Consider the following 70407-nt stretch of genomic DNA (forward strand, 5'->3'; position numbering starts at 1 on the left):
ACTTAATACTGCACCGCATTGCACTGAGGTCTAGTCCACTCTGTCTAGACCAGATAAAAGGGTACTGTCTGTGCTGAGAAAGGAGGTTCACATTCTTTAGCTTTCCCAGTTCCCCGTCCCTGTGATTATTTCTGCACGTTTCCTTTCTCCCCCTTTAGGTAACACACCCATGTCAACCTGGGACCCAAGTTAAGCGACTAACTTCTCCCTGGGGTGCCGGTTGCTGACTCTGCCTTTCCATGGTGTCTTGCGGGGAGGGGACAAGGCAAAACATCCTGTGGGAGGAAATTCTGGCTGTGCCAATGTGACACTGCAGTGATGGTGCAGATACCTGCTGGGGGCGAGAGATGACGTAGTGATATGGTGACCATATTTTCTGAACCAAAATTAGACACATTAGCCACACACCCTGGCCCCTGTTAACCATTCCCATGACCCCCATTAGCCAGGCCTCTGGAGATAACACTCTTGGGATCAAAAGTAAAAGTTGTCATGTGACCCCTCAGAACTTTTCCCACCTTCCTCCTACCAATAGGGTTGAGTTTGGCCCCCACCAAAACTCTCCTCTTGGAACTCTCCTGCAATTGCATGAACCTAATTTGTGTTACATTAACTTAGGGGTTGAGGGGGAGGAGGCCGAGAGGCTGGGGGAAGTGTTCCCTCTAAGAGTTTCCTCCCATGAACAGAATGAATTTTGTGTTGTGCCCTCACAAAATTTGTGTTGAGCCCTCCCCACCCACCAGCAGGGCTGTGTGCGGGAGGGATGACACCAGCCCCTGGGTCATGGGACTTCCCCCACACCACTGTACTCCCGCAGCCTGGAGTTGTCCCTTCCCCTGGACAGAGACTGCAGCTGCATCAAGGGCCTTACCTGCATCAAGACAACACCCACTGCAACCAGATCAGGTACTGCTACAGATGTCAGTCTCCACAAGAGCTCCGAAAGCGCGCAGCAGGAGAGCAACGGCTGTCCGGGGAGATCCCTTCAAGCACGTGTCTCAGAGGGGCTCCAGCCGCTGCCCCAGGAAGGCGCTGGTGCCCTTTTGCCCTGTCTAAAGTGGTTCCCAGGGGCAGGCCAGGCCAAAGTCAGCGGCAGGCTCAGTTGCACTTGCAGCAGCTTGGTGAGCACTGCAGGGGGTGGCAAGGAAGGCCGGGGTAGAGGGCTCCTTGGGGCCGGGCAGCAGGCAGCGCTGGGACTCCCTGTTAGGGCAGGCGGGCACAGCTGGGCCGGGCTGTTGTTCCCATGTTAAAGGTGAGTGGCCCTTTGGGGCAGGCGTAGAAACAACTTGGAACAGAGTCTGTTTGCAGGGCCCCCTGGTGCTGGGGCCCTGTGTCCGAGTCTGCTCTGCGCATCTTTGGTAAACACTGGAATGGCTCTGGGCCAGGTGAAGGGAGAGGGCGGCCTGGCTTCTGGGGATGGGGCCTTGAAAAAAGGGGCAAATTGCACCAGGTAAGTCCCACCTTATTCATTAGTAATAATATTTCCCTAGTTCTACTGGCAATGCCAGGCCTGATGCATCCTTGGCTTGTTTATCCTCATACCTCCTCCCTTACATATGGATACTGTATTTGCTCCTATTCCTTCCCTTTCTTCCCACCCAGTGGCAGCAGCATGAGGTAAAGCAAGAGATTCTGCAGTTAGCCAGCCAAGTCTTCAGGCCTGTCTGACATCCCAGGACACGCCTACAGTTTGAAAACCAAATCGAACAGCACCACAAGACTGTGTCTAGACTGCATCCCTTTTCTGTAAAAGGGATGCAAATTAGACACATCGCAATTGCAAATGAAGCGGGGATTTAAATCCCCCCCGCTTCATTTGAATAAACATGGCTGCTGCTTTTTTCTGGCTCGGAGCTTTGCCGGAAATAAAGCCTTTTCCGAAAGAGCCCTTATTCCTCTTAAAATAAGGAGTAAGGGTATGTCTACACTACAGCGCTAGTTCGAACTAACTTAGTTCGAATTAGTTAATTCGAATTAGTTAATTCGAACTAAGCTAATTCGAACTAACGCGTCTAGAACTAAAAACTAGTTCGAATTAGCGTTTTGCTAATTCGAACTAGCAAGTCCACATTGAGTGGACTCTGAACAGGGCTTAAGGATGGCCGGAAGCAGTGCCGGCAGGACATAAAAGGAGGACTTAGAGCATGGAGATGCTGTCTCAAGCTAGCCGAGGGCTGCGCTTAAAGGGTCCCGACCCCCACCCCGGACAGACAGTTCTCAGGGGTGCCCCGCTTGCAAAGAAGTTCTGGCTTGGAGTGCCCTGAGTGCCCACACTGGGCACATCACACCACTCGGCCATCAGCCCGGCTGCACTTGCCGCAGGCTGCGATCTGGGGAGAGGGGGCAATCGAGGGGCTGCAGGAGAGCTTCCACCCCCAGAAGCCCGCAGAGCCAGCCCAGTCCTCCCCATCGGAGGCTCGTACCCCATTCCTCCCTCACCTCCTTCCACTTACCATTCCCTAGCCCCCCTTCTTATTGATGTACAAAATAAAGATAACGTTTCTTCCAACATTGACTCTGTCTTTATTGAACAAAACTGGGGGAGACTGGGAAAAGGAGGTGGGAGAGGGGAAGAGAAAGGCTGGGAGAGGGGAGGGCAACTAACATGATCAGGGGTTGGGAACAGGTCCCATATGAAGAGAGGCTACAGAGACTGGGACTGTTCAGCTTAGAAAAGAGGAGATGGAGGGGGGACAGGATAGAGGTCTCTAAAAGCAGGGGTTGGGTGGAGAGGGTGCATTCAGAAAAGTTCTTCCTGAGTTCCCATAAAGAAGGACTAGAGGACACCAAAGGAAAGGAATGGGTAGCAGGCTTGAAACTAGTAAGAGAAAGTTGTTGTTCTTCAGAAAGCAAATAGTTAACCTGTGGAACTCCTTGCTGCAGGAGGCTGTGAAGGCTACAACTAGAACAGAGTTGAAAGGGAAGTGAGATCAAGTCATGGAGGTTGGGTCCAGGGAGTAGTCTTAGCCAGGGGGTAGGAGTGGTGTCCCTGCCCAAAGTTTGTGGAAGGCTGGAAAGGGATGGCACGAGACAAATGGCTTGGTCACTATCTTTGGTCCATCCCCTCCAGGGTCCCTAGTGTTGGCCACTGTCGGCAGACAGGCTACTGGGCTAGATGGACCTTTGGTCTGACCCAGGACGGCCATTGTAAGCTCAGGGCTCAGGGTCGGGGGTCTCAGTGGACTCCCTTGACTTTCATGCACACCTGCTCCTGGGTGGCCAGGCTGGCAGCTCTCCTGCCCTAGACGGCCACTTTCCTGTGCCTAGTGCGGAGATCGTGGACGAGGTCCACGATGTCCGCACTAGCCCAGGAAGGTGCCCGCCTCTTGCGGTCCAGGGCAAGCTCCTGGGAGCTGCCAGCCTGGTCCCGGGAAGAGGGGGTGGGCTGGGGGACATCGGGTGGGTGGCTCTGTGCCGTGCCAGGTGCAGGGTCTGCTGGCTGGGTGCTGGCAGGCTTGCACCTGGCACGGGCACCGTAGCCAGCCCGTGCCCCTTTAAGGGGTCCAGGGCCGGGAGGGGGGCACAGAGTTTCCCTGGTGTTGGCCAGAGTGGCCACCAGGGAAACCTGGGGAGGGCTAGCCTCCCACTAGTTCGAATTAAGGGGCTACACACCCCTTAATTCGAACTAGTAAGTTCAAACTAGGCTTAATCCTCGTAAAATGAGGTTTTCCTAGTTCGAACTAAGCGCTCCGCTAGTTCGATTCAAATTCGAACTAGCGGAGCGCTAGTGTAGCGGCTATGAATGTTAGTTCGAACTAACGTCCGTTAGTTCGAACTAACATTGTAGTGTAGACATACCCTAAGGGATCTTTTGGAAAAGTCTTTATTTTCCGAAAGATCCACGTCCAGACTGGCGCTTTTTTCCAGCAAAGCTCCAAGCTGGAAAAAAGCGGCAGCCATGTTTATGCAAATGAAGTGGGAGGGATTTAAATCCCTACTTCATTTGCAATTGCAATGTATCTAATTTGCATCCATTTTACAGAAAAGGGATGCAGTCTAGACACAGCCCAAGAGTATCTAGCAGGAGGAACCCGTGCATTTCTAAACAACACTGTAAGCTCCATGAGCTCCTGAGGTCTCTTCCACTCTGTGATTCTATGAAACATTATGAAGACCGTGCAGAACAGCTAGCAAGTGTTGCTAGCAGAGGCAGGCAGCAAAATAACTTGCAACATTAGTGGTTAACAAGTGGTGATAAGGACAGCGTGCCCAAAAAGCTTTTGGGAGTAGCTAATAAACAAGTTTATTCCACCAAACTGACCAGTGTGAAGATGCTTTATAAACAGGCAGCTGAGCTGCTGAAAGTTATGTACTACTGCACTTTGAAGTGCAAGTTTTATTGCTCACACTTTGCACATCTTTTTGTTGAAAAATAAACCACAGAAAGCTTTGCAGATCTAAGTTTAAATGAAAGGGTTGTTACACCCACTCAGATGGAAGTTACTGGACAGGAGAATGGATGGTCAATAGTGACAGTAATGCACTGGGAGTAGCTACCCCCCAGTTCATGAGTCCACACTCACTGTCCCCTGATGCATTGATTTCCTCTGATGCATTGATTTCTATCTCAGCATTTCATGTGTTTCTTTCTTCACTTGGCAGCACTTTTCGACATCCTTTGTTTTTCTACTGACCCCACCATCTTTAACCGCAGGAATGGATCCTGCATTGCTCTGCACTGCTCTGTTAGCTGTCACTGAGCACATCACGAATGGCAGTCCAGTTAAAATTGAATGTATGAAGGCAGTGACTGTCTGGCTGTTGATTTTGAGCTGCCAGGCCCCTGGGCTACTAGAGGGGCACAGCCTGGGGCATTAGAACTCTGAAAGGCTTTGAGGTAACACTTTGAAGATGAAAATCGGTAATGTTTGTTTCACCTTGGCTCTGCACTACACGATGTCTCAGTCATAGCACTTTCCCAGCAAGCTACATGATTCCAACAGACAGGTTTTAAACTTCCCATGGCATGAGTGCAATTGGGACTGCATAGCCTCCTCTCCCCAAGTATTGATCAGATCCAGAAGCTCGGCAGTGCTCCAAGCGGGAGAGTATTTTCTGCAGTGAGCCACCGTGATCATCAGGAAGATGTGATGTAAACACTCTACACCAAGCAAATAGGAAATGAAATTTAAAAAATTCTCAGGGTATTAAAAATGGAGGGAGTGGAAGGAGATTTACCCAGCAACAGAGCTGAAACTGCTGATCAAAGCAGTCGGCATGGGCATTGTGTGACCCCTTCAATCCAATGACAGTGATAAAATCAAGCATGGTGACTACATTGGTCCTTTGGCATTATGACGTTCATGGAAGTGGTTTTACAAGGTTGCTAAAACTGAGCAGTTCTGTTGCCAAAAGTGGCTTTGCAGTGTGCACACCTCCACTATTTCACTGTCATCAAACAGATGCCTTTTAGTAACAACAACCACAAAATTGGCTAGCAGTGCTTCATCAGACCACGGAGATGATCCCCTAGAGCTCCAGGCCACCGCAAGGAGCAGAGGGAGCACCTCATGGCTTCAGGGTAAGAGTGGAGGAAAGGAGGGTGGGGTTACAGGGCAGAACATGAGTAGGGCCATGGCCTGGGTCAGGGGAGAGTTAGCCTTCCCTGGCCTTGAGCTGTGCAGGTTAGGGGGGGATGATGATATTGGGGGAGGGAGAAGGGATTGAAACCATGAGGTTTTTAAAAAAGAAAAGTTATAATTTTGAAGGGCATTACCAGGCCAGAATAATACAAGTGTAATGTCAGTCAGAGCCGTATGGTGTGGGATGGCTGCCCCCGGGGCAGGGGGTGCCCTGTGTCCCAGAGCCTCCCTAGGGATGACCCTGACATCAATATTTCCAAAAGGCAAATGGATTTTCCTGGACCAGAGAGCAAAGGGCAGAAGGGTCTGATGCCGTGGCTGGGAGCTCTGCAGTGGGGGGCTGGTAGCATAGCTATGAGCCCTGCATTGCAGTGGGGCGGGGGGGCAAAGGAGCATGGGTCAGTGTCTGGCAAGCCTGGACAGGGCCAGCAGCACAGTCGGCTGGAGGCCTGGGTCTGGAAGCAGAGCAGACAGCAAGGTGGGTTTGGGGCCAGTGTCAGGGGACTTCCCCTAGTCTGGCAAATTCCTTCATTTGGAATCAGTCAGGTGGTCCGGCCTGTGCCATCAAAAGTATATGTCTGTTGATAGAACTGTATCTGTATCTTGGCTTTTGCCTATATAGTATGTAGAGATCACCAAAAAGTCTCACCGCTGACATATTACTGTACTGGCAAGAGTTTCTAGTGGAGACCTGGCCTTAGGAGGACAGGGTATGTCTACACTACCCCCGTAGTTCGAACTAGGGGGGTAATGTAGTCATTCGGAGTTGCAAATGAAGCCCGGGATTTGAATTTCGCGGGCTTCATTTGCATGATGCTGGCCGGCGCCATTTTTAAATGCCGGCTAGTTCGGACTGCGTGCCGCGTGGCTACACGCGGCACGGACTAGCTAGTTCAGATTAGGCTTCCTATTCTGAACTAGCTGTACACCTCGTTCCATCAGCGGCCTTCAGAACTGCACACCCTCTAATGTGATCCATACCATACCATACCATCATCAAGTGCCAGTGCAGTGATGGGAAACTCGCATGATAGCTACCGATCCATCGGGAACCAGTTTGGCGTGGGGAGATCCACCGTCGGAGCACTGCTCATGCAGGTATGGCACTCTCCAGCCACTGGGTTGGAGAGGAGGGGGGCTGCAAGGAGGGATTTGGCTGCCCCAGGGAAAATGGGGGGGAGGCGAAAGTGCCCCACATGGGAGGGTTCAGTCTGTCATCCAGGGGTTCGGCGCCCTCGGCATCCCCAACTGTGGGGGGGCCATCGATGGGACACTGTGGCGGGGTAGCCCCGCCCCTCCCGAGAGTCGCCGGCACGCCGCAGAGAGGGGGGGAGGACTCAACCCCTGGGACGGCACAGCCCGCCGCCTGCGGCTTCAGCGCAGGGAAGCCGGCGCCCCGGCCGGGGAACGAGCCGGGGCGGGCGGGGGCGAGGGAAGCCGCCGCGGCACAGGCGGCCACGCACGGGGCAGGAGCGGGGGAACCGGCACCCCGGCCGGGTGACGAGCCGGGGCCGGCAGTTAGCGCCGGAGGGGGACGAGGGCGGGGTGACGTCAGGGAGACGTCACCTGACGCTCTACCCTGGGAGGGGCCGCAGGCAGACGAAGGCGCTGACGTCATCTGCCTGCGACCGGCGGCCCATTCAAAAGCGGCCGGGAGGCAGGCAAAAAGGGGAGACGCCGAGGAGACGTTTCCCCTGCAAGGCCCAGCGAGTGTAAGCTGGTGTTGGAGGCCCTGGGTGGGGGCCGAGGGAACACCCAGGTGAACCGCTTGGTTCCGGGGGGGAAGAAGTGGCCCAGGGCAGGGATGTGGACCCTGAGAGCAGGGGAGTTTAGGGGTCTCGACCCCCCCTGTTAGGTGGGGAGTTTTTCCCTCACCTTAGGGCCCTGGGCTGGGGTCCGGAGCGAGGGCGGGCTCGGACCCCCTTCCCCCAACCGCCGCGGGGCGCACACCGAGTAAGTTGCGTGCAGTGGCAAACAACGCTTTGGTGACTGAGGGGGCGGACATAAGCCCCCCCCGGGGGTCAATCCCCTACAGACACACATCCCCATCCATGCCCTGGAACACCAGGCCTCCCAGTACATCAATCACTTGGGGTACTTCTCTGTCCTCCTGCAGGGCATGTGTGACCACTGGGGCCAGTTCACGGACATTAATGTGGGCTGGTCCGGCAAGGCACATGATACCAGGGTGTTCCACAACTCCTCCATGTGCCAGAGGCTGCACGCTGGGACCTTCTTCCCCGACTGCCACATCAGGGTCAGGGACGTGGACATACCTGTCTGCCTGGTGGGGGATGCGGCCTACCCCCTACAGCCCTGGCTGATGAAGCCATACACGGGGTACCTCATCCCCTCCCGCCAGGCCTTCAATGCCAGGCTCACCAGGGCCTGCACTGTGGTCGAGGGGGCCTTCGGACGCCTGAAAGACCAATTTAGATGACTCCTCACCCACCTCGACCTCGCCGAGCACAATATCCCTCCCGTGGTGGCAGCATGTTGTGTGCTGCACAATTTATGTGAGCAGAAGGGGGAGGCTTTCCTGCCAGCCTGGATGGCTGAGGCTGAGTGCATGGCTGGAGGCCCAGCGGGGGGCAGTCCAGATCTGGGCCGCCCTGTGGGAGAGCTTCCAGGTGGAGGAGGACTGAACTCTCCCTGCATGCTCCACTGGGGCCTTCTTCCACCCTCACCTCCTTCCTCTTTCCCCATCCTAACCCCCCTTCCTAATGTCAAATAAAAACACCTGTTTTTCCAAAAAAACCCTCTCTTTATTGTATGTAACTGGGGTGGGGGGAGGGAGGAATGAGGGTGGGAGAGGGGAGGGGGAAACCTGGGAGGAGGGAGCTGGAAGGGGATGAAGGGAAGGGAAAGCTCAGGGTTGGGGGTCCTGCTGGCTCTCCCATGTCGCAGCACTGTGGGTGTGGGGGCGTCAGTGGGGAGTGGGTGTGGAGAGTGGGGCAGGAAGGACGGGGGGTGCGGAGGAAGTGGGAGGAGGGGTGGCTGCAGGGGCTAGAGCAGGAGGAGGCAGGAACCTGTCCTCTGAGGGCATAGCTCTGCTCCTCCAGCGCCTCCAAGATCTGCTGCCTCAGCCGCAGGTCCTCCCGGACCCAGTGGTACTGGGTTCGGAGCTGGTGCTCCAGTAGCTGCAGGTGCCACTGCTGGTAGTCCTCCAGGTTGCGGGTGCGCCTGCTGGCCCAGGTACGGGTGGCTGTTGCACACGGGTTGGTGCACCCTGCAGTCCAAGGTGCTGTGGCTGTGGTGAAACAAGAGCAGTGGTCAGTTCTCCCTGGGGACACAGTGGGTGAAACCCAGCCCCCCTCTGCAAGGCGAGGTCGGCGTGTGCAGAACGGGCCAGGGCCCCTGCATGACACCCAGCTGCTGCTCCATGGTGGGCAAGGTCCAGGAACACGGTCCCTGGGCTCCCTTTTCCCCCCACTCCTCCCATACACATAAGGGGAGCATGATGGCACTCACATGTGGAGCCCTCCTCGGCTTCGGACGACACAGCCGATGTGCTCTCTGGGATGCCTTGGGGATCCTGGGTCCGGGGCAGGCTCCCTGCAGACTCCTGGCTCTTGGCATCCTCCTCCTCCTCCGTGTCAGGGACGGGGCCCTCTGCCTCAGGATCGATCACCACCCGGGGGGCATGGACTGCTTGAGCCCCCAGGATGCGGTCCAGAACCTCATAATGAGGGCATGCCTCTGGGTCGGCCCCTGGCTGGGAGGCCCTGGAGTAGGCCTGCTGCAGGTCCTCGATTTTGCAGCAGACCTGCTCCTGGGTCCGCATGTGGCCTCTGGTGACCAAGCTGGCAGCCATGCAGCTGTAGATGGCTGCGTTCCTGTGGCTAGTGTTGAGATCGTGGATGTTGGAGGCCTCCCCCCAAACCTGGATGAGGTCCACGAACTCCGCACTTGACCAGGCGGGCGCCTGCCTTTTGCGGCCATGGGCAGGCTCCTGGGAGCTGCCAGCCTGGTCCTTGGAAGAGGTGGAGGGCTGGGTGGCAGCGGGTGGCTGGCTCATGCCGTGCCATGTGCAGGCTCTGCTGGCTGGGTGCTGGCAGGCTTGCAACTGGCACAAGCACTGTAGCCAGACCGTGCCCCTGTAAGGGCTCCGGGGTTGGGAGGGAGGGCAGAAGAGTTTCCCTGGTTTGGCCCAGAGTGGCCACCAGGGCAAGCTGGGGAGGGCTAGCCTCCCACTAGTTCGAATTAAGTGGCTACACAGCCCTTAATTCAAACTACTTAATTCAAATTAGGCGTTAGTCCTCGTAGAATGAGGTTTACCTAGTTCGAATTAAGCGCTCAGCTATTTTGAATTAAATTTGAACTAGTGGTTTGCATTTGTAGCCCCTATGAAAGTTAATTCGAACTAACGGCTGTTAGTTCGAATTATCTTTGTAGTGTAGACATACCCAGAAGGAGTCGTTGTGTTAGTCTGTTTGCAAAGACAACAAGGGGTTCTATGGCACCCTTGAGACTAACAGACGTGCTAGGACATCTGCTTTCATGGGTATAAACTCCATTCTGAGTCATCTGATGAAGTGGGTTTTAGAGGCAGGGGGGTATATACAAAACACAACAAAAGAAAGAGGGCCCAACTACATCTACACTCCTATCTCTGATGCCCTAATAAATCTGTTAGTCTCTCAGGTGCCACAGGAATCCTCATTTTTTCATATGCTGTTGAGGGAACTCTCCTAGTCTTCCCTGGGAGTCCAGGGTAAGGGCAAAATACAAGTGAGACTCGAGGGGTCACTTGGCCCCAACACCGTAGGAGGGAGGGAAAAGGGGCTGGCTTGTGGCCACTGGGAGCACTGGTGCGGGGGGAGGCACCAGAGCAAGCTGGGAAGGGCTAGCCTCCAACTAGTTCGAATTAAGTGGCTACACAGTCCTTAATTCGAACTACTTAATTCGAACTAGGCGTTAGTCCTCGTAGAATGAGGTTTATCTAGTTCGAATTAAGCGCTCCGCTAGTTCAATTTAAATTCGAACTAGTGGTTTGTATGTGTAGCCCCTATTAAAGTTAATTCGAACTAACTAATTTAGATCCCAGATCTGAGGCTTGGCTGATTCTTCAGCCTAGGGCCAGTTCCCCATCTTCTCCCTTCCCTACTCGTCATTAGGAACACTGCAATTCAGTCGCACCTCCTGACTTCACAGTCTACATACTGCAGGGGCAAAGGCGATGGATGCGAGGCAAAGAAAAGATTTTCACAGCCTGAAGGGAATTACGGATGCAAAGGTAGAAATAACATTTCTGATTGGTTAAAAATTTCAGCAACAACAAAACTTATTTAAAACAAGCTTTCAGGGGTTTTTGTTGAGAATGAAAGAATTTTCAATTTCTGGCAACCAAATCACCAAAATAGTCTGGCTTGTAACCAAAAATGCAAAACTGAGGTAAACCGAACAGTTTTCAACAAAAAGTCTCATCAACACCTCAAATTCACTAAAGCTTCTACCAACTCTGCTAAGCAGTGTCTGTGCATTTCCAGAGTCCTATTTCAGTTCACACTTCTACCTCCTCAGTAATTCCCCCAACTCTGTAGACCCCCGCCAGTCCTGCCCTGCCTGCTCCTCATTCTCTTACCATTCTCATTCTGACCCCTGGCTGTCTCCCCAAAACTAAGAGCCCCGCACCTGCCCCCAGCCCCTGTGACATACGTGACTCACTATTGGGCCCGTCCATTTTCTAATCCAAACCCTTCACAACCCCATTTCCTGTAACTGCACTGGCTCCGGCAGTCTTCTCCCCCACCCCCACCTTCACCCTCACCCCACTGTGCCTAATGAACTGCCAGGCTCTGCCCCCAACAAAAAACAGCTTTTTCCAGAACTGTCCTCCACACAGCACCTCCGACTCCCTGCTAGCCTGTCCCTGTCCCCACCTTATTAACTACCCCAGCCCTGCCTAACTCTCCTTCATGGCCCAAGTGATATCCCTGACAAATAACAGATTCCCCACTGCCCTGGTCCGTGTCCCACCTTCCTGCCTCTACCCCAGACGTCTCCCCACTGCTCCCACTGCAGCCCCCTGCTACCCAGAGAGAACCTGGCACCTCCCAGACCTTTCCACCCCCATGTGCCTGGCAGAGGCTGCTCTGCACTGATGGCAGTTATCTCCCACAGATACATTTCCACCCCCCACTGCTTCACAGAAACCTCCCCCCACCCCACATCCCTGACTAACTGCCAGTCTGTCCCCATGGACAGAGCCCCCCTCTACCAACCCCTCCCCCACATCGCTGACTAACTGCCAGTCTGTGCCCCACAGAGAGCCCCCCTTTGCCAGCCTATCCCCTATATCTCTGCCGAACTGCCAATCTGTCCCCACAGACAGAGTCCCATTCAAGCAACCCCCACATCTCTTACTGCCAGTCTCTCCCTCCATAGAGCCCCATTTTTCTAGCTCCTCTTTCCACATTCCCTACTCACTTACCAACAGCTGTAAAGGTGTGTCTAGACTACAGAGTTTTGTCGACAAAAGTGGACTTTTGTCGACAAAACTATACCTGCGTCCACACTACCGCTGAGTTCTGTCGACATAACATCAACAGAACTCAACAGTTTTGTTGACGTATGTAAACCTCATTTTACGAGGAATAACACCTTCTGTCGACAGAGTTTCTGTCGACAGAAGGTGTTATTGAATGGAAACTGTCCTTTGCGTCCAGACTACCATGTCGACAAAAGCAGCTTGCTTTGTCGACAGAACTCAATGTAGTCTGGACGCGCTTTGTCGACAGAAGTTTTGTCGACAGTATCTGTTGACAAAACTTCTGTCGACAGAAGCCTGTAGTCTAGACGTACCCTAATAGAGGAAAGAATAAACTATTAGAGCCACCTAGACCCTCTTACTGCCAGGGAGATCCCAGCAGTTCCTTTCTCCCTACCAGCTGCTTTATATTCTTCAGCCCCAATTCCCCCAGCTGGAGTCTTTGCCCTTCCTTCTGCTGCAACCTGTGCTCTGATGGCAGAGCACTGGGGTCCTTCCCCCCATGCTTAGAGAGAGATGTAATCCTTACACCTCCCCTGAGACTCCCCCAGTGTTAGGGTGTGTCTAGACTACAGGGTTTTGTCGACAAAAGTGGACTTTTGTCGACAAAACTATACCTGTGTCCACACTGCCTTTGAGTTATGTCGACATAATGTCGACAAAACTCAGCAGTTTTGTCGACGTATGTAAACCTCATTCTACGAGAAATAACGCCTTTTGTTGACAGAGTTCTGTCGATAGAAGGCATTATTGCATCTACATTGTCCTTTGCGTCCACACTGTTATGTCGACAAAGTGGCTTGCTTTGTCGACAGAACTGGATGTAGTCTAGACGCTCTTTGTCGACAGAAGCTTTGTCGACAGTATCTGTCGACAAAACTTCTGTCAACAAAACCCTGTAGTCTAGACACACCCTTAGAGATCAGGAAATGACCAGTGTGTGTGGGTACGTCTAGACCACAGACTTCTGTCGACAGAAGTTTTGTCGACAGATACTGTCGACAAAGCTTCTGTCAACAAAGAGCGTCTAGACTACATCAAGTTCTGTCGACAAAGCAAGCTGCTTTGTCAACATGGCAGTGTAGATGCAAAGGACAGTGTAGATGCAATAATGCCTTCTGTCAACAGAACTCTGTCGACAAAAAGACGTTATTCCTCATAAAATGAGGTTTACCAGTGTCGACAAAACTGCTGAGTTCTGTCGACGTTATGTCGACAGAACTCAGCGGTAGTGTAGACGCAGGTTTTGTTTTGTCGACAAAAGTCCACTTTTGTTGACAAAACCCTGTAGTCTAGACACACCCAGAGTGTGTGTGGTGTGATGCCAGGGGAGCTGGTACCAGATATTAGATCAGTCACAGCTGGAAGGGTGAGATGACTCAACCCTCTCAGCCATGGGCAGCACTGCAGGCTGTTTTGCCTCTAACATTCCTCCCTTTCCTCTCTCTTCATCTCCAGCACCCACGGTGATAGACAGGCCTGCCAGCCTGACCTGTGCCCATGGGCCTCTCTGACGCTGCCACAGAAACCAGACATTAGGAAATCCCTCTGTGCCATCACTTACCATCCCTATGGAATCCCAGGTCCTGCTCATTCCGTACAGCCCTTCCCCCAGTGCTCTGACCTGCCTGATCCTACGTGTGCCCAGCCACAGGGCCTCAGCTCTCCCACCAAAGAGGGAGGATTTCACAGACCCCTGACCCACATGGGAATAGGAGAAAGAGCTCAGACCCTGCAGAGAAAAAAGGTTCCCCCAGATGCGGGAAGGGCAGGAAGAAAGGCAAAGACCCCACCAGACAGACAGGGCTCCAGACCCTAGTTCCCATGAGGGAGGGTCAGGCCCCTGTTGGAGTAGCAGAGGCTCCCCAGGTCCGAGTCAAACATGGGAGATTTTGGAGAGGAGCTCAGGCACCCCAGAGCACTAACATCCACGATGCACAGATGTCGGACCTCATAGAAAGCTCCTCAGAACACGTTAACTTTCCCCCAGCTCCTCCCTTAAATAGACATCCCAACTTCTATTTACTGCATGTGCTCCCACTCCACTTAAGGCAGCCCCCAGCCATTCTGTGCAAACTATCTTCCACCGAGACAACTACACCCTCACTTTGTCATCTCTAGTCACAACCCCTGCAGTTCTCTGTACCATTACTGGTGTGTTACACTGGTGCATCCAGAATGTCCATTCACTTGGGATATTTTCCCATGTCCCCTCCCTGCAAGGTACCATGTAAAGGCAGAGTCAGGAGTGGACACCCAGGGAGACAGTAAGTCACTTACCTTGGGTCTCAGGTTGACGTGAGCCATCTGCTGTTCTCACCTTCCGGCGAAAGTTTAATGCCATGTAACCCTCTTCATCCTCCATTGGCCAGGCTCGTTCTGGCTGAGAATCCTTTTGCACAAGAGGGAACAGAACAGCTAGTGACTGACCCCCAGGCTCTGTGGCTCACCTGCTAAAGCAGCATGGACCCTCCCCATGAGAAACCACAGGAAGCTCAGGCTCTGATCACGTGACACCCAACTCTTCCGCCTTCCCCAGACACATCTGAGCCCATCACTACACCCTGCCGGCTTAAACTGACAGTGATTAAACTAAGTTTGGAAAGAAAATAAGGTGTACCTGCCAATGGTTGCTGGGAGGAGGGGAGGGGCATATGGGGAAAAAGGTAATAGGGGTTGGGTGGTAGAGAAAGAGAGAGAACTGGTTGGTGGGGCACAGGTAAGGGAGAAGAGGTGGGGTGGTGAGGAGTGGGACACAGAAGAGGAGGGAGAAACCTTCCAATCTTGGCACACACAGTGGTGGACAGTGGGGGATACCAGCAGAACCCCGGACATATAGGTGGTAGAATTGACCACAGCTCCCTTAAAATCCTGGCAAACCCATGAGAGGGGAGAACATGGGGGTGATAGATGCTCCCCTCGTTCTTCCCCAACCCTCTGCCGTTCACCCCCGTACCCTCCCATCCATTGTCCCACTCCTCTATGCCCCACCTCTTCTCCCTCACCTGTGCCCCATCAACCATGCAGAGTGACTCCATAGAAGTCAGGGAAGTTGCTCCAAACACACATCACTGTTCCTGAGCTGAACTTGACTTTACATGGTTTATTTAGTCTCAGTTTATATGATTTTGTTATGTTGAAGACTGGCTCCGTGTTAATTAATGGAAATTTAGTCCCCAGTCCTGTGATCTGATCTGATCTGATCCTTTATGGGTCCCACCTGCACAGAATCCCATTGAAGTGAATGGACACGAGGGCCGACTCATGTGGATGCGGCTGCAGGACTGGGACCTTTATTCACAAAGTCCAAGGCCAGACAGGACCAGTGCGATCATCTCGTCTGGTATCCTGTGTAATAGAATTTTCCCAGAACAATTCCTAGAGCAGATCTAGAAAAAACCTCCAGTCTTGATTTTAAACTTGTCAGTGATGACAAATCACCATGACCCTTGGCCGTACTGTATTTCCTGTCTTACAACTAAGGGCACATCCTCCAAATGCTTGCCACCAGGGTGCAGAACTTTGTGTTGGGGAAAGCCTCGGAGGGGTAGCCCAGTTAGTCTGTAACAGAACAAACTTAAAAATCAACGGATAGTCCTACGGCACCTTAGAAACTAACAACACGTGTAGATAGCCTTGTGAGCTTTCGTGGTCACAACCCACTTCCTCTGATGACTGGAGTAAGGACTCCAGAGTACAAATAAATAACTGAGAAAGAGAGGAGCTGTGAAGGGAAGGAGAAGGAAAAACTAGGGGAGAAAATTGTCAACTAGAATGTCCATGCTAACTGAGGCTAATAGAGTGGGCTGTAAGTACCTGGTGCTGAGCCTTTTATGTCATTAGGCTGTAGAATGCAGCAGCCCATCCAGGTCAGGTCGTTGTTCAAAGCTTGATTACAAGTGTCAAACTCATAAATCCTAGAACACTAGAACTGGAAGGGACCTCGAGAGGTCATGGAGTCCAGTCCCCTGCCCTCATGGCAGGACCCAGTACCACCTTGATCATCATTTGTCTAACCTGCTCTTAAAAGCTCCACAACTTCCCACTGGTTTTTGAAAGTGCTTTGTAATAATAGTCACTTTGAGATCCATGAGTGAGTGCACAAGCAGGTTAAAATGCTCCCCAGCAGGTTTCTGTGTGTTACCATGCTGAATATCTGATTTGTGACCATTAATCCTTTGTTGTAGAGACTGTCCAGTTTGGCCAATATACATGGCAAAGGGGTACGGCTGGCATTTGATGGCATAGATCACATTAGTGCAGAGGTGAGCAATAATTTGTGGCAGGGGCCACTTCAGAAATTTTTGAAGTGGCTTTGGGCCTCCCTGTAAAAGGGAGGAGGTTCAGGCAGAAGGGGCAGGGCTAGAACACGTCTGTGCTTCCCCGCCGACAGACCATGATTGGTCTAGGGGTGGGAGAGTGCGCAAAGTCTTTGCCCCCCTCCCCGCCCGAGAGAGAACCACCAGCTGTTCTGAACAGCTGGCAGTTCCCTGTAGGTACCTGTGCCCCTTGCGGTGGGAGGAGACTTTGTGTGCTCTCCCCTGTACCTCCCAGGTTAATCAGGGCCTGGTGAGAGGGAGCATGTGACGTCTCTCGCTCCCTGCCCCCGCCCTGCCACGGAGCTCCTTGCTTAGAGTCACCTGCCAGCTGAGCAGCAGGTGGCAGTTGACTTTAAGTGCTGAGACCTTGTGGGATGGGAGGAGACTACATGCGCTTCCCACCCCCAAACCCTGGTTGGCCTGTGGGCAGGGGGGTCATACGAAGTTTCCTCCTGCCCTGCTCCTGTCCTGCAAGGAGCATGTGGTGCTTAGAAGCGCCATGCCCCTCGCAAGGTGGGAGGGGACTTCATGCACTCCCCCTACCTCCAGGCCAATCAGAGCTTGGGGGCCTGGAAGAGCACATGAAGTCTCCTCCCACCCTGCCAGGAGCGTGAGGCATTTGTAAGCATTTCTAAGTATGACAGGCCTATGTCCATGGTGGCCAGGATGGTGTTATCAGGAAGATTCCTGATGTTCTGTAGTTCCCTCAGGAAGTTGGTGGTGTCTTGAAGGTAACTAGGAGTGCTGGTAACACTGAGGAGAGAGTCAGTATAACCGGATAATCCTGCTTTATGTATGCCAATGCATGAGATGACGGGATGTCTGGGATTTTCAGGCTTGTGGATCTTGGGTAGCAGATAGATAACTCCTGGTTGAAGATTTGGGGGGCACATCCCCCGCGGCATTTGCATTAACATGGCTGCTGCTTTTTTCCGGCTTGGAGATAAGCCGGAGAAAAGCGCCAGTCTGGACGCAATCCTCCGGAAAATAAGCTCTTGAAAGTAGGAATAAGAGATCCTCTGGAGAGAGTTCTGTCGACAGAAGGCATTATTGCATTTACACTGTCCTTTGCATCTACACTGTCATGTCGACAAAGCAGCTTGCTTTGTTGACAGAACTGGATGTAGTCTAGACGCTCTTTGTCGACAGAAGCTTTGTCGACAGATACTGTCGACAAAACTTCTGTCGACATAGAGCGTCCAGACTACATCGCTTTGTCGACAAAGCGATCAGCTTTGTCGACATAAGAGCGTCCAGACTGCAGGACACTCTGTTGACAGAAGGAGGCACCCGGAAGTGCTTCTGAAAGGTCACAAGGGCAGCCATAAAGCCCTGGCACTGCTGCATGCTCTCTGCAGAGACGCGTGCTTAAAGGGATACTCCTGGATAGCCGTTGCTCTGCTCCTGCTTCTAGCTTGCCAACCTTTACAGGGAAAGCAAAGCTGCTGCAGTTTTCCTGGCTCTGGTTGCCTTGCTGTGTATTATCTGGTTTGTCTGTTTGTTTGTGTGTTTGTTTGTTTGTTTGTGTGTTTGTTTGCTTCTGTGTGTGTTTGCTTGCTTGGGTTTAGACTTTTTGGGTTTTTTTGTTTGTTTGTATTTTTGTTCTTCTGTGTGTTTGTTTGTTTTGGTCTTTTGTTTGTGTGTTATTTTGGCTTCTTTGGGCATGGAACCTGAAATGCCCCTGGGCAGGCGATGGCCCCACACCATGCTGCTGGAAGCTCTGCTTCATGCTCAGGAGAGCATGCTGACCTTTGCAGAAGAGCTGGATCCTGAGGCCAGCTTTGAGCCCCTCGCTCAGAATCCAGCTGCAGCCCTGCTGCCCTTGCCCCCCAACTTTTTCCTGGAGAGGCGGGTTTGGAGGCTGGACACCAGTTCGGACTGGTGGAACCGGCTAGTGCTGCAGCAGTGGGACGACGATCAGTGGCTCAGAAACTTCCGGATGCAGAAGGCCACTTTCCGGGAGCGCTGTACCTGGCTCGCCCCTGCACTGCAACACCAGGGCACCCACTTGCGGCCTGCCATCCCCCTGGAGAAGTGCGTTGCCATTGCGCTCTGGAAGCTGGCCACCCCCGACAGCTACCGCTCTGTGGGGCATCAGTTTGGTGTGGGGAAGCCTACCGTTGGGGCCGTCTTGATGGAGGTAAGTCACTCTCGGGGGACAGTCCAGGGGGCAGTCAGGACCAGGCACAGGGAATTGGGGATAGGGTGGCACAGGTAGAAGCCCTCTCAGCCTCCCTCTGCCATGGTGCAGGGCCAGGGAAGGGATTGTCTGGGGGACAAAGAGGGGAGCACTTCTTATCAGGTGAGCCAATCCCTCTAAAGTCCTGTGCTGTGTGTTTCTATTTCTCCCGTTCTGCAGGTGGTGACGGCCATCAATGCGGAGCTGCTCCACAGGACCGTTCGCCTCGGAGACCTGCAGAACATCCTGGCTGGATTTGTGGGGCTGGGGTTCCCAAACTGCAGTGGAGCACTGGACGGGACCCACATCCCTATCCAGGCCCCGCCCCATCGAGCAGCACAGTACATCAATAGGAAGGGCTACTTCTCTATGGTGCTGCAGGCTCTGGTCGACCACAGGGGACAATTCACGGATGTTTGTGTCGGGTGGTCAGGCCGTGCACACGATGCCCGTGTGTTCAGGAACTCCTACCTGTACCACAGGCTTCAGACTGGGGCATTCTTCCCAGAGAGGAACCTGGCTGTCGGGGATGTGCAGATGCCTGCGTGCATTGTGGCTGATGTGGCCTATCCCCTTATGCCCTGGCTCATGAAGCCCTACACCGGCCACCTGGACGCGAGCAGGGAACTGTTCAACTCCCGCCTGAATAGGGCTCGCTTCCAGGTGGAGTGCGCCTTCGGCCGTTTGAAGGGCAGGTTTAGGTGCCTGCTGACGCGGCTGGACATGGGAGAACACAACATCCCTGATGTGGTTGCAGCATGCTGTGTGCTGCACAACCTCATAGAGAGGAAAGGGGAGGCCTTCCTCCCTGCGTGGAGGACACAGATGGAGATGGAGGGGAGGCAGTTTGGGCAGCCCCAGACAGCTGCCACCCGGCAAGCCCACTAGCTGTGCCTGCGCATTCGGGAAGCCCTGAGGGAGGAATTCTCACAGGGAGGCCCCTGATTGTCCCCAGGGACTTCCACATGTGGGATTGCCCCATACCCCTGGTGCCTTCCTCCCTGCAACCCCTCCCTGCCCCACATTCACCCATTCTACTCAGTCCCCACTCACTGAAAATGGAGACAGGTGATGTTGAAAAATAGAGTACACTTTATTTAACTGTTTTTTGTAACAATTGAAAATAAATAACTCTTCGATTCAGAGACAAAATAAAAATGCTTGCTTTAGAAAATAAAGTGCTTAAAAAAAATGTGTCACTGGTGGGAAGGGGGAATGTGAACTTGGAATGGGGGAGGGAGGCTCATGGCTGAGGGGGCTGCCTGGAGGCCGAGTTCCTCCTCTTTTGGCTCTGGCAGCCTTGTCGCGCCTGGCTGCGTGTGCGGGATGCCACAGAAGGGGGCTGAGCAGGAGGTGGGGCTGGGGCTCGGGCTGAGGAGGGGACAGGGGCAGAGGAGGGGGCAGGCTGAGGAGGAGGGGCAGGAGCAGGCAAAGGACCGGGGAAGGCCATGGCCCCCTGGATGGCAGCGCAGATGTCCCTGCGCTGCTGCCTAAATTCTAGCAGCAACTGCCGGCGCCACTTGGCATCTGCCTCCAGCCTCCTTTCCATGGAGTCCTTCATCTCGTGAAGGACTCCAATGTGCTGGTGCACCAGCTCTAGATAGGTGCGCCAGTGCCTACGGGTGCCCTGCGGCCGTCTGGGTTGTCGGGCAGGTGGGGCGCCCACCTCCTGGTCAGCTGGTCCGGCTGTGGAGGACAAGAGGGAAAAGTCGTCAGTCATTCATGCTCACCCTTTCCCTGAGAGGCCACGCCCTCCTTCTTCTCAGCAGGCAGTGCCTGTGCTAGGGTCAGAGGCTGCTCATGTGTGTCTCAGTAAGGCATGGTGTGGCCTGGCCCAGGCGGTGTGCAGGCCACCGTCATACCCCTCTCCCCGCCCCCATGCATCCCCCATGGCTGAGCAACACGGATGAATGTCGGGCCACGGTTGGGGTTCCCACAGAGTGCTGAGAGGCCTGCAGCTGTGAGGCTGTCCCAGCGTCTTCAGCCCATGCCTGCATGTGGCATCCCTGCCTGCAGGAACAAGCGGTACCTAGCAGCCGTGTGGATGTAGGGGGGTAGCACGGTCCTCACTGAGGGCAGCCATGGGTGTGCCCTCTCCCTCCCCCCGGGCCTTGCTCAGCACGACATGTTAGAGCACTGCACCGTCCCCTTTGCTCCCGCCTGCCCTGCCCTGCCCTGCCCTGCTCTGTGTGTGTTGGACCCTCACAGCACTCACCTGATGTTCCCTCCCCAGGGTCCGAGGTGGTCTGGGAGGCCTCCTGTGTCTCAAGGCCTGGCTCCTGGGTGCTCTGGGTGCCGTCCTCCTCCTCATCTGCCTCCTCCTGGAGCTCCTGGTCCCCCAGCAGGTGTTCCGGCTGCTGTACAACGGGGGTCTCGAGCCCAGACTCCAGCAGTCTCTCAGGAGGCAGAGGATCCCCTGCCCCCAGGATCCTGTCCAGGTCCTTGTAATAGTCACTGGAGTACGGCTTTTCCCCAGAGCGGGAGCTCTGCTCACGGGCCCGGACATACCCCTGCCTCAGCTCCTTCACTTTCGCTCTAACCTGCTCCAGTGTGCGGGGATGGTGGCCTTGTTTGGCCAGCTCTTCTGCCATTCTGGCAAAGATGTCGGCATTCCGCCTCTTGGTGGAGTGCATGGCCTGGAGGGACTCCTCCTCAGCCCAGAGGCCCAGGAGGGCTTTTATCTCCGGCCCTGACCAGGAAGGTGCCCGGCGCTTCGAGCCCCGGGGTTCCCGGGGGGATGATTCCCTGGAAGGGCCGGGAGGGTTTGGGGGGGCTTGTCCCTGCGACATAGCTCGACCTGAACTGAGCAGTACAGCCCTGGTCTGCTCTGGAGCTCGCTTGCTGCCAGAGTGCTGCTCCTGGGTGCCTGTGCCTTTTAAAGATGGCTACCGGCAGGAACAATAGAGTTGCAAGCTGTGGCAGGAGTGTCCACCAGGGGTTCTCCCTGGAGGCCTTTTATGTCGACATAACTTTTCCCCTACGTCCACACTGCTGTTTTGTCGACAGTACTACGTAGACAAAGGAGTTATTCCTCGTAGAATGAGGTTTACATACGTCGACAAAACTGCTGAGTTCTGTCGACGTTATGTCGACAGAACTCAGCGGTAGTGTGGCCGCAGGTATAGTTTTGTTGACAAAAGTCCACTTTTGTCGACAAAACTCTGTAGTCTAGACACAGCCTATCTGTCGACAAAACTTCTGTCAACAAAAGCCTGTAGTCTAGACGTACCCTAATAGTCTCAGTTAGCATGGACATTCTAGTTGACAATTTTACCCCCTAGTTTTTCCTTCTCCCTCCTTTCACAGCCCCTCTCTTTCTCAGTTATTTATTTGTACTCTGGACTCCTTACTCCAGTCATCGGAGGAAGTGGATTGTGACCACGAAAGCTCACAAGGCCATCTACATGTCTAAGGTGCCGTAGGACTATTAGTTGTTTTTTAAGTTTGTTCTGTTAGGGTATGTCTACACTACCCCCCTAGTTCGAACTAGGGGGGTAATGTATGCATACCGAACTTGCTAATGAAGCCCGGGATTTGAATTTCCCGGGCTTCATTAGCATAAAGCCGGCTCCGCCATTTTTAAAAGCCGGCTAGTGCGAACCCCGTGCCGCGCGGCTACACGCGGCACGGACTAGATAGTTCAGATTAGGCTTCTAATCCGAACTATCTGTACGCCTTGTGGAACGAGGTGTACAGATAGTTCGGATTAGGAAGTCTAATCCGAACTATCTAGTCCGTGCCGCGTGTAGCCGCGCGGCACGGGGTTCGCACTAGCCGGCTTTTAAAAATGGCGGCGCCGGCTTTATGCTAATGAAGCCCGGGAAATTCAAATCCCGGGCTTCATTAGCAAGTTCGGTATGCATACATTACCCCCTAGTTCGAACTAGGGGAGTAGTGTAGACATACCCTTACAGACTAACTTGGCTACCACTCCAACACAAAGTTCTGCACCCTGGTGGCAAGCATTTGGAGGATGGGGCCTTAGCTGTAAGACAGGAAACACAGAACGGCCAAGGATCATGGCGATTCCTCATCACTCACAAGTTTAAAATCAAGACTGGAGGTTTTTTCTAGATCTGCTGTAGGAATTGTTCTGGGGAAATTCTACTACACAGGACACCAGATGAGATGATCTCACTGGTCCTGTCTGGCGTTGGGCTTTGTGAATAAAGGTCCCAGTCCTGCAGCCGCATCCACATGAGTTGGCCCTCGTGTCCATTCACTTCAATGGGATTCTGTGCAGGTGGGACCCATAAAGGATCAGATCAGATCACAGGACTGGGGATTAAATTTCCATCAATGAACACGGAGCCAGTCTTCAACATAACAAAATCATATAAACTGAGACTAAATAAACCATGTACAGTCAAGTTCAGCTTTTAGGTACAGTGATGTGTGTTTGGAGAAACTTCCCTGACCTCTATGGAGTCACTCTGCATGGTTGGTGGGGAACAGGTGAGGGAGAAGAGGTGGGGCGTAAAGGAGCGGGACAGTGGAAGGGAGGGCACGGAGGTGATCAGCAGGGGGTTGGGGAAGAACGAGGGGAGCATCTATCACCCCCATGTTCTCCCCTCTCGTGGGTTTGCCAGGACTTTAAGGGAGCTGTGGTCAATTCTACCACCTATATGTCCGGGGTTCTGCCAGTATCCCCCACTGTCCACCACTGTATGTGCCAAGATTGGAGGGTTTCTCCCTCCTCTTCTGTGTCCCACTCCTCAACGCCCCACCGCTTCTCCCTTACCTGTGCCCCATCAACCAGTTCTCTCCCTTTCTCTACCACCCAGCGCCAGTTACCCTTTTCCCCATAAGCCTCTCCCCTCCTCCCAGCAACCATTGGCAGGTACACCTTATTTTCTTTCCAAACTTAGTTTAAGCACTGTCAGAAGAGAAGCCGGCAGGGACTAGTGACGGGCTCAGATGTGTCTGGGGAAGGCGGAAGAGTTGGGTGTCACATGATGAGAGCCTGAGCTTCCTGTGGTTTCTCATGGGGAGGGTCCATGCTGCTTTAGCAGGTGAGCCGCAGTGCCTGGGGGTCAGTCACTAGCTGTTCTGTTCCCTCTTCTGAGTACCTGCTGAAAAGGATTCTCAGCCAGAATGAGCCTGGCCAATGGAGGACGAAGAGTGTTATATGGTATTAAACTTTCGCCGGAAGGTGAGAACAGCAGATGGCTCACGTCAACCTGAGACCCAGGGTAAGTGACTTACCGTCTCCCTGGGTGTCACCAAATGAATGAATGGGTAGCAGGCTTCAAACTAATAAAAGAAAGTTCTTCTTCACAAAGCAAATAGTCAACCTGTGGAACTCCTTGCTGCAGGATGCTGTGAAGGCTAGAACTAGAACAGAGTTTAAAGAGAAGTTAGATAAATTCATGGAGGTTGGGTCCATGGAGTGCTATTAGCCAGGGGGTAGGAATAGTGTTCCTGGCCTCTGTTTGTGGAAGTCTGGAGTTGGATGGCATGAGACAAATGGCTTGGTCATTGTCTTCGGTCCATCCCCTCCATGGTACCTAGTATTGGCCGCTTTCAGCAGACAGACTACTGGGCTAGATGGACCTTTGGTCTGACCCAGTACAGCCATTCTTATGTTCTTATGTTCTAAGCTCAGGGCTCAGGGTCGGGGGTCTCAATGGACCACCTTGATTTTCATGCAAACCCGCTCCTGGGTTTGCATGTGGCCTTTGGTGGCCAGGCTGGCAGCTATCCTGCCCTAGACAGCCATTTTCCAGTGCCTAGTGCAGAGGTCGTGAATGAGGTCCACGATCTCCACACTAGACCAGGCAGGCGCCCGCCTTTTGCGGCCCCGGGCAGGCTCCTAGGAGCCACCAGCTTGGTCCCGGGAAGAGGCGGAGGGCTGGGTGGCAGCGGGTGGCTGGCTCGTGCCAGGTGCAGGGTCTGCTGGCTGGGTGCTGGCAGACTTGCACCTGGCACAGGCACCGTAGCCAGACTGTGCCCCTTTAAGAGCTCCGGGGCCAGGAGGGGGGCAGATGAGTTTCCCTGGTTGTGCCCAGAGTGGCCACCAAGGCAAGCTGGGAAGGGCTAGCCTCCCACTAGTTTGAATTAAGTGGCTATACAGCCCTTAATTCGAACTAGGCGTTAGTCCTCGTAGAATGAGGTTTACCTAGTTCGAATTAAGCGCTCCACTAGTTCAAATTAAGTTCGAACTAGTGGTTTGCCTGTGTAGCGCCTATGAAAGTTAATTCGAACTAACGGCTATTAGTTCGAATTAACTTTGTAGTGTAGACATACCCTTAGTTCTGTGCTACTTTCTTCAGCCTGCACCTTCTGGTTTGGGTTCTGTCTCCTAGCAAATGATTAGTAGGTGAGAGAAGTTGTTAGCCACACCTGTACTGAGATGGTCCCAGTTAGGACATAGGCCCACAGCAGAGGTGACACTTCCTCAGGGGTCTGTGCTGAGAAACCACACAGGAAGTGGAGATACGTGCATAGATTCAAACAGAAAGGCAATAATTGAAAATTTGGTAGACTGGACACCTGAAAACTTGAAGATGAGAAAGATTATACTGTGTGAATAAAACAACATTTAAACTGAAGATCACAGATGCAGACCATTTTTAAATGAGAGTATCTTAGGCCCAGTTCTCTTAGTTCCCCATTTGTAAAATGAAAATAGTACTCTTTCCGCCCACCTTTTTGTTTATTTATATTGCAAAATCTTGAGAAAAATCCTCCCTGTTTGTTGAAGTGTTGTCATTACTCCAAAGAAACATTTCAAAAAGAAATCTTATTTTTATTTTTTTTAATTGTGTTCAGTTTTAATGAGAGAAAACACTTTTACTTCTCTCCCAATGGAAAGAGATGTGGGGAGACTAAAAAAGAGAGTGAGATTTAATAAAATTCACAAATCAAATTTTCTCAAGTTCCTCCTCCCCTTCCCCACCTCCGGCGCAAAAAGTCCACCAAAATGCACATTTTCTGTGGATATTATTATTTTGGTTGGAAATTCACTTTCTATAGAATGAAAGTAAAAACTGAAGGAAAATTTGTTGATCAGCTCCACTTCAAAATGGCTTTGAAAACTGGTCACTAAACTTATGTCTGCAAACTTTCCACACGTAACCTACACTTACACAGCAGCATACTGAATCCCTCTAGTGGCTACACCACAACATTTGATTCCATTCTCTCTGAACAGGCAGAGGAGTTCTTTTAGCTCAGGCTTTACAGCTTGTGTGTTAGTGAAAGAAGTTTTAAGTTCAATTCCTCCTATTGGTCACACCCCGGAAACATTGATTTACTATGAAAAGACATAGCTGTGTGCACACTGTCTATAGCTCATGCATAAACAGTGGCATACAAAAAAAGTAAGTTTAGATGTTTGAAAAAGTAGCTCTACATTTATTTTTTTATGAGTTTTATCTGAATAATTATTGCAGGGTAAGACCATCTTGTGAATTGATTCATCTCCCACTGAAATGCAGCTTTTCTGGGATGGACCATATTGGAAGTTTAACAGCAATAATTTATAATGAGAAGTAAAAAAAACTACTATAACCACAGTGCTATAGAGACATGGAGTTTGGTTTTGCTGTGGTGCTAATCACAGAAAATCCTGTAGAACCTACATTATCCAGTAATATCATTGTAAAGACAATTAAGAACTGCATATTTGAGTGGCATTTAAAATTCTTTATTTCACTACAGATAACTTCAGCCCCCAATCTTCCATCTGAACTTCTTCACTTTGTCCCTCTATTCCTGTTCTTTATTTAGTATTTTCCATTACAGAATGTTACAGGCCACACTGAGGCTTGCAAAACACTTGGTTTCAGAGAAAGGAAATGGAGGGTTTTGACAATTACTCTGTTCATTTCAAACCCCTCTCACCTCAAGCCCTTCATCTCTTCAACACAACTGCACTTTTTACAATACACAGAGTAAACCTGAAAACCTAGGGGAGGAAAAACCAAGCCATCTGAAGGACATCTTAACACCGTTTGTCACTGGGCTTAGGACATTGTTTGCAGAGAGGTGTTTGCTCTTCGTTAACAGACTAAATCCTGTCACTGATTGTTAACCAGTACTACAGCACCTTTGTTTGCTGCATGTTTTTGCAAAGCAGATGAATATTTTTTATTAACTATTCTGTTAAAGTGAACAAAAATAGATTTTCTCAGACTAAATAGCTCTTTGGGACAACTGTTCTTCCTACGATCATTCCTTGTACAGTAGCATCTCTCCTGATATATAAAATCAAACAGGAATGTGTAGTCATGGTAGCACTTTGGAATTGTTATGGAAGCAGGTGATGATATCATACACATTACGAGCTGGTTAAATGTAAACATTTTGAATGGAACACTCCATTGAAAGAGTTGGTTCTACTTCAAGTCAGCTTGCACACATACATTCCACTGTAGATACGTGTGCAGCCAATGCACTCCAGGACTACATCTACACTGGCGCAATCTTGCACCAGAGCTATGCAAATGAGGCTAAGCATGGAATATCGCTGAGCCTCATTTGCATACTTAATAAGCTGCCGTTTTTGCGGAAGAGGCTCTTGCACAAGAAGGAGCTGTCTACACTGCCTTTCTTGCGCAAGAAAGACCCTCTTGCGCAATGCCGTTATGCTGATTATTTTCAGGAAGAATGGCATTGCGTAAAAGGGTTTTTCTTGCGCAGAAAGGGACAGTGTAGACAGCTCCTTCTTCCTCAAAAGTCTCTTCTGTAAAAATGGCAGATCATTGGATATGCAAATGAGGCTCGGTGATATTCCACGCTTAGCCTCATTTGCATAGCTCTGGCGTGAGATCGCACCAGTGTAGACATAGCCCAGTAGGAGATATTTAGCAGCAGTATCACTAGTCAGCACATGTGCCCTTGCTATCTTTGTGCACAGAGTCAATAATAAATGTAGGCACGGTTGTCACCGCTTTTCAGATCCTTCTTACCTCCCATGGTGAGAGTTGGAGCTGTCTGTCGTTCAAGAAAGAGTATTTCTCCTAATGTGCATAGTTATAGTTCACTTTAGTGTTAGTCCTAGTTTAGTTGTTAATTAGCTGTCGGGGCGTGGAGTTTGCCAGGTTGAAATCACCCGTATTTTAACAATGTAGCACAGACAGGCCACAACTTTTGTCAGTGACAGGCACAAAAGTTGCTTAATTTGCTTAGGTGAGGGATGTGTGAGGAATGTTCTACTTGTACCTCCTTTCCAAGGAGGACAAAGAAGCAAATGGATTTCCACCTTAAAAGTCATCTTCTTGAAAAGGGGAGGTGTCATAAGAACATAAGAACGGCCAGCCTGGATTGGACCAAAGATCCATCTAGCCCAGTATCTTGTCTGCTCAGAGTGGGGAATGCCAGGCGCCCCAGAGGGGGTGGACTGAAGACAATGATCAAGCAACTTGTCTCCTGCCATCCTTCTCCAGCCCCTGACAGGGGCCGGGGACACCATTCCTTACCCCCTGGCTAATAGTCTTTTATGGACCTAACCTCCATGAATTTACCTAGATCTTTTTTAAATTCTGTTAGGCTACGTCTACACTACATGCCTCTGTCGGCAGAGGCATGTAGATTTGTTTGTTCAGCAAAGGTAAATGAAGCCACGATTTAAATGATCACGGCTTCATTTACATTTACATGGCTGCCGCGCTGAGCCGACAAACAGCTGATCAGCTGTTTGTCGGCTCGCCGCTAGTCTGGACGTTTCCCCTGTCGACATCAAAGCCCTTTGTCGGCAGCCCCGGTAAACCTCATTCCACGAGGAATAACGGGGCTGCCGACAAAGGGCTTTGATGTTGACAGGGGGAACGTCCAGACTAGCGGCGAGCCAACAAACAGCTGATCAGCTGTTTGTCGGCTCAGCGCGGCAGCCATGTAAATGTAAATGAAGCCGCGATCATTTAAATCGTGGCTTCATTTGCCTTTGCTGATCTGTCTAATCAACATGCCTCTGCCGACAGAGGCATGTAGTCTAGACACAGCCTTATAGTCCTAGCCTTCACAGCCTCCTCTGGCAAGGAGATCCACAGGTTGACTGTGAGCTGTGTGAAGAAAAACTTTCTTTTATTCATTGTAAACCTGCTACCCATTAATTTCATTTGGTGTCCTCTATTTCTTATATTATGGGAATAAATAAATAACTTTTCTTTAGTCACCCTCTCCACATCACTCATGATTTTATAGACCTCTATCATATCCCCACCCTCAGTTTCCTCTTTTCTAAACTGAAAAGTCCCAGTCTCTTTAGCCTCTCCTCATATGGGACCCATTTCAAACTCCTAATCATTTTACTTGATCTTTTCTGAACATTTTCTAATGACAAAATATCCTTTTTTAAGTGAGGAGACCACATCTATACACAGTATACTGCTTTATATACGGGCAGTAAGATATTCTTGGTTTTGTTTTCTATCCCTTTTTTATTAATTCCAAGCATCCTATTTGCTTTTTGACTGCCACTGCACACTGCATGGATGTTTTCAGAGAACAATCCACGATAACTCCAAGATATCTTTCTTGATTAATTGTAGTTAAATTAACCCCCATCATATTGTATGTATAGTATAGTTGGGCTTATTTTTTCCAATGTGCATTACTTTACACTTATCCACATTAAATTTCATTTGCCATTTTGTTTCCCAATCACTCAGTTTGGTGAGATCTTTTTGAAGTTCTTCACAGTCTGCTTTGGTCTTGACTATCAGTTTAGTATCATCCGCAAACTTTGCCACCTCACTACTCACCCCTTTCTCTTGTCTAGTCTGTAATCACTCCCTCTCTTGGCTAGGTAACCCTCGTTATCCCTTGCAAGTCCAGTGCAGTGTTGGTACCCCTGTCCCCAATCACACTCCTCCAAGGTCTTTCCATTCTCCATAGAAATTGTTCTCTATTGTTGCTCAAAATATTGGGCAAGCCCAGTACTCTTATAAAGGTGCCCTGGTACAGTGCTTGCCACCAGGGGCTGTACTGGGCCTCTTGGACTGCTCTAAGACCTGTAGACCTCTGACAGCTACACAGTCCAGAGGGACGTCACCTTTCCCAGCTCAAAATCTCAGTGTCCTTCTCAGTGGAGCCCATAGGGTAGGAAGCAGCAAGGAAGGAATCCCCCGGTATTTCGTCCTCTTCTCCGGATGAGTCAACATCTCCTACGCAGGAAGAGTTAAAGGTCTTTCAAGACCCTGTGAGGTAAATGGCTTCTCTGGCAGTGCAGGCAGAGCCAGTGCAAGACAATGCACACAAGGGACTGGACATCCTGCAGTCTCCTGCCCTTCCCATTAATGGTGCTCTGTTGGAACCTGTAACGGTTCTTTGGCAGATACCAGCCTCTAAACTGCCTAAAAGATGGCTTACACAAATATGAAGTTCAACACCAAGTACATGGTTATTTCTTCACTCAACTTGTCCCAGGTTCTCTAGTAGTCATGGTGGCACATGAGTGATTGAGGTAGTTGTACCAAAGGCTACTGTGAAAGAGAAGGTGTTTGAGACTGGATTTGTGGAAGGCAAAGATCTGTATCACTGCCAGCCTTCAAATTAAAAAAAAAACCCAAACCAAAAAACCCTACACTCTACCAAACCTAGACACTCTGCTGCATGTTTCAGCCTCTGTAGAAGTGAGGAGAGAACACACACGTGACTGGCATTAGTCACGTTGCCTAATGCACTAACACAAGTCTCTCAGCCATTATGGTGAGGAGCACATTATCAGATTCTGCATAGAATAGAACAGAAATATGCTACTGCTCACCAGAGGGCAGACATCCACATGAGACTGCTCTTAGATACAACTGTACGCTCACATCTTCCTCTCTCCTTGCCATGGCTGGAGAAATAGTTTATGCTGATTTAAACATTCCTGGAGCCAGTTTCTCTCCAAGGCCACCAAAACAATCTCCGCACTTCAGTGAGTGGATTTAATTTCTTACTTTTGCATCAATACGGGCAGTCTTTGGGGAGGATTCCATTTGTCTAAAGTATTTATTGTTTGACTGACAGCACAAATAATTTAGAGAAACTTTGTCTAGAGGCAAGGAGCAGCTCTGTGCTTTATGTATGGTAGGATTTAGCTAATGGGAAAAGCTTTACTGCTCTCAGCATTTGGCAACTGAAATCTATTAAGGTAATAGAGTGCATCTTAGGTTGGTAGTGCAGCGTGTCACAGAAAACTTACTAGCTGCTGACATTCTAAGCCTGCAAATGCAAGTGCAATGCAATAGCTGTACTTTATACGGGACCTTCCTATTTATTTCATGTGTTTGCAGGACATACCAGCAAACTATTGAGGTAACAATCCATAGTAAGTAGGTTATAGTTGGGGGGCAGAGAGCAGTGCATTGGGCGAGTTTTAGATAGAACGATTGAGCAGAAGGAATATTGGAGGCTCATAGACGAGAATTTGTTACATGTGAGAGGGTTAAAATCCACATACCTGAGAGAAGAGGTGGAATCTGAGACCAGGTAGGGAGCCAATTATGTGCAGAGGATCATGAAGAATGTGGTAGATGGTAGGTACTGTGGGCAGAGCTAGATTTAGGGGCAAGTGACGCATGTAATTACCTGGGGTACTGGGTTTAGGCTCGGGGAAAATGTCTACAAATGCAGTAAAATATAAGATACTCAAAACTTTAACAGGGCGGAGTGGGGGGGGGGGGAGCATTGAAGATGCTTGTCGCCTCAGGTGCCACTTGGTCTAGATAATGGTGGCAAGAAGGATGGGTCTACTGACCTCGGGAGTGATATAAATAGGGAGAGGAAAGGCCTGTAAGTGAGGAATGTGGAAGACGGAACCAGAGATGAACCTGGCCAAGGGGGTTGGATGGGTGGGACTGGTGGAGACTATCAAGAGTTATCGGAGTTTTAGGAATATTGAAAATGTAACAAAATGTTGTGATGGATTCGGTCACAGACACCCTCTTGAGATTGTCACTTGATGTGCCGAAATTACTACTGTGCCTGCCTACCTGCCCTCTAGAGACCCCACCACACTGCGCTGCTGATTCAGAACCTCTGGTTCTCCCAGCAAAGGCACAGAATTGGGGGTCAAAGTCTACAGCAGAGCAACACAAACACTAAGATTCACTCAATTCTGACAAGGTCTCAGTTATTGAGACCCAGGTGCACAGCCCCTGCGGGACCAGAACCCGATAAATCCATATCACTATGTTGTTCACCCCCTTTATCAATGAAAGAGAGAGATGCACAGCTGTTGTGTCCCCTCCCATAACAATTATTTACACTGGGTTTATTAATAAACAAAAGTTATTTTATTTATTTTATTTATTAAGCATAAAATGTAGGATGTGAGTAGCTAGAGTCATGTTCCCTGGAGTCATCTTGGGTGGTAACCAGGAGTGTCCTGGCATCTCACAGCCACCCCTATTGTTTGGTTTCATGCCTTTATGTAGATTTTGCAGCATATGGGAATCCCTTGGCTACGTCTAGACTGGCATGATTTTCCGGAAATGCTTTTAACGGAAAAGTTTTCCATTAAAAGCATTTTCAGAACAGAGCATCTAGATTGGCACGGATGCTCTTCCACAAAAGCACTTTTTGCGGAAAAGAGTCCGTGCCAATCTAGACGCTCTTTTCCGCAAAAAAGCCCCGATCGCCATTTTCGCGATCGGGGCTTTTTTGCGGAAAACAAATCTAGGCTGTCTACACTGGCCCTTTTGCGCATAAGTTTTGCGCAAAAGGACTTTTACCAAAACGGGAGCAGCATAGTATTTCCACAAGAACACTGACAATCTTACATGAGATCGTCAGTGCTTTTGCGGAAATTCAAGTGGCCAGTGTAGACAGCTGGCAAGTTTTTCTGGAAAAGTGTCTGATTTTCCGGAAAAACTGGCCAGTCTAGACACAGCCCTTGTGTTCAGTTCAAACTTTTCTCACTCTGAGTGAAAAAAATATAGTGTCAAAAATGGTTTCCAGCAGCCAACTGTAGTTGAGGCTCACAGGAGAAGCAAGACAATTCACAACTCATTGCCCTAAATACCCAGCAGTATGATCCTTAAATACCACTAATTCTGCTCACATCACAGGTCTAGATCAGTAAACAGGTTTATGTTTCACATTTCTAATTTCAAATAAGGGAATGATTCATACTCAGAAATAGAACAGACTCAGTCAGCAGATTAGAACTTTTAAATGATCTTACATCCAATATTTTGCATAAAGCATATTTGAGTTAAGAATATTCCTGTTCCTAAGCATATTTCCATGAAGACTAAGGGATGCAATGTCACAAATGTGTTACAATTTAATGTAAAGTATATAAACTGAGTATCATAAATAATTTGTGATTCCCCTGAAAAATTATATTAAATGAGTTTTAAAATCATGCTATTTTGAAGATTGGGGGGAAATTATCAACTATTAAATAACTATATTTAGAGTATATTTTTCATACGTACAGTAAGGCTACAGATTTACATGAAGATAAAATTTTCAAAAGTGCCTTAGTAACAGCTCTAGTGCCTTAGTAACAGGTGTTTTTAAAAATCTCACTTCAGTAATCCAGGTATTTAATCAAGCTATTTATCATATGGGTTTCCTTCATCTCGGAAGTTTTCCTTCTTGATATACACTTATAACTTGTGAGCATAATTGAATTATTGTATAGCTTCTTATTGTACTTCTTACTAAAGGGTGTGATGGAGTTTTATTAACGGTCGATGTTTACATCACAGCAATACGTAGCTTAGTATGTGGCAATTTCATTAAATTTAATTCTTGTGAAATGGCATAAAGTTGTTTCCAGGCACTTTAGATATTATTTGCAGACAGGATCTGATCTACTTTTGAAAAACATGTTAGGAGTTAGATTCTGCTTGTTACATCAGTGTAACTCTAGAAGTTGCTCTGAACACACATCACTGTATCTAAAAGCTGAATTTGACTGTACATCGTTTATTTAGTCTCAGTTATATGATTTTGTTATATTGAAGACTGGCTCTGTGTTAATTAATGGAAATTTAGTCCCTAGTCCTATGATCTGATCTGATCCTTTATGGGTCCCACCTGCACAGAATCCCATTGAAGTGAATGGACACGAGGGCCGACTCACATGGATGTGGCTGCAGGACTGGGACCTTTATTCACGAAGTCCAAGGCAAGACAAGACCAGTGCGATCATCTCGTCTGTTGTCCTGTGTAGTAGAATTTCCCAGAACAATTCCTAGAGCAGATGTAGAAAAAACCTCCAGTCTTGATTTTAAACGTGTCAGTGATGACGAATCACCACGACCCTTGGCCTTATTGTATTTCCTGTCTTACAACTAAGGGCTCCATCCTCCAAATGCTTGTGACCAGGGTGCAGAACTTTGTGTTGGGGAAAGCCTCGGAGTGGTAGCCAAGTTAGTCTGTGAGGGTATGTCTACACTACCCCCCTAGTTCGAACTAGGGGGGTAATGTATGCATACCGAACTTGCTAATGAAGCCCGGGATTTGAATTTCCCGGGCTTCATTAGCATAAAGCCGGCGCCGCCATTTTTAAAAGCCGGCTAGTGCGAACCCCGTGCCTAATCCGAACTATCTAGTCCGTGCCGCGTGTAGCCGCGCGGCACGGAGTTCGCACTAGCCGGCTTTTAAAAATGGCGGCGCGGCTTTATGCTAATGAAGCCCAGGAAATTCAAATCCCGGGCTTCATTAGCAAGTTTGGTATGCATACATTACCCCCCTAGTTCGAACTAGGGGGGTAGTGTAGACATACCCTAACAGAACAAACTTAAAAACAACGAATAGTCCTACGGCACCTTAGAAACTAACAACACATGTAGATGGCATCATGAGTTTTTGTGGGCACAACCTACTTCCTCGGATGAATGGAGTAAGAGGTCCAGAGTACAAACAAATAGCAGAGAAAGAGAGGGGATGAGAGAAGGGAGAGAGAAGGAAAAAAATTTGGCGGGGAGGGGAAATGTCAATTAGAGCAGCCATGCTAACTGAGGCTAACAGAGTGGGCTGTAAGTACCTGGTGCTGAGCCTTTTCCATCATTAGGCTGTAGAATGCAGCAGCCCATCCAGGTCAGGTCTTTGTTCAAACCTTGACTGCAGATGTCAAACTTGTACATGAAACAAAGTTCTGCAGCTTCTCTCTCCTGCTGGCTTTTGAAATGTCTGTGTAATAAGTCAGGGTATGTCTACACTAGCCCCCTGGTTCAAACTAGGGAGGCTAATGTAGGCATTCGAAGATACAAATCAAGCTTGGGATTTAAATATCCTGTGCTTGATTTGTATCTTCCCCACAGGTCGCCATTTTTGAAATTTACAAGTCCAGACTAACTGCCCACGTCTACACGTGCCAGGGACCCGGTAGTTCGAAATAAAGCCCTAGTTCGAACTACCTGTATTGCCTCAGTGACCCACTGCCAGTCTTCATCTAGCCTGAAATGGCCACTTGGCATTGGCAAGGGCGGGGGGGGAGGGGGAGTTGGGCCTGCTGCCTTTGCCAACCCTAGTTCCTCCCCTACAGCCCTAGTAGCCTCAGACCCTGCAGCCTGGGGATGAGGCCAAGCCAGTGCCCCCCAGCTCCACTTTCCTTCTCCAGCCCTGCGCCCCAGGCAGCCAGGTCCCTCCAGCTCTCTAGCCAGGGCAAGAGTGATTCTTCCTCACCCTCCAGGAGCCCTTCTTTCTACAGCCAGGGCTTGCTCTCAGCCCTTACTCAGGGCTGCATTTTTGCCCTTAAAGGGCCAGTGCAGGACAGTTGCCCTTTCACACTGGTGATGGGTTTTCCCTTCTCTCCCGCTTCTGCAAGAGACTTTCCCTTCGCTTCCTTAAGCATTAAGGGGGCACTGCTGGTAGCGTGTGGCTATCCCATGCAAGGAAAAGACTGGGGGAGCAGGAGAAGCCGGCCCCACTATGGCCTCTCTCATGCAGGGAAGGAACATGGGAGCTTCCCCTCCCTCCTTCTTCCCTCCCAGTCCCTGCCTATCTCTTGAATAGCTCCAACCTCTTTGCAGCTGCCTGGTGCAGGGGAAGGGCAGGAAGCACAGAAATCCAGCACATTGAGCTTCCCCCTCCAGCCAGGCCTCCTGCACGCGTCTCCTACGGGCAGGAGAGCAGCTGGGAGTATCTGGCTGCACTGCAGAAGAGTCTGGGGGAAGCTTTTAAAGTAGCCCCAGGAACCCCTCACAGTGTTTCATGGTGCTGGACCCCCCCTCCCCCAGAGGGCCCAATTAAATTGCTTGGTGGGCTGGATCCAACCTGCCAGCCAGAGGTTCCCACCCCTGCGTTAGTGAGTGCCCAGGCAGGTTAAAATGTTCCCCAGCAGGTTTCTGTGTGTTACCATTTTGAATATCTGATTTGTGTCCTTTAGTCCTTTGACACAGAGACTGTCCAGTTTGGCCAATATTCATGGCTGAGGGGCATGGCTGGCACTTGATGGCATAGATCACACTGGTGGATGTGCAGTTGTATCAGTCTCTGATGTGGTCACTTATGTGGATAGGCCCTGTGATGGTGACATTTATGTAGATGTGATCGGGGTTGATTGGAGGGGTGGGTTTCTAGGTGAGTGTATATGAGGTGTGCTGTGTGGTTGTTGAAAGAATTTGTTCAGGTTAGGGGGGTGTCGGTAGGCAAGGATTGGCCTGTCTACTGTGAGGCTATGTCTATACTGCATCGCTCTTATGCAAAAGCTTATCCAAATAAAGCACAGATTAGCATATTGCCACATTTCATGTGCATAATTAATTAGGGGCCTTTTTTGCACAAAAAGGAGCTGTGCAGATAGCTCCTTTTTGCCTAAACCCCCCCTCTTGCACAAGAGCCATTCTTCCTGAAAAAATGAGGCAAAAACCTCTTACGCAAAAATGGCCCCTAATTATGCAAATGAAGTGTGGCAATATACTAATCTGCACTTCATTTGCATATGCTTTTGCAGAAGAGAGGTGCGGTATAGACGTAGCCTGAGAGTGAGAGGTCATTTTCCAGGATGAGGTATTGATAATCATTGACGCGCTGGAGGGGTTAACCTGGGGGCTGTAGGTGATGACCAGCGGTGGGCTGTTGTTTTGTTTGTTGGGCCAGTCTTGAAGAAGCTGGTTCGGGTCTGGCTCTGTCGATCTGTTTTTTCACTTCTCTGGGTGGGTATTTCAGTTTTAGGAATGCCTGGTAGAGATCCTGTAGGTGTTTGTCTCTGTCTGTGGGACTGGAGCAAATCCAGTTGTATCTTAGGGCTCAGCTGTAAACAGGGCCAGATGGAGGCATGGGCGAGCCGGGCAGCTGCTCAGGGCGTCAACCCACGGGGGGCGCCTGGCAGCAGCTGTAAGAAACACATGGCATCCCTTACAGCTGCCATCAGGAGCCGCATGCCCGGCTCCCACAGCGCCGGACCCGTGGCACCGGCCAGCTGTGCCCTTGCCTCTGCGGCTGCAGGGCCATGCATAGGCGGGCCTGCGCATGCGCCCTACGCCCTGGGGTGGCACCGCATGCCTGGGCCCAGGGCACCCAAAGGGCTCGGGCCAGCCCTGGCTGTAAACAATAGACTGTGAAATGTGCATGGGGTGGAAGCTAGAGGCATGTAGGTAACTGTAGCAGTTGGAAGATTGCTGGTCTAAGCTGGTGTTAATGTGGCCATCATGTAATTGCACTGCAGCATCAAAGAAGTGGATCTCTTGTGTGGACTGGTCCAGGCTGAGGTTGACGGTGGGGTGGAAGTTGTTGAAATCCCTGTGAAATTCTTCAAGGGTCACCTTATGATGAAGATGTCATCAATGTAGCTTAAGCACAATAAGAATGTTAGGGGGCGAGAGATGAGGAAACATTGTTCAGTGTCAGCCATAAAGACATTGGCATATTGTGGAGCCATGTGGCTGCCCATGGCCATGCCGCTGACTTGAAGATACAAAATTGTCCCCAGATTGGAAATAGTTGTGGGTGAGGACAAAGTCGCAGAGCTCTGTAACCAGGTATGCAGTGCTGTCATCGGGGATGGTGTTCCTGACAGCCTGTAATCCATCCTCATGTGGAATCTTGGTGTGAAGCGCTTCTACATCCAGGGTGGTCAGGGTGGTGTTTTCAGAAAGATTCCTGTCTCATGGAATGAGGAGTAACAGTTTATTCGAACTAAAGACTTAGTTTGGGCTAGTGGAATTTCAAAATGGCGACCGGACGGGAACATGCAAATAAAGCCCGGGATATTTAAATCCCATGCTTCATTTGCAACTCCGGTCACCTACTTTGCCTACCTAGCTCGAATTAACAAGCTAGTGTAGACATACCCTAGGAGTGCTGGTGGCGTAGGATTTGAGGAGAGAGTCAGTATAACCAGATAATCCTGCTGTAAGTGTGCCAGTGCCTGAGATGATGGGACGTCTGAAATTTTCAGGTTTGTGGATCTTGGGGAGCAGATTGAAAACTCCTGGTTGGGGATTTGAGGGAATGTTTGTGTAGATTGGGCCCCAAGTTGTAGCAGAGAGTTTCATGAGCAGGTGGATTAGAGTTTGGGATTTTTTGGTTGGTTGGTTGGGGTTTTTTTTGGAATTCTTTAGTGGGATCTGAGTAGAGGAGCTTGTGGTGTTGGTGAGTTGTTTGGAAGCTTCCTGTTCATAATTTGTTCTGTTCATGATTACTACAGGACAGCACCCGCTTTGTCAGCCTCTTGGATTCTGATGTTAGAATTGTGTTTGAGGCTGTGGACAGCATTGTGTTCTGCATGGCTGAGGTTCTGTGTTACACGTTATTTGCTGACAGTGTCACCCTGTGCAGGTTTGTGGGAGCAATTGATGGAGAAGTCAAGATTCTTGTTAGGACCATTAGAAGGGATCCATATAGAGGCTTTCCTCTTGTGGGGTTGGCAGGAGGGATCCTGAGGGTCCGTGTGTTGTTCATTGGGGTATTGGGGGTCGTCCTAAGGCCTGAACCTTCAGATGCTTATGAGCATGTTTAACTTAATTCAAATGAGTCATCCCACTGAAGCAGACTCTCACTGATTTAACATTACACCTGGGCTGAAATCTGTGCAGGATCAGGGTCTAAGGCTGAAATTAAAATTAACTTGTCTACTAAATTGCTGTTAAAATTGTGAAGTCACAATATTACAATTAAAAGCAGATGTTAAGCTCCAATATCAAGATAACTTTGACTTTTCCATTTTTTTTCTTAAAAACCTTTGAACCTGAACAAATTCATGACAGTCTAAAACTACCAGATAATTTTCCTGAGGAATTTTAAGGTAAAGTAAACAAGCCACTTTAAAACAAAGACAGAAAACACAACCACCACCATAAAGCATTCAGCTTTAATTTCTATAAAATTTACCTGGCAACGGTACCAAGAGGTTCTAGTTAGGAACAGGCACCATATTGTGGCAGGTACTGAACACGTCTATACCAGACAATAATTTCTCACCTCTATTTCCACTGTTTGCGTCCTCTTGTAATCCCAGGATGATCCATTCTGTAGAGGTCCCAGTAGTGATCTGAATTAGGTGTCTGAAAATCCACACACAAAGATCCACTTTTCTGAACCGAAGGATGCATTTTTAAATTGACTCAGAATTAACATTGGCCAGGACAGGAAGAAATGGAAGCCTTCTGTAGCGATTCAAAACTTGCGAGTGGCCTTAAGAGTGCCACAGGTTTCATTTATAACAAGAAATTAGTCTCTAGCCCTTTCCCTAGTGCACGTAGTTTGAATGTGTCGGGTGAGTTAGGTGTAACGTAAGCAGATGTTTCTGTTTATAAATACTTACAGATTGCTTTCTGCTCCTTTGGTCTCCCTCACTGTGTCTCCCTCCCCCCGTGAAGCCCAGCTAGGCATTGACCATGATGTTACCTTATAGGGAGGCCATAAGAAAGGACATGAAGCAGGGCAGAGATGGGAGGGGAGTATCCTAGGCAGGGGAAGGTGCTGCCTCCCAAAACTGCCTTATCTGTCCTTGCCCAGCCCTGTGCCACGGCCACTGGCCTCCTCTCCAGAGCTCCAAGCCGGGGCGGACTGGGTTGCACTGCCTGCCTGCTCTCGAGCTCCAGGGGTGGGGCAGGGTGGGGCTGTGCTGCTCACCTGCTCTCCGGAACTCCAGGGGTGGGGCAGGGTGGGGCTGTGCTGCCTGCTGGCCCTCCAGAGCTCCAGGGCCAGGGGAGGTTGGGGTGCTACCTTGGGGGCAGGAAGCGGGCAAAGGCCAGCAGCCAAATAGCAGAGTTGGAGGGTAGTGGGGGAGGAGGCTGGGCAGGGGCCAGCAGGCCACAGTGGGAGGAGAACCAAGGGCTCCAGTGGGCGGGGCTGCGGGGGGCCTGTCTCCCCAAGCCATGGGGTGACCCAGTGCCCACGAGAGCAGAGTAGCACATGTACACAGTGATTTCCATCTGTTCATAAGGGACAGTGGAGAAATGCTATGACTGTGCCTCTGGGAGGACTGGTGAAAGAGGCTGCCATTGCTAACGCTGCCCCAGGGGTCCATGCAGAGGAGTGGGCGTCCCTCGGCAGGAGGCTGCAGCGGGCGCTGGGGAAGAACAAGCGTCATTGCTAATGCTCACACCGGGGCTCTGTGGGCACTTAGCAGTGTAAGGCGCTGCTGTGGCACGAGTGCAGGCAGAGAGCTCTCCCAGCGCCCTGTGGGAACCAGTCTGTGCGAGCCCAGTTCTGTAGCCTGCTGCACGCTGCTTTTCAACACTGCAGGCCCACCCACAGGGAAAGGGACCAATTGCCATGGGGCTCAGAGATTCAAAGGGGCCCGGGGCTCCCAGGCACCCCCAGCGCTACCCCCAGTGACAGTGACCAGAGACTCGGGCCCTGTGAATTGCCATGGGAGCGCCAGAGTGACACTCACACGGCTGTGATGGCGGGAGAGGCGCTAAGGGCTGACTGCCTGACCCCCCCCCCCCCCCTTCTGTTCTTGCCATACCTCTACCTAAGTGGATCCGCACTCCCACCTTGCCCAGGGCCCAGCAAGACTTCAGCCCCACTGAAGTGCTATAACTTGCTGCATTTAGGGGAAAACGGGGGGGTGATTTTTCACACTCCTGAGCCAGACGGCTACAGTGCTGTGAAGTGCCAGTGCAGACGGCCTGGGAGCTGAGGGTGTTTCTCCAAACATTGTCTCTTACAGGTTCCCCTCCGTGTCCCCGGTGGCATCGCATCGCTGTGGGGGCCGGATGGGCTGGGAACATCGTCCTGACAATAGCTGTGATAGCGCTGGGGGCTTGGGGTAAGTAGCACCCACCTATTGACCCATATGGGCTTGATGCTGCCCCATGAATTCTCTTCTCATCCCAAATCTGAATAATGTTCCCATCCCGATTCCAGTCGGTGTGTGAATGAACTCGCAGGCATCGCCCACCGCCAGGGGAAAATGTCCCAGGAACAAGACTAAGGGCTGGATGCATGAACCGTGTGTGGGCTGGCTCAGGCAGGATCACTGTTACGTGTGGGTGGGAGACAGGAATGCAGCTGTGTGCTCAGTGAGTGGGATTCCCTGTCTGCACACCAGTGTGATGGGTACCGGGCTGGATTCACTCTCCTGTGAGCCCAAATCCAAAATCTGTGAGATTTTGCAGGGACCCTGGGTACCTCGGGCAACTCCTGGCCGGCAGCACATCAAGGCTCAGGCTGCCTTGGCCACACACTGCTCCCAGAAGCAGCCAGCTGCTGGCACATCTCAGTGTGCCCTGGGAGGAGAGGGACAGCGTATCTCTGTGCACAGCCTGTGCCCACAAGCGCTGCCCCCGCAGCTCCCATTGGCCAGTTCTCCAGATAGTGGGAGCTGTGGGGATAGTGTTGGGGCGGGGCAACATGTAGAGCTGCCTCCCCTGCTAGGGGTCACAGAGATGTCCAGCACTTGACAGCTTCCGGATGTAGAGTGAGGCCATGGCAAGCTGGCACCTGCCTGAGCCCTGCTGTGCTGCTGGACTTTCAGCAGCCCAGAACAGGGGAGATTGCAGCAGATTGACTGGCAGATGCAACAGGATTCACCAGTCAATCACAATCAGCGGGTTGGTGACCACTTGGACTTATTTTTGCAGAGGTCCCCTCAGCCCGAGATCCTGGGCTACAGCCCCTATAGTTCATGCGTTAATCCAGCACTGGCTGGATGCTGCACTGTGTGATGATTTTACACCCCTCCCCCAGCGCACACAATAGTTTTATTAGTCCCTAAATTTCTGCAATAGAAGTGATTTTTTTGACAGTGTTGCTCTTTTGAAGTTTCCCAGTTGCAGGGCTCTTGTGAAGGACAGTGCAGAGGAACTTGGAATACACCTGAGAAGAGTGAAACTGGAATTGTCAATTGCACTGAATGCAGCTCCAGCCTGGAGCATTTCCGGAATCACTTGAAATCAATTCTATGTGGACCCCAGCACGACAGCTCGACAGGTAACCGCACTCCTACTGCCCTAGAGCTGTGACTCACTCTCCCTTAATGAAAAAAGCAACAAATGATCTGGTAGTACTTTATAGTCTAACAAAACATGGAGATGGTATGGGCGGTGCCCATGAAACTTCATTATCCCATCTCCACGTTTTATTAGACTATGAAGTGCTACCAGACCATTTGTTGTTTTTTTCTGTAATAGACTCACTCCTCTGCCCCCTGAAGCTGCTCTCCCTTAATGAGTTGGCAGCGATCTAGCTGTGACTGAAACCAGCCACCACAGGAAAGGGACACTGAGCTCGAAATACAATGGGCCAAATACTCATTCATAGTGAGACGCCTTTGAATACATTACTCCTGTGGTGTGGTCGCCAACATTCATAAACCCTGAGGCTCCATCTAGACTGCTGGGCTGCATCTACACTGGGCCACTTATTCTGGAAAAGCAGCCGTTTTTCCAGAATAACTTGCCAGCTGTCTACACTGGCCCCTTGAATTTCCTGAAAAACACTGACGATCTACTGTAAGAAATCAGCTGCTTTTCCAGAAATACTATGCTGCTCCCGTTCGGGTAAAAGTCCTTTTTCCAGAAAACTGTTCCGGAAAAGGGCCAGTGTAGACAGCACAGTACTGTTTTCCACAAAAAAGCCCCGATCGCAAAAATGACGATTGGGGCTTTTTTGTGGAAAAGCGCGTCTACATTGGCCACGGACACTTTTCCGCAAAAAGTGCTTTTCCAGAAAAGCATCCTGCCAATGTAGACGCGGTTTTTCTGGAAATACTTATAATGGAAAACTGTTCCGTTTTAAGCATTTCCGGAAAAGGGTGCCAGTGTAAACGTAGCCCAGGTTTTTCCCTTGCAGAAGATATGCAAATGAGTGTGATTTGCATATCTTCTGCCTATCCTTTTTGTGGAAGAGGCTTTTCTGGTATTTGGCCTTGTGTAGATGGGGCCAAATGTTGGGAAAAAAAACTATTTTTCACAAGTGCCAGTAAACCTCATTTTGAGGAATAAGGGGTGTCACAGGGCGGCCTTTTCTGCCTCCTCCAGGCAGCTGGCTGATGCTGGTCAGGAGCTCCCCTCCGAGGTCCTTCTCCTCCAGCAGTCAGCCCAGACTGGGCTTCTCCACAGGCTTTTATAGCTGGGCTACAAACAGAGCATGCCCAGCAGGGTCATGGGGCCAGGGCTCCTTTAGACATGGTAAACCCTGTGGCTGTGTCTAGATTGGCCAGTTTTTCCGGAAAATCAGCCGCTTTTCCGGAAAAACTTGCCAGCTGTCTACACTGGCCACTTGAATTTCCGCAAAAGCACTGACGATCTCATGTAAGATTGTCAGTGCTTTTCCGGAAATACTATGCTGCTCCTGTTCGGGCAAAAGTCTTTTTCCGAAAGACTTTTGCGCAAAAGGGCCAGTGTAGACAGCATAGTACTGTTTTCCGCAAAAAAGCCCGGATCGCAAAAATGGCAGTCGGGGCTTTTTTGCGGAAAACCGCGTCTAGATTGGCCACGGACGCTTTTCCGCAAAAAGTGCTTTTGCGGAAAAGCATCCATGCCAATCTAGACGTGCTTTTCCAAAAATGCTTTTAACGGAAAACTTTTCCGTTAAAAGCATTTTTGGAAAATCATTCCAGTGTAGACGTAGCCTCTGAGTTCTGTGCTGGGCTGGCTCGCCTCATCACGTGTCATGGGACGGCCTTTCCTGCCTCCTCTGGAGGGTGGGGGTAGTACGCTGAGTATCTATATACAGTCATGGGTTGCCCCTTAAAGCTGTGCCTGCTGGCCCACTGGCCAGAGTCCCTAGGCAAAGCTGGTGACAGTCCCTTTAACACAGGGTCCCAATGGCCCAAGTCTCTATACACAGTCACTGGTCGTCCCTTTCAGGGAGGGCCTGCTGGCCGGAGTCTTTACACCAAGTTGGTGTTTGGTCCTTTAATGCAGGGCTCACCAGCCTGAGTCTCTATTCCCAGACCCTGGTTGGCCCTTTAAGGCAGGGCTGAAGGGGCTGTGAGGCAAGTCACTGGAGAGGGGGGGGGGAGAAGGGGGCAGTGCAGGGGAGGCCACCCTACTCCCCTAGGTCCTGGCCCAGGGCCCTGTGAGTGGCAGGAGGGCCCACCACTCCCTCGGTGGGGAATCTGTCTCAAACGCACTGAGGTTCCTAGGGCAGGAGAGGCTGTTCCTGCACCCTCCCTGGGCCACTTCGTACCTGGCCTGATGGGGTACCTTCCCACATTCTCGCTGGGTCCTCTAATTCCCCAGGGGCTGTTCCTCCCTTGTAGGCAGCAGTGGAGACGTCCCAAATCTCACTAGCAGTTCTGCTGCCTCCCCTCTGAGCAGCTGGCTGGTGCTGGTCAGACGCTCCCCTCTGAGGTCCTTCTCCTCCAGCAGTAAGCCCAGACTGGGCTTCTCCACAGGCTTTTATATGATGGGCTACAAACTGAACATGCTCAGCAGGGTCATGGGGGCAGGGCTACTTTAGACAGGGTAACCTGGTTAAATTCTGAGTTAAGTACGGGGCTGGCTCGCCCCATCATAAGGGTCCCAACATTTTCCCAACATTCCCACGGTACCAATTACTGGAAAAACCTCTTCTGCAAAAAGAAACGTCTGAAGCTTTGCAAATGAGAGCAAGATTTGAGTATCTTTTGCTGAAAACAAACAGCAGTTTATACATAGCCTGAACGAGGCCCTAAAAAGTATGAGATTAGTTTATTTTAGGAAAATTATACAGCTTGGGTTGTTTCTATTTGCCTTTTGGTTTCTGAACCACTTGGCTGTGTCTAGACTGGCAAGTTTTTCTGCAAAAGCAGCTGCTTTTGCGGAAAAACTTTCCAGCTGTCTACATTGGCCACTTGAATTTCCGCAAGAGCACTGACTTTGTAATATACAAAATCAGTGCTTCTTGCAGAAATACTATGCTGCTCCCGTTCGTGCAAAAATCCTTTTGCGCAAAAGGGCCAGTGTAGACAGCTGAGATTTGTTTTGCGCAAAAAAGCCCCGATCGCAAAAATGGCGATTGGGGCTTTTTTGCGCAAAAGTGCTTCTAGATTGGCACAGATGCTTTTCTGTAAAAAGTGCTTTTGCGGAAAAGCATCCGTGCCAATCTAAACGCTCTTTTCCGCAAATGCTTTTAACAGAAAACTTTTCCGTTAAAAGCATTTGCGGAAAATCATGCCAGTCTCGACGCAGCCCTTGAGTCCTACAGTCAAGCTTTTCTCTGTCATTATGAGTTTAGGAGCTTTCTTTAATGAAACTGAGAGTCTCAACTATTCCTTTGACACCAGGAGCTGGGGCATAAAAGAAAACATCAGTTTTCACAGGACTCGTGATAAAAACATGACAGGTGTCAACACTGCTAACGTGACAGCATGCAGGGGGCTAATGAGAGAAGTAAACTTTCATTTTTCAGGCAGAGTGCCCGGGGAGGCAGAAGGTTATTTCAATAAAAGCAAGAAACACTCCAATGCAAAAAGTGTTCTGTGAAGAATTTCATTGTGCAAAAAGGTCGTGTATTGTCAGTCAGCTCCCATCATAAGTGCAGCAGGAAAACAATGTCCAGACAGAAGGGTGATTTTTTTTTAGTAGCTGCAGAGCTTTTCAATATGCTGTAATGCTTTAGATGCAGGAGCAGTGAAGTAGTATCCAACCCAAACTCCTCAATCAGTTTTAATTTTTGTCTGTCTCAACTGGTGGGGGCAAGGTAAATGCTGTGGCTACGTCATTCAGTTATTTCACTCTCTCATCCTCCACAAATAGTGCCTGCCTCAGAGAGCTGGCAATCTTGAAAGTGAAATAAATAATTCTCAGCTGTGTATGTCGAGGAGCAGGAGTGACACCTACTGGATAGAATAATCCCCATTGCTAGAACACAAGGGCTGCGTCTAGACTGGCAAGTTTTTGCGCAAAAGCAGCTGCCGCTTGAACTGGCCACTTGAATTTGCGCAAGAACACTGATGATCTAGTGTATGATCGTCAGTGTTCTTGTGCAAATACAATGACTCTCCCATTTGAGCAAAAGCCCTCTTGCGCAAATGCTTTTGTGCAAGATGGCCAGTGTAGACAATGCGATATTGTTTTGCACAAAAAAGCCCCAATCGTGAAAATGGCGAACGTGGCTTTTTTGCACAAAACCGTGTCTAGATTGGCCACAGATGCTTTTGCGCAAAAGCATCCGTGCCAATCTAGACGCTCTTTTCCGCAAATTCTTTTAAAGGAAAAACTTTTCCGTTAAAAGCATTTGCGGAAAATCATGCCAGTCTAGATGTAGCCAAGCAGTTTAAAAAAGGGTGCAATAACACAATTTCTATGGAGGTTGGATCATGACAGCTACGTCTACACTTCAGGCTTTTTGTGCAAGAATGGCTATTCTTGCACAGAAACTTGCGTATTCTTGCTCAAGTAAATTTACAGGAAAGAGTTGGAACAGAGGGCTTCTTGCACAAAAGTTACATAAGAACGTAAGAACGGCCGTACTGGGTCAGACCAAAGGTCCATCTAGCCCAGTAGCCTGTCTGCTGACAGTGGCCAGCACCAGGTGCCCCAGAGAGGTTGGACCCAAGACAATGATCAAGCGATTTGTCTCCTGCCATCCTTCTCCAGCCTCGGACAAACAGAGGCCAAGGACACCATTTTATCCCCTGGCTAATAGCCTTTTATGGACCTAACCTCCATGAAATTATCTAGCTTCTCTTTAAACTCTGTTATAGTCCCAGCCTTCAAAGCCTCCTCTGGCAAGGAGTTCCACAGGTTGACTACACGCTGTGGCTACGTCTAGACTGGCATGATTTTCTGGAAATGCTTTTAACAGAAAAGTTTTGCATTAAAAGCATTTTCGGAAAAGAGCGTCTAGATAGGCACAGATGCTTTTCCGCAAAAGCACTTTTTGCGGAAAAGAGTCCGTGGCCAATCTAGACACGCTTTTGCGCAAAAAAGCCCCGATCGCCATTTTCACCATCGGGGTTTTTTTGTGCAAAACAAATCTGAGCTGTCTACACTGGCCCTTTTGCACAAAACTTTTGCGCAAAAGGGACTTTTGCCCGAATGGGAGCAGCATCGTATTTCCACAAAAAGCACCGATTTCTTACAGTAGGATGTCAGTGCTTTTGTGGAAATTCAAGTGGCCAGTGTAGCCAGCTGGCAAGTTTTTCTGGAAAAGCGTCTGATTTTCCAGAAAAACTGGCCAGTCTAGACACAAGACACATGCAAAAGCATTTCCGGAAAATCATGCCAGTGTAGACGTAGCCCATCTGTACACAGTATTCACAGTTATTTCTCTCCCCACAAGGAATAAGCCATCTTGTGCAAGAAGGCAGTGTGGACAGGCAACAGGCTAAAATGGCCATCAGAGCTTTCTTGCGCAAAAGAGCGTCCACACTCCCATGGATACTCTTGCGCAAAAGCACATGGCAGTGTGGATGTGCTCTTGTGCAAGACCTATTGCACAAGAACTCTTGTGCAAAATGGTTCTTGCGCAAGAAGCCTGCAATGTAGATGTAGCCAAAGTGTTTACAAACTATATTGAACTCACAGGGGTCATTTCCCCACTACTGAAATGCAGCCACGTGTGGGGTAAAACTCAACAGCTGTCCAGCAGCACACAACAGTGCCATACATTGTGATAGGGAAATGTCTGAAGAGGTATCCCATAGCTGATTGGAATTGTGGGAGGTATTTTGGAAGGGCAGAGGTTCAGACTCCCCAGTATTTGAGAAGAGTTCTATGCCTGACAGGTTGCTTATGATTCAATGCTCCTATTTACAATGGGCTCCAGACTGGATCCTGGCAATTACAGGCTGCGGAGCCTGACTTAAATATTGGGCAAAGTCACTAGCGTTTCTACCATGGACAGTGCAACACTCTACTCCCCATCTTCTTCACAGTGAGATTAGGTAGGATTATGACCTAGTTATGAGGAGATGCCATTGGAAAGGTTCTGATTTGCTGAATATAATGATCCTATTTTAGTAGATGAAGTGCTGGATATTAACTATCTATCTGCATATTCAGATTAGTTACACCTGGGGAAGGCCCACTAGACAAGTTGCTTTTAGTCTAGAAGCGAGTGAGGAAGGGCATGTTGGAGGCAATTGGTCATTAGGAATAAAACAATAGGCCTTGGGAGATGTTGATCTCCCACCCGGGCAGCCTTCCTGAGGGTGTTGCAGACAGCCAGTAGCTGTGAGGGATGGCTGCTGTAGCTCTACAACAGGGGCTGACTCTAAGCACCACATGTCGCAGGGCAGGGAGCGAAAGACTTTGCACACTCCCCCTGTCCCCAGTCAGTCAGGAAGCACACAAAGTCTCCTCCCACTTTGCAAGGAGTGTGTGGTGGTTAGAAGCTCTGCATGCTTCTGGCAAGCTGGCAGGAGACTTCACACTCTCCCTCTGCCCTGAAGCTCTGATTGGCCTGGGGGCGGGGGCGGGAGCGGGGGTGGGGGTAGTAGGGAGCATGTGAAGTTTCCTCCCACTGCCATGGGCATGAGCTACTGAAGGGAACTGCCAGCTGTTCAGAACAGCTGGTCCTTCTCTTGTGGGGGTGGGGTCAAAGACTTTGCATGCTCCCCCACCCCAGACTAATCAGGATCTGTGGGTGAGGAAGCAGGGAAGTCTTCTTGCCCTGACCCTTCCACCTGAGGTCCTGCCACGTCCAGGTTGGCCCGGGGCCACTTCACACATTTCGGAAGTGGTCCCCAGTCAAATATTATTGCCCACCCCAGGTGTACAGGCTCCAAGGGAATTCTCTCCTCTGGCCTCCCAGCCCTGCCTGGCTACAGTCTGCCTGGCTGTGTGCGTGCTGACCCCTGAGAAAACCCCTCGCTAGCACACTCAGGCTGGAGGCTTTTGATGGCTTACATCAGCAATGTCCAGAACTTTGTTTCCCCTCCAAAACAGAATGAGACCCTCCCCTTCAACCCGTGTCACTATTTCCATTTTGAGTACCCCCCCCCCCCCCCCCACACACACACAGGAACAATGGTGCCCAAGGTATTTCTGCCTGGTAAAAATGGCATTTTCCATTGACAATAAGGTGTCCAGATCTCCGAAAGGGAAACAGGAAACAGTGTCGGATTAGCTCTCTCAGGGCAGGGCTGGTGTCACTGCTCAGTCAAACCCTGCCTGCCCCCTGCCCAAGCCCTTACCTGCCTCCATGGCATGACTGTCCCTGCACCCACTTCTTGGAAGGAGGGGGCATGGGTCTCATTGGCTGCTGCCGACTGATCAAGTTGGAAAGAGGAAATGGGACACATGCCCTTTTTGCCAAAGAGCTGGAGACAACCAGAACCAGGCTTAGAAAAGGGGCTGTCCCAGCCCCAATGGGACGTCTGGTCACCCTGATCCAAAAGGAACGTTGAACATTTTTAAGCAGCTGCAGCCTGACTGTTCAGAACTGACGACACCTCTGTTCCCATCTCTCCCTCCAGGGGGTGCCAGGTGCAAACTCTGCCCTGCCAACTGGCTGCAACGTGGGGACAAGTGCTACTGGCGGTCAGAGGAGCGCAAAGACTGGGCTGGGAGCCGGGACGACTGTTCGGGGAAACACTCGCGACTGCTCATGCTCCAGAGCCAGGAGGAGCTGGTAACAAAATATAGACCCATGAAATTCCACCTAGAGACACGTGTGCAGGGTTTGTCCAGCCTGGCTCTTCCCCCTCCCCAATATCCCTACTTTTCCTGTTCCTCCAGTTAACCAAACTCACGCCGGAGGGTTTCTCCCCTGCGGGGCACCTGCCTGATGCACACACGGCTCAGAACCAGAACCCCACAGCTTCCCGGCCCGCACTGCCCAGCTGGCTCCCACAGGCTTTTTACCCCCAAGGAGTTGATTGGGGACCCAGCAGGGAGGGGGCACTGGAGGGGGGAAAGGAGCTGGGTGCCAGTGGCTGCTGAGCACACACTAAGGCTGTGTCTAGACTGGCCACTTTTTCCGGAAAAGCAGCTGCTTTTCCGGAAAAACTTGCCAGCTGTCTACACTGGCCGCTTGAATTTCCTCAAAAGCACTGACGATCTCATGTAAGATTGTCAGTGCTTTTGCAGAAATACAGGCAGTCCCCGGGTTACGTACAAGATAGGGACTGTAGGTTTGTTCTTAAGTTGAATCTGTATGTAAGTCGGAACTGGTGTCCAGATTCAGCTGCTGCTGAAACTGACCGCCAGTTCTGACTTACACACAGATTCAACTTAAGAACCCCAAGCGTCCCCAAGTCAGCTGCTGCTGAATCTGGACGCCAGTTCTGACTTACATACAGATTCAACTTAAGAACCCCAGGCGTCCCCAAGTCAGCTGCTGCTCTGCCTCGGGCTTCTTGTAGTCAGCGCTGGTCAGTTTCAGCAGAAGCTGACTTGGGGACGCCTGGGGCAGAGTAGCTGGGGTGCTGCTGGCTTGCTCCAGTAGAGCCGCTCCTCGGCGCTACTGGACCAACCCAGCAGCACCCCATCTGCTCTGCCCCAGGCGTCCTGATTCAGCCGCTGCTTTTCCGGAAAAACTTGCCAGCTGTCTACACTGGATGCTTGAATTTCCTCAAAAGCACTGACTTCCTACTGTAAGAAATCAGTGCTTCTTGAGGAAATACTACGCTGCTCCTGTTCAGGCAAAAGTACTTTTGCGCAAAAGTTTTGCGCAAAAAGGCCAGTGTAGACAGCTGAGATTTGTTTTGTGCAAAAAAGCCCCGATCGCAAAAATGGCGATTGGGGCTTTTTTGCACAAAGGCGCGTCTAGATTGGCACGGACGCTTTTCCGCAAAAAGTGCTTTTGCAGAAAAGCGTCCGTGCCAATCTAGATGTGCTTTTCTGAAAATGCTTTTAACAGAAAACTTTTCCATTAAAAGCATCTGCAGAAAATCATGCCAGTCTAGACGTAGCCACAGAGTCAGCACCTCTGCCCTGACTGATCTGGGGCTGCCCTAATAACCCCGCCAGGCCTGGTATCGGGTCACCTGTGTGGAAGAAAACAAGCAATACTCTGCGTTTGTAAGTAATGAGTAGCCAGAGGCAGTTTATTTGAGCAATATTGCAAGGGCAGCCTGATTCGGGCGGGGGGGAAGCCCCCCCCCTTAGGCAGATCTTCAAATACAAAAAGCAAAAGAGGCAGTATATATACGGTAACTTTTCCATTACATACACCAGTGGCTAACAATTATTTCTTAGTTCCTCCCAGATGCTACCCTATCTCAAGGTCCCTGCCGGAGTCAGCATTCAGCATTCCATCCTTATTTTCAAAGCAAGGCGAGACAGCGTCTCTACAAATATCGCGTGGTCAGACCTCAGAGTTAGTAGCAGAGCAAGAGTTAGGCTAACAAACTAAAATGGCTGCACACAAATTCCCTTTTTCTATTCCCTGCTTCCACACCTGTTTCCATCACCCGAACCCTGGGTCCAGGGCTCCTAGTCATAGGGAAGGCTGAACTGAGGGCTCCCTTATAGAGGCAGCTCACCCTGTGACACCAAGGGCTGGCGCTTGTGCTACCAGATCTGCACAGAGTCATATTCCCCCACTCTGGTGCTGGGGCCTGCCTGCTTAGGCATGAGGGTGAGTTAACTGAGGTGCCGATGGGTTCTCCTGCTAGCGGCCTGGGCAGAGCCGCCAGAGCCCAGAGCAGATAATAAATCCAGGAGCGGGGAGGGAATTCCACCCTGTTAGAGCCTGTTCACCCCTCCCCTCTGCTTGCCCCTCACAGGACTCCTTACAGGCTGTTACACAAAATGCAAACCCTGTCTGGACTGGACTTAAAGTGACAGCCCCCGGGGGGAAGTGGACCTGGGTGGACGACTCCCGGTTAGACCCAGCACGGTGAGTGCTGCCCGACGCTGCCCGACTCTGTCTGAGATGTTTGGGAAACGCTTCTGCTGTCCGACGTGCTGCTGTTAAATACGCGTCTGTCTAAGGCCTGGCCTGCACCTAGACGTGTGACCAGCCTCGCCACCTTGGTTCAGGGCATTTTTGCACCACCAGCATGAGCCTTAGTGCCACGACCACTCTACCAACACACTTGGGCTGGTCTCAGGACAGCTGGTGCTGACTGGGGGCTCTGGCAGAAGCTGCCGGGGTAGAAGAAGCACTGACATGTGGCCAGGGTTGAGTCTGCACTGGGGGAGTTTCCACTGTAACTGCCCCAGAAACACCTCCTGGTGTGGACAAGGTGCCGGGTGCTGCCCTGCCCCCCAACACTACAGTATCTGAGCACCTCACGGCCTTCACTGTATTGATCCTCTCACTCCCCGGTATGGCAGGGCTGGGCTGTTAGCCCCATGCTACAGGTGGGGGAAAACTGAGGCACCAAGAGACTACAGGATTCACCAAGCTGTCCAGGTGCCTGCCACTGACTGACTTCAAGGGGAGTTGGGTGGTGAGTCCCACCCCAGTGACTTCTTGCACAAGAACTGTTTTGCGGAAGAGTTCTTGTGCAAAAGGTCTTCCACAAGTGTGCGTCCATACTGCCATGTGCTTTTGCGTAAGAGCATCCATGGCAATGTGGTCTGCAGGCGAGCTGGGCAGAGGAACAGCATCACCTGGTTTGTGCATCGTGCTGGGGAATGGCAGCTGGCAGCCCAGGGGGAGGGGGAGTGGAGGAGGCTGCTTCCCCTGCCCACAGCAGTAACAGCCACACTCCCTAGAGGGGGCAGACTCACTCTAGGGCATGTGGGGGTGGGACGGGGACCAAGGGGTGATGGGTGAGGGTGTGGTGGGGTGATGGGGTAAGAGGGTGTTGGCATGGGCTGTAGGGATCAGACGTTAAAGGGTCAAAGGGCATTGGGGTGGGGGGCAAAAGGTGTTGGGCACTGGGGAGCAAGGGACTGGGTTGGGACTAGGCAAATGAATATGCAAATAAAATGTCACCAGCCCATTTATGAATGGGTTTGCTGGTCCGGCACATAGAAAAAGCTGGGGGACACTGATCCAGACCAGCCCTCAGGCTCCCTGCAGCCGCCCCTCATGGTGGTGGTAGGGGGGGGCAGGTTTCCTCTCCCCCCCTGGGATTCAGCCTGGTTTGTTCCTTACCAGAGTCCCCTGATTCCTCTCAGCTCCTGGGCTGGTGGCTTGGCTGACGCTCTGCAGTAGGCGACAGGTGAAGGGCGACAGCAGAGCCAAACTCCCAGTAGTGCAAAGGGGAGGAAAGACTCAACCAGGGGCCTTTCCTTGTGACAGGGAACCCCAGTGACACAGACTCACTTCCATTCTGCAGCTTCCCCGTCTCAGGCCCTGTGGATGGGAACAGCTGCGGTGGGATCACAGGCAGCCGGATTCAGTCGGAGTCGTGTGATGCTGAGCTCCAATGGCTCTGCCAGAAAGACGCTGCCGTGATCTAACCAGTGGGACCAAGGAGCCGTGTCCGTGTCTGTGGGATGTCAAGGACCCTGCGCTCAGGCCCAGCAGGCTGGATTGTGGCTTTAGGCAGAGCCTGGGAGATGCTGGGACTGAGACACACCCCAGGGTCACAGCTCCCCCCTCGGCACTTAGCACTGGGCTGGGTTCTGGGGTGAGATTTGTATCTGCCCTAAACCTGCAGGCTACGTCTACACTGCGGACTTCTTGCGCAGGAATGGCCGTTTATGTGCAAAAACTTGCAGAGTGTCTAAACTGCATGTGTGTTCCTGCGCAAGTAAATTTACAGCAAAGCGTCGGAACAGAGGGCTTCTTGTAGGAGAGTTGTTCCTCTCCCCACAAGGAATAAGCCCTCTTGTGCAAGAGGGCAGTGTGGATGGGCAACAGGGGTTTCTTGCGTTAGAAACCCATATGGCTAAAATGGCCATCAGAGCTTTCTTCCACAAAAGCACATCCACACTGCCATGTGCGAGCTGTGCTTTTGAGCAAGAATATTCATGGTAGTGTGGACACTCTCTTGTGCAAGACCTTTTGCACAAAACAGTTCTTGTGCAAGAAGCCTGCTGTGTAGATGTAGCCACAGTGAGTTACTGCCCTGTGCGGCTTCCCAGGTACACAGGGTGGGGAGTCACCTTCCTGCCACCTGCCCCTTTAGTGTTGCCTTGTCTGTGCCAGCTGTGGGCCAACTCCCTCACCTGACTGGCACCACATGCTGCCCCCAGGACACACAGACCAGCTGTGACACTGCAGGTTAGCGAGAGGGCCCCTAACTCCTGAGCATCTTGAGCATCCCCCTGCAGGGTTCAGCCCCAGCCCACAGGATACTCACCCTAGTCTTGCTGCCCCTGCTCCCGCTGTACAAGCGCCTCCTCGGTTCCCCACTCCACTCTCACTCACTGCGCTTAGAGTGAATGGTCCTGGTGCCATCCCGTGTCAGTAGAGCTAACTCCACACAGAGGGTCATGCACCGGCACTGGTATAAACCTTAGAAAGAAATGGCTCCGTAGGAAATAAAATCTTTTCACACACTCTGGGGTGTGTGTCTGTTAACAAGACTCTCTCCTGCCCAGCCAAGTCCTGCTCACATTGAATCGGGCAGCGTTTTACAGCCCCTCATGCTGTGACCTTGCCACATGAACACCTGGTTCCAGTTTGCCTCTCAGGTGAGAGAGCCAGGGTGTCTCTTTGCACCCCCAGCCCAGAGCAGACCAACCCTTTGGCTTCAGGATCTTATGGGCATGATTTTCAGTTTGGGTGCAGCACTGCTGGCATGTTCTCTGCACAGACATCTCTCAGGCTTCGTCTAGACTGGCAAGTTTTTCCACAAAAGTGGCCGCTTTTGCGGAAAAACTTGCCAGCAGTCTACACTGGCCACTTGATTTTGCACAAAAGCCCTGACTGTTTACTGTCTGAAATCAGTGCTTCTTGCACAAATGCTTTGATGTTCCCGTTCGGGCAAAAGCCCTTTTCCAGAAATGCTTTTGCGCAAAATGGCCAGTGTAGACAGCTGAAAACTGGGAAGCAGTGATCATGAGATGGTAGATTTCATGATCCTGACCAAAGGAAGAAAAGAGAGTAGTAAAATACACTCCTTGGACTTCAGAAAAGCAGATTTTGACTCTCTCAGGGTATGTCTACACTACCCCGCTAGTTCGAACTAGCGGGGTAATGTAGGCATACCGCACTTGCAAATGAAGCCCAGGATTTGAATTTCCCGGGCTTCATTTGCATAAGCGGGGCGCCGCCCTTTTTAAAACCCCGCTGGTTCGAACCCCGTGCAGCGCGGCTACACGGGGCACGAACTAGGTAGTTCAAACTAGGCTCCGTTACTCCTCGTGAAATGAGGTGGGGTTTGCCCATAAAAATTGATGCCCAGATAAATCCATTAGTCTGAGGTGCCACTGGAGCCCTCATTGTTTTTATAGACACGGACTGACACGGCTCCCACTCCCCCAATACCTGTGTTATTAATCTGGGTCTTATAGACACAGCCATTCATGGTGAGTAAGGACCTTGCCGGCCCAGTGCTCAGAGCACTAATCTGGAAATGGCTTTGTGTTTTCCCTGGAAGCCCAAGCTGTGGTGGGTCCCACAGAGACATGGGACCCTGCCAGCTGGTGCTGGAACACACTTGAAATCTGATTTCACCCTGGGGATGGGGAGGGTTCCACAAGGGGTCCTTGGAAAATGCTATTTCAGGAGGGGGAAGCCATGAATGCTCATCTGCAGCCAAGCGGGATTTCTGTGTAACAGGAGGTGGCGGGAGACTCCAGCAGCAGCCACGGAAGCCCTCAGACGGGATGCTGCCCAGAGACTGCACGACCGGAGAGATGCACCAGAGCTGGGATTGTTCCTTGAGAGCTCAGCGTGCTGCAGTCGGAGTCGGAGTCCCTGCTCCACGGCCAACAGGGCCCGGGGCTTGGACCCAGGGTAGCGGGAGGGCCCGGGTCTAGATAACCCCACTACCCATAGCAAGAGAGTTCTCTGGAAGTTTGCACTCACCTCTGAGCTAGGCCCTATTGCTCCTGATAGAAGGGACTGACCTATGGACTGGACCTCTTGGCCATATGTCTCAGGAGGGAGAGGAGACTCACTTCTCAACGAGGCCTCTGGGCCTGTGAGCCTCTAACCGAGGGGGCCCCTCTGGGTGCCAGGCCGCAGAGTCACATAGGTGTTAGCAGACACCCCTCCAGACATGGCTGACCAGCCAGGTTAACACTGAGTGTGGGGAAAGGGCACAGCCTTGGAGTAAAGGCAGCACAACGCCCTTGGAAGGGCTCATCTCGAGGGGTAGCCACCCCCCGGCTGTGCCCCCGACACGGGGGCTTAGGCAACTGGGAGTCAGTGTGAGCGTTTGTGCTGCCCAGCTCCCATCCGCGACCCTTGAACTCACGTGAGTGGGAGGAATTGGACCGGCTGCCCCGCGCTCCGCAGAGGGAAACGTGGGCTCCCCGGTGCTGAGCTGCTCAGACAATTCTTTCCCCGCTGGGTGTCTGGGGGCTCCGGCCAGAACACGCCTGCTCCGACTGACCCCGTGTCTGGGGGTGGGAAGGGACTGTCAAGGGGGAGATGTGCAGAGCCCGTGGGGGCAGAGTGGACGAGGCTGCCTCCCTCTGCAGTGTGGGACAGGGTCCCAGGCTGGGTTCAAGTTGTGTCAATGGGGGATTTTCCATCCCTCACCATCGCTGAGCCGTGACGTGAGGGCGTCAGTAACACAGCCAGGGAGACTGGGGCTGGACCGGAGGGGTGGGTGAGGTTCTGGGGTCTGCAAGGTGCAAGGGGTCAGACCAGGTGCTCATGATGGTTCCTTCGGCCCTTCAAGTCTGAGCTCAGGAGACCGGCCTTTCAGCTGCTGAGGGACTCCTGACCCCAGCTGTGACCCACAGCCCCTGCTCTAACTGCTAGGCATGACTACTCCAGCCAGAGGTCTGGGAGGGCTTTCCCTGGGGAGGGGCTGTTGTCATGGCAACAGAAACACCCCTGCTGTGCCTGTGGGCTGCATCCCAGTGAGGGGCTCTGCTGGCACCGCTCTGTCCCCACAGGCCCTGGGGTGTAGCCGCCCCCTCAGCTGTCATGGGAAAAGTGTTTCAAGTCCTCCGGTTTGCAGGGAATGGCTGAGACCGACCCAAGTGTGCACTTAGGGCCCAGAAAGCAAAGCTCATAAAACCATAATTTGTTTATTTCTCTTTAATGTATTTATTTTAAACCAATCTCACAATTTTTTTATTTGGCTCCTGCTGTTGCTACCCCTGAGCTGGGTGGAGATTTTGGAATCAAGGGAGCATCTCTTGGAGGTCTCGATTCGCTTTTCTTCTTCCAGGCTACGCAGGAAGAGGCAGCTGGGACTCTCAAGTCAGCAGGAGGCTGGATACATCTGGACTGGCCCCAGTGGCCGGGAGACACAGAGTTCTGGACCTGGCTGAGCAACAGGTTCCCTGCCGCAGGTGCTGCCGTGTGAGCCCTGCCCTGGCCCTGGGCGTTCCTGGCCAGGCCCTCCCTTTGCTCCTCCACTCTCCATCCAGGCAGATCTCTGAGTTGGGGAAACCTCCCCTGAGAACCTGCCGCCTCCTCCGTGGAAGTGGTGGGAAAGGGGCTGCCGGGAACTCCTGGTCGTGGTGGCCCTCGGGGTCATAGAGGAATCCCCTAGTGCAGCGTTTCTCCCCCTGGGGGTCCCTGCCCAGAAGGGGGCGGCAAGGCGAGGGCAGGAGGGTCGCTCACGGGGGCACCGGACGTTTGGGCTTTCCCAGCCGTGGCCTCGTGTTCAGTCCCCAGGTCCCCATCCCGGCGGAGTTTGGAAATAAGAAGAAATGTCCCTGATCTCTCCTGGCCTCCCCAGCTGGGCGGCTGGAGGGGCAGCTGCTCTCTGCCCCCAACCTGGCCAGCAGCGGCGCAGACGGACGGGTGGCAACGGCATCGCTGCCTCCACTTCTCCTGCGCTGCTGCTGCTGCTGGCACTGACCCCACAGCTGGGATCCCGCTCGCTCTGGCCACCCAGCTTGGAAGGGAGCGATGCCCCCAGCAGGGGGCAGAGGGAAGGATGCAATGGCAGCCACTCCCCCTTCCTTCTGCGCTGCTGCTGGGAGCGGAGCTGCCCTCCGAGCTGGGCACCTCCCCTGTGGCCCCTGCTCTGTGGTCCCCAGCAGAGAAGGCAGCCCTGCCAGCAGCAGTGCGGAAGGAACGGTGGCAACAACATGCCAGGCCACCCTGCCTCTGCGCTGCTGCTGGGGCGGCGTTGACTTCTGAGCTGGGGGACCCGTCAGTGACCACCCCTCACTCGCTGCTCAGTGGGACCCCCTCCGATCTGGGCCCCACAACAGCAGCCGCTGCCCTGCTGCTGCCCAGGTCCAAAGGCAGCGCCACCGCCTGCAGCGGCACAGAAGGAAGGGCTGAGATACCAGACCAGGCCTCCCTTCCTCCTGCGCTGCTGGCGCTGACTTTGCAGCTGGGTGTCCTGCCACCATGGGCCACTCTCAGGCTACTCCGTGTGGCAGGCCAGGCTGCCCCCAGCAGCGGCACAGGAGGGAGGGCGGCGGTCGCAGACCTTCTGTGCTCTGCTGGGGGCAGGCGGCCTTGTGCACATGGTGCCTGCGCTCTCTAGCTGCCCAGCTGAGAAGTGAGAGGCACGGCCAGCAGCGGCACAGCAGGGAGGGCGGCGACACCAGACCAGCTTCCCTCCCTCCTGCGTTGCTGCTGGCTGTGGGGTTGCCATCCAGGTTGGGCACCTGGCCCCTTGTAACTGCCCCCAGCCTCCCCATTAGTAGGCAGAGCCATGACCAGGAGCAGTGCAGAGGGAAGGGAGGCACCGGCACACCAGGCCGCCCACCCTTCTGCGCTGCTGCTGGTGCTGGCGCTGCCTTCTCAGGCAGGCACCTGGCCAGTGGCCCGTCTCTGGCCACACACCCAGCTGCAGCACAGGAGGGAAAGTGACAACAACAGATCTCACCTCCTGCCTTCTGCACTGCTGCTGGCAGCCGTGTGGCCTTCCGAGCTGGGTGTCCTGCCAGCAGCCACCGCTCTCCAGCCCCTGGCGCGGAACGTCGGGCTGCCCCCAGCCGTGGCAATGAAGGAGGGCGGCAGTCACAGAGCAGGCCACGTTCCTTCTGTGCTGCTGCTGGAGCCGGAGTTGCTGCCCTGGCCACGTGCCCGACCCATTGCATTGTTTCCCAGCCGCCCTCCCCTTAAAATGCAGCGCCCCCACCAGCAGGGGTGCACAAGGAAGGGAGGCAAAACCACGCCAGGCCTCCCTCCCTGTGCACTGCTGCTGGGGGTGGTGCTGCCTTTCCACCCGCCCACATGGGCAGAGGGAGCTGCCACCAACGGGCGCAGAAGTCAGGGCAGCGACGCCATCGAATGCCGCCCTGTGTTCTGCGCTGCTGCTGGTGACCCTGCTGCCTTCCGAGCCAGGTGCCTGGCCAGGGGCTGCCGCCCTGCAGTGAGAGTGTTAAGGACTCGCTGACTAGCTGACAAGCAAATGCTTATTGGATAGTCACGTCGACTCGGCAGTTCCCCCCTTACTGCCTCTATCAGGTAGAGGTGGCAAAGGGGAGGGAACAGACGGGACTTCAAAGCGGCAGCGCCACATGGAACCCGGAGTCAGCTGGGGGATCCCAAGCAGACCCCAGACTCCGAGTGGGGCTGCTGCTTGGAAATGCCAAGCGGTGACTGGGATTAGCAGTCCCCAGCTGACCTCGTTTCCATGAGCATTACCCCGGAACCCGTCATCAGCTGGGGGCTCCCCCACTGATCGGGAGGGTCCCCAGCTTATCCTGGGTTCTGGGGAAATGCAGTGCGGAGCCGCTGACCCCGGGCTCTGCCTGGCATTTGGAAACTTCAGCGCCGCATGGAGCGCGGGGTCTATGGGGGACTCTGATCCCCCGCGGACCCCAGGCTCCATGAAGGCTCTTCTGTTTGAAACGCAGAAGAGCCTCCGGATGTCCCTGGCTGTGCATGTTCCAACCCCCCTGGGGCCCTTCTACATTTCAAAGTGCCCATCAATTAGTCGCGTTGTCGCACCAGGCTCACCCTCCCCTCTGCGCGGCTACCAGCCACGGCGCTGACTGTCCGGCTGCCCGGCGGGAGAGGTGGCGCCGTCGCCAGCCATGGCAGAGAAGGACGAGGAGTAGCACCGTCCAGGGCCGCCCTCCCTTCTCCACTAGGGATGTCAGACAGGGAGTCATTGAATAATCGGGGCACTGCATCAAGCTGTAGCAATTCCATGGTTATTCGAGAGTTGCCGGGCCAATGCGCTTCTGCCCCAATCCCGGCGAGCCCCTGGCCACCCCATGCCGCTGCCTCTGATAACGAGGCAGCAGTGCGGGGTGGAAGCAGCCCCTGTCCACAGGGCATCCGAGCTCCCTGCAGACGGAGGCTGCACCTGCATCCCACGCAGCAGCCTCTGTGTGCCGAGAGCTTGGGACAGTCCCGGACAGAGGCTGCTCTGCAGCGTGAGGGGCAGGAGCAGGCGGCTTTAAAGAGCTGGTGCTCATGGGGAACCAACTCTTAAGCCAGCTACCCCGGAGCCCCAGCCCCTGCCTATGCCCATCCCCCCCTTGCCTCTGTGGGAGGCAGCAAGGGGGAAAAGGGGGCTTCTGCAGAGGTGGCATGGGTGGAGAACCTGCTTAAAAGGTGGCTCCCCGCACATACCAGCTCCTGTCTGCCCCGCCACATACTGCTACCTCTGATAGCGAGGCAGCAGTGGGATGGGGGGGGCCGAGAAGTGGCTCCATGGGAATTGATACACATGGGGAGCTGTCTTAAAAGCCGCTTCCCGCATGCACCAGCTCCCGCCAACTCTCCTCACCCTCCGTGTTGCTGCACCTCGATCAGCAGCCGCACAGGGGTAGGAGGCCAGGCAGCTCTGTGGCATCTGGTGCTTATGGGGAGGCAGCTTAAAATCCGGCTCCCCCAGACACCAGCTGCCAACTCCCACCCCTTGCTGCCTTTGATAATGAGGCAGCCGGGGGAGGGGTGCGTGGAGTCGACAGGATTAACCACTAAGCCCAGGCGTATCGGTTAATCGTGTAGCCGACGACACATGTTGACACCCCTAGTTAGTGCAGCTGCTGGCGCCGGTGCTGCCCTCTGAGGTAGCCCCTGGCCAGTGGCACCCACTCTCTGGTCACCCGGTTTGGGAGGCAGGGCTGACACCCGCCGCGGTGCCGAAGGAAGGGCTGCAATCCCACCCCTCCTGCACTTCCTGCTGCACCGCTCTTGGGAGCAGCACTGACGGCCGAGCGGGTGACCAGAGAGTCGTGGCTGCTCCTGGGGCGCCCAGCTCGGAAGACACGGCCACCGCCAGCAGTGGTGCAGAAGTAGGAGTGACACAACATGGAGCCACCCTGCTTCTGTGCTGCTGCTGGCAGGGACGCCGTCCTCTGATCTGGGCCCCTGGCCAGCAGTCACCACTCCCTGGCCACCCAGCTCAAAAGCCAGCCCCACACCCTGCAGAAGGGGATGAGCCAAGACTGTATCTGGGCTGCGGCTGGGCGTGGCGCTGATTTCTGAGCTGGGTGACCTGCCAGGGGCCACCGCTCTGCTGCCACCCAGATGCAAAGGCAGCCCCACCGCCAGCAGCGGTGCAGAAGGAAGGATGGCAACAACAGACCAGGCCTCCCTTCCCCCTGTGCTGCTGCTGGCAGTGGCCCTGCCATCCGAACCGGATGGCCAGACAGCGGCTGCTGCTCTCCAGCCACTCAGCTGGGAAAGCCGGGAGAAATCCGACAGTTTTTAATATTTCCAAACATCTGCCCAGAGGAAGATTTGCGGCCTGAAGACGAGCTCATGGCTGGGAAAACCCAGGCGGCCAGTGACCCTGCTCGCGAGCCCCCTCCCCTGGCCCTGGGACCCCCTTTTGGGTGGGGAGCCCCAGCTGGAGAAAGGCTGCACTAGGGGATTCCCCAATGACCCTGGAGACCAACAGGGCCAGGAGTTTCTGGCAGACCCTTTCCCACAACTTCCAGGGAATACGCCGGAACTAGGGCCCCATCGCGTACCCCTGCAACCTCGCCCATTTCACAGCCAGACCGTGTCCACACTGCTCCCTGGCACACTCCTGGGGGCTTCCGTGGGAAATTTCCCAGCTCTGACCGGCCGGGTCCTGGCCCAAACTAGGATTGTGTGCAATGGGGGTGGGGGCGTCCCAAGAGTGCCAATTTCACTTCCCAGCAGCCTGAGGGGCAGGGCTAGAGCTGTTCCACCCTCACATCTCCCTGCCCCTCAGGGTGGCTCTGATCTGTCCCCTCCGCGAGTGCCCGTGTCGTGGCAGGACAACTCCTGTCCCATCCCGGCTGAGTCAGGTGAGCAGCTGGTGCCCCAGGCCCCTCCCCACGTGGGGAGCTCAGATACCCCTCGCCACCCCCCCTCCTTCCCGCCCGTTGCACGTCTCCTGGCTGTGAAATGGGTGGGGCCCTAGTCAGGTTCCCAGGGACCTTTACCCCCCGCAGAGCAGGGGTGGGGAACCTTTGCTGGGTCGGGTCCACTGACCCACAGAAAAATCCATGGGGGGCTGCACACAAGTGAGAAACAGCCCCCCTCCCCTCCCCAGCGTGGGCCCCCAATGCAGGGGGGAGCCTCGACCTTCAGGGGCCGGATCCCCGCCAGCCGGGGCTGCATCCGGCCCCCGCACCTGAAGTTCCCCATCCCCGCCGTAGGGCTCTGCACTGGATGGGAGTCTCCCTGGGAAGGGCCTGGCCAGACCTCCGACGTCCAGGGCAGGGCTGCGAGGCGCCGGGTTCGCGGTGGCTTCTCTGCCCGGCGTCCTGGCTGAAGGGCACCGAGCTCGTCTTCTGGGAGAAGCGGCGCAACGGGGAGGCCCCTTCATCTGATCCAGGCTTCAGCAGGTCCCGAGGTGCAGCCCCCGTCTGGCCTCTCTCCCCTGGCCGATCGGTTTCCTCCTCCGCTGCCCTGGTCCCATGTGTGACCTCGCCTGGTCCTGGCCTCTGGGCTGGTTCTTCAGCCTTCAGTCTGTGCCACGACACGCCCCGTCCCTGGGCTGGAATCGTCACCATCCGGCCCCTGAGTCCAACTCGCGCCTGGTGCCGAGGGGACGGCAGCTTCTCTGGCCACAAAGCCTGTGGGCTCCCAGCTTCCCTCTGGCAGAGCCCAGCATAGGGCAGGGCAGCCTAGTGGGTGGAGTCTGTAACCGCAGTGTGGCCCGATGGCCAGTCAGTACCTTGCCCCTTTCCTCTGGGCAGTGTGGCCCAATGGCCAGTGTCAGTACATTTCCCCTTTTCTAAGGGCAGTGTGGCCCAATGGCCAGTCAGTACCTTGCCCCTTTCCTCTGGGCAGTGTGGCCCAATGGCCAGTCAGTACCTTGCCCCTTTTCTAAGAGCAGTGTGGCCCAATGGCCAGTCAGTACTTTGCCCCTTTTCTAAGGGCAGTGTGGCCCAATGGCCAGACACCACCTTCCCCTTTTTCTAAGGGCAGTATGGCCCAATGGCCAGTGCCAGTACCTTGACCCTTTCCTCTGGGCAGTGTGGCCCAATGGCCAGTGTTTTGCCCCTTTAGTCAGGCAGTTCAGCCTAGCGGCTGTAGTCCGTAAGCTGGCCTTGACTCACGAGGCTGTGCAGGTCCCTGTCCAGAGACAGGAGATGGGTGGATGGTTCTGTCCCCAGCGGCGGAGGGGGGGGGAAGCCCCTCCCTCTCCCCGGTGCCCGGCCGCGGCTGCGGCTCCACTCCCAGCGTGAGCAGGAAAAGCGAGGTGCTGATATCGCAGGCGGCTCCCTCCCCAGCTGTCCTCACCTGCCCTGGGGCAGCCCCTGCCGAGCTGCAGGCACCTGGGGCCAGGGTCAGACCAGGGGAGCTGGCGTGTCCCCGTGGCCGGGCTCCTCCTGTCCCAAGAGAGCAAGGGCCTGTCAGACGCGGTGCCTGGGAACCAGGGGGCAGGGGGAGCTGGGCCCTGGGATGGGCGTAGCACCTCTCTAGTGCCCCCAGGGCCAGACCCCTCCCGGGCTATCAGTGCAGGAGCTGGTGATGCCCCTCTCCCCCGAGCTGTTCCCCTGCAGCGTCCAGCTGCCCTAGGGCCCTGGCTGGGGCTGGGTTCCCAGCGGGCTGCATCCCTGGCCTCACAAAGAGCAGGTGCCTTGGGGCCTGGGGAGAGGCTGGTCCTACATGGAGTGTGGGGGCAGGGAGAGAGACAGACTCACCCTCCCGTGGGGCTGGTCCCAGAGGGTCTGGTGTGTAGCAACCAGGCTCCCATTCCCGGAGGGGGGGGGGGGCAGGATCAGGGGGCTACACTTCAGCAGGGCCCCCGGCCTGGCGTCTGTCGGTGTCAGTGCTTGGGGGCCCGTTGCCCAGCGGGGTCCCTCACCTCTGGTGCAGCAGCAGTGGGCACAGGGGTCAGGACCCTCCCTGGCCGGCCGGCCGGTGTCCTCGGCTGGGCCCCTGAGGGACAGTCCCAGCTGGGCCCCAAGCTCCCTAGTGGGGGCTGTGCTGAGCTGGGATGGAAGGGAGGAGACGGGGCCCCATCAGTGTCCTGCTGCCAGCTAGGGATGGCAGGTGTCCAGTTTTCTACTGGAGAGTCTGTTTTTTGGCAGTCCTGCTGCCAGCTCCCAACCCCCCTGGGCCTGGCGCCTCCCTCCCCACATCCCTCCGCTGAAGCCACTGGGGAGAGGAGCTAACGAGACCCCCAGCTCCTGGGGCAAAGAGCGGTGGGCAAGGCCCTCCATGGGGATTTGCACCCCCAGATGCTCCAGGGGGACAAGGAGGGACCCAGGTTGGGGCAGGAGTCTGGCTGCAACATGGGCCCCTAACATCCCAGGGTCTCCCCTGAACTGGGCCCAAGTCTGGTTCAGGCCTGGGGTTGCCAGATGGTTTCAACACAACTACTGGACACACTTGACATGACATCACAATCGACATTCCGTCTCCCTTGGGAAATCCCGGCCATTCCCATTGTCTCATTTCTATTGTCTTCATTTCTTTCCCACACAGAAACCTCAGATTCTGGCCTGTGTGATTCCAAACCGGACACCGGACACCCTGCTCAGGCCCGGCTCTGACTCGGCCCTCCCCAGGGGTTGCTGCCAGCCCGCAGCTCTACCCCTGCCGGCCCTGCGGCCTGTGGGAGCTGCCTGCCCACCCCGGGGTCCGGGGCTGGCTCAGAGGTCACTCACCTCCCATGCGGAAATGGGGGGGGGGGGTTACAACCGGCTCTGTTGTTCCCTGGGCCTTGGCTCTCCCCTAGGACACCGTGGGCGCGATGCAGGAGCTGACGTGCTGCGGGGGAGAGCGGTAGAGCCGGCTCAATAGACCAGTGCCCAGGCTGTGCCAACAGCCCCCCCCCCCTCCCGCCGGGTGTATGGGATTTGAGGGTCCCTATCCCAAAGCCAGCCAGGCCCTGACTTCAATTTCCATCCCCTTCCCCTGTCCCGGAAGGAGAAAAGGCCCAACACAGCCCTGTCCTGCCGGCCCTGTCCCAGGGTCCCCATGCCCCCCCCCCAGCGCTATGGGAAAACTGCTCTCCCCCCCCCCGGCCCCGCTCATGCTTACCTACCGGCTCTCCTGGCACCTGTGTGGGGCTGTGCCCGCAGGTCCCCCTCCAGGGCCAGCTGGAGGCCCGGACCCTGGCCGTGCAGAGCCTGCAAAGGAAGGACAGGGGGGTCACACCCGGGAAACCTCCTCCCTGTCTGTGGCCCCCAGCTCAGCCAATCAGCAGTGAGATTGGGAGAGGGGGGCGGGCGAGAGGTCTCTGGGGACGTCCCAAGTCACCCCTTGCAGGGTCGGTCTCAGAGCGATTCCAGCCCCGCCTCTTTGGGGGGCTCCTCACACAGCCAGAAAGGGCTGGGGGGTGTCTCTGAGGCTGCCCTGCCGTGCAGCTGTCAGGGGATCTCCATGAGCTCAGCCCTTCCCTAGCCCCTCCCCTCCATAGGCCTTTGTGGTGTCATTGCCCCCCCCCCCCCCCAAACCCAGTCAGGCTGATGTCCTGCCCCCAAGCACGCCCTTAGGACACACAAAGGCCTTCCAGCCGGCCACAGCCCAGCCACCACTAATGGGCAGCAGTCATCAGAGATCATTGGGTCCAGCCCCCTGCCTTTCTGGCAGGACCAAGCACCGTTAGAGCATCCCTGACAGGTGTCTGCTCTGAAATATCTCCCGTGTGTAACCTCCCTCACAGATGTCCAGCCTAAACCTCCCTTGCTGCAGTTAAGCCCATTGCTTCTTGTCCTCTCCTCGGAGGCCAAGGAGAACAATTTGTCTCTTTCTCCCTATAACCCAATTTTAGGTACTTGAAAAGTGCTCTCGTGTCCCCTCTTAGGTCTTGTGTATACTGCTGTATCCCAGAAACACGCCCCCCCCCCCCACACACACACCTGCCCATCCCCACCCCCACTACATCCAGGGAACACGTTTGCTCAGCTGTCTTTTCTGTGGAAGTGGAAACCTACTCTTTTGGAAGCCCAGTCTTCCTCCTCCCATCAGGAAGAAGGGAGCTTCCGAAAGAGGGCTTTTTGTGACATTTGGCCCCAGAAATGCCTCTTCAAAAAACAAAACAAAAACAAAACCCTGCCCCGGAAGAAAGGTATTCAAATTACAGTTCACAATTTCCTTTTTTTTTCCCGGAAGTAGAACACACTCTCTTGAAATGCGGTGCCCAGAACTGCACACAATAATCCAACAGAGGCCTAATCAGCATAACATAAGAACATAAGAACGGCCGTACTGGGTCAGACCAAAGGTCCATCTAGCCCAGTATCCTGTCTACCGACAGTGGCCAGCACCAGGTACCCCAGAGAGGGTGGACCGAAGACAATGATCAAGCGATTTGTCTCCTGCCATCCCTCTCCAGCCTCTGACAAACAGAGGCCAAGGACACCATTTTATCCCCTGGCTAATAGCCTTTTATGGACCTAACCTCCATGAATTTATCCAGCTTCTCTTTAAACTCTATTATAGTCCTAGCCTTCACCGCCTCCTCTGGCAAGGAGTTCCACAGGTTGACAACACGCTGTGTGAAGAAGAACTTCCTTTTATTAGTTTTAAACCTGCTACCCATTAATTTCATTTGGTGTCCTCTAGTTCTTCTATTATGGGAACTAATAAATAATTTTTCTTTATCAGCCCTCTCCACACCACTCATGATTTTATAGACCTTTTATAGCAGCGAGACTCCAACTGAGGATTAATCAGCGCACAGTAGAGCAGAAGAATGACTTCTCGAATCTTGCTCACAACACTCCTGTTAATGCCTCCCAGAATCATGTTGCTTTTCTTGCAACAGCGTCACACTGTTGACTTCTGTTTCGCTTGTGGTCCACTATAACCCCTAGATCCCTTCCTGCAGGACTCCTTCCTAGCCAGTCGCTTCCCATTCAGCATGTGTGAAATGGGTGGTTCCTTTCTAAGTGGAGCGCTTTGCATTTCTCCTCATTAAACTTCATCCTGTTTACCTCAGCCCATGTCCTCCAAAGCACTTGTCACCCCTCCCAGCTTGGGGTCATCTGCAAACTTAATAAGCGCCCTCTGTATGCCCTTAGCTAAATGGCTGATGAAGATTGGGAAGAGTCCCAAAACAGACCCCTGTGGAACCCCAGGTGTTAGGAACTTCCCGCATGGCTAGGAACTGTTAATAATGACTCCCCGAAATCGGTTTGAAAGAGAACAAAAGGCTGCAAGTGTCCTCTGTCAGTAACCACCCGCTTGGCCATTCGGGAGCGAGACTCTGGGAGCTAGGAGGTGGGGGGTGGGTCTCAGCACACGTCCAAATGGAGGGCCCAGGTCACCTGCTCCGAGAACTCTGCCAGCTTGAGTTCTGTGTGAGGCTTCCCACTGTCCCAACTCCCCAACACCTCCTCCTGCTTGGTGGGGCAGGGAAAGGGGAAAAGACGCAGGAGAAGGCGAGACAGAGAGAGGGAAGGGGGCAAAGGGGAACCAGACTCCAAACCTTTCCGAGGCTCCTACCTTGTCACCGGGGCCGACAGGACCAGCCGCAGGGAAGGAGAAAATGTCGATGAGGCTCCTGCCCCCGCCCCTCAGTCCCTCTTCTCCATCCGGCCCCTGCAGAGACCCTGAGAAGGGGCCGTGCTGCTGCCAAGCCGCAGGAAACTCGGAGTTTGCCCCAGCCTTGCACCTCTGTTCTGAGTGCTTGTTGCCAGAGACTCTTTGTGAGGTCATCACTGTCCCCCAATAGGCTGTGGTCATACAATAGGCCCTTTGTGATGTCACTGCCACCCCCCCTCCACCCATCCTCTGCTAAGCTGGTGTCCTGGCCCTGGCCAGCACCTCTGGATGTTTCAGGGGTTCCCCTGGAGCCCCACTGAATGGCAGCTGGGTCTGGAGCCGAGTGGGCTGGGCAGTGACACCCCAGAGGCTGCTCCCCATCCAGCTTCTCAGTCGTTAGCAAAGTGTAAGGACGGGGAGAGGGGCCCATTAGAGCATCAGATCTGCCCCCTGCACATCCTAGCCCCCTGTATCTCCTCACAGTTGCTATGTTCTGACCCCCGCACACACGAGAAAGGCAGCTCATCTGCATTGGAGACACCAAACAAGGGGGCATCCCTCGCTGGATTTGGCTGTTTGTGCCAATGGTGCATCAGCCTCCCCGGGAAATATTTGGGCCTCCTTTCTCCCATGGGCTTGCCTGTTTGCCCCTTCCAGCCACCAGCCTTGTTCTGCCTTTTCTGCAACATCAACCAGGCCTTTCATCCATGATAGTTTTGCTCCCGGAAACATTTGGCCACGTCCGTGAAGTCCCCTCTCAGCGTCCTTTGGCAGACACTAAACAGGTGTTTTTCTTCAGCCCTCAGAACATGGGGCTCTTTGCTGCCCCAGCTTCTATTTTCCAACATCTGTTTCCTGGAGGCAGCCACAGCCTCCAATCTCCATCTCCCAGATTCTGTGTCCCTTCCCAACCCTGCTTACCCCTTTGCCTATGTGCCTAATGACGGCTAAAGCTGCATTCCCCACAGCAGCGTCCTGTGGCTGCCCGTTGAGCATCTTGTCCTACGTGTCCCCGAAATCGTTCTCACGGTTCCTGCCTGTCAGGGACAGCACCTCACTCTAGGGGTGGGGCCTGCCTGCTCTGGGATGGGACAGGGCCTTGCCTTTGGCTCTGGGAAAACCTGGTTTTCTGGCCTGGGTCCAGCTTCCCAAGGGATCCAGATGGCTCCATAGCACTGCCCCGGACTCCGCCTGATTTGACCCTACTCGGTTTTGGTCCCTGCCCATGTTGGCGGGACTGGTTGGCCCTGAGGGACTCATCCGACGTCACACAGTGAGGCAGTAGAAGAGCCGGGTATCCCAAATCTCAGCCTGGTACCTTAAGCACCTTGCATGGAGAATTGAAATGCAGCAGCTAGTGCAACAATGGCAGGCACCAAGCACTCGCAGACAGGGCCCCTGTGTCCCTCCAATGCAGATGCCAGCTCATTTAGCCTCTCCTCGTGCTTTGCATGGAACAAAAGGGGAACCAGGCGGCAGCCCACCCTACAGGCATTGCCAGCCTGTGCTCAGGGGCCTTGTCTTTGACCCCCAGAAGGCCCCCCAAGGGAAGCCAGTCTTGCTAGAGCAGACCTGGGTAAAAAATGGCCCGAGGGCCGAATCCGGCCTGCCAAGCCACCAGATCCGACCTGCGGAGGCAGCAGGGAGCCCCAAGCAGGTCCCCAGCTCACCACACAACCCTGCCCACCATGCAGCTACAGGGATCCCTTTGCTTTGAAACTGGAGGGGAGGGGGGATGTTTTAGGAGTTGTCACACCCCTAGCACATTCTCATTAGCTGGTTTTTGGCAGAATCCAGCCAATAGGAGCCGTTTGTTGGACTAACAGGCAGCCAAGGATAATCACACCCCCTCTCTTTGGCTGAGTGGTTCCTGAAGCACATGGCCAAGCAGGCTGGCTGGGAAACATTTCAAGCTCTGCAAACACCAGATCTAAAGGATTGGCCCAGCGTGATCCTGTGGGTACGATTCAAAGTGTAAATTGATTGGGATTTGTGGCGGGTCTTTTGGGACTTGGAGAACCCGTTCGGGGGTAGGCGAGATTGGGTTCTAGAGCCCCTCACCTGTGTGCAGACCCGGGGCTGATCGGGGCACAGGGAGAGCCGGGGTGTCTGAAGGGTTTTGCTCATGAGGCTTCCTGCTGGCCAGACTGGCAGCCGAAGCGTCGGGTGTGACTGGGGTGTGGTCTGTTTGGAAAGGGTCCCTAATCAGGGGCTGTAAGGAGCCCCGAGTTTGAGCAATTGGCCCTGAGTGGATGCCCTCGGCCGTGCCCAGACCTGGCCCGTCTGTCACAGAGGGGGTTAGCAGCTGAGCTGGGGGAGTTAGCGGCTGGGGGGTGAAAAGCTGAGGTGCGGGATTAGAGGTGAGGGGGGTTAGTGAAAGGAGTGGTCAGGGGCTGAGGCGGTGAATGGCTGGATGGGCTTCGTGCCAGAGGAGTTAATGGCTAAGGAAGGGGGATACGCGCCAGGAGGGTTAATAGCTGAGGTAAGGGGCTTAGTGGCTGGAGCAGTTAATGGCTGGGGAGGGGGGGGAGAGTTCAGGGCCACGGGGCTTAGCTCCCAGGGGTGGGGATACTAATGGCTGAGACGGGGAGTTACAGGCCAGGAGTGGTTTAGTGGCTGGGTGACGTTCATGGCTGGGGGAGTTAATGGCGGGGGATAGGGAGTTAGTGGGGGGGGGCATTAATGTCTGGGTGGGGTTCATGGCCGGGGGGTTAATGGCGGAGGATAGGGAGTTAGTGGGGGGGCATTAATGTCTGGGTGGGGTTCATGGCCAGGGGGAGTTAAAGGTGGAGGATAGGGAGTTAGTGGGGGGTA

At 52.9% G+C, this 70407-nt stretch overlaps 1 protein-coding gene across 1 annotated transcript; it reads left to right on the forward strand.

The window, feature by feature from the left end:
• The first annotated feature begins 23677 nt into the window (after positions 1-23677).
• Positions 23678-54155, forward strand: LOC142823293 (killer cell lectin-like receptor subfamily B member 1B allele A). The gene is made up of 7 exons (XM_075914203.2): positions 23678-23762; positions 30284-30436; positions 40580-40678; positions 41674-41841; positions 49259-49413; positions 51512-51624; positions 53018-54155. Exons 1-7 carry the CDS (start codon positions 23678-23680, stop codon positions 53139-53141), a joined length of 897 nt encoding a protein of 298 aa, XP_075770318.2. The 3' UTR covers positions 53142-54155.
• The last annotated feature ends 16252 nt before the right edge of the window (positions 54156-70407 follow it).

The sequence above is a fragment of the Pelodiscus sinensis genome, chromosome 19 (genome assembly GCF_052426305.1).
Source record: "Pelodiscus sinensis isolate ZL-2025 chromosome 19, ASM5242630v1, whole genome shotgun sequence".
NCBI classification, from domain to species: Eukaryota; Metazoa; Chordata; order Testudines; family Trionychidae; genus Pelodiscus; species Pelodiscus sinensis.

Bases quoted from the DNA above. Each gene is read 5' to 3' on its own strand.
- LOC142823293 (XM_075914203.2), top strand. From the start codon at position 23,678: ATGGAGGACGAAGAGTGTTATATGGTATTAAACTTTCGCCGGAAGGTG. The intron at 23,763-30,283 runs GTAAGTGACTTA...ACTGCTCACCAG, and splicing joins ACGTCAACCTGAGACCCAGG to AGGGCAGACATCCACATGAG. The intron at 51,625-53,017 runs GTGAGTGCTGCC...TCCATTCTGCAG, and splicing joins TCCCGGTTAGACCCAGCACG to CTTCCCCGTCTCAGGCCCTG.